The 72,089-nt window shown below is 32.7% G+C and overlaps 1 protein-coding gene, 2 long non-coding RNA genes and 1 pseudogene across 3 annotated transcripts; 3 read left to right on the plus strand and 1 right to left on the minus strand.

The window, feature by feature from the left end:
- Positions 1–4,183: 4,183 nt before the first annotated feature.
- LOC140438805 (beta-galactosidase-1-like protein 3) lies at positions 4,184–47,121 on the plus strand. The gene is made up of 4 exons (XM_072528453.1): positions 4,184–4,715; positions 26,324–26,882; positions 41,390–41,971; positions 47,093–47,121. The coding sequence occupies exons 1-4, from the start codon at positions 4,236–4,238 to the stop codon at positions 47,119–47,121; spliced, it is 1,650 nt and encodes a 549-aa protein (XP_072384554.1). The 5' UTR covers positions 4,184–4,235.
- LOC140439764 (uncharacterized) lies at positions 16,031–17,047 on the plus strand. The gene is made up of 2 exons (XR_011950723.1): positions 16,031–16,135; positions 16,345–17,047. It is a non-coding gene; the product is annotated as an uncharacterized lncRNA (long non-coding RNA).
- LOC140439765 (uncharacterized) lies at positions 22,113–22,385 on the plus strand. Its single transcript, XR_011950724.1, has 2 exons — positions 22,113–22,187; positions 22,229–22,385. It is a non-coding gene; the product is annotated as an uncharacterized lncRNA (long non-coding RNA).
- Positions 47,122–71,576: 24,455 nt separating the features above from the next.
- The window catches only part of LOC140438806 (uncharacterized), a 1,252-nt pseudogene continuing 739 nt past the window's right edge, over positions 71,577–72,089 (minus strand).

Raw genomic sequence — 72,089 nt, forward strand, 5'->3', positions numbered from 1 at the left:
TTCTCCATACTTAGAGCTCCCTATTATTCCCTTAAACTCTTTGCTAATTTTGTTTAGAATTCTTTGAAACTTTCGAGTTTCTAGTAACTATGCTTTCTAACTGCTTTTCCTCAAATTTCCTTTTTTGGATAATCTTTTTTCTTCCCTTGTTATGGAAATTCCCAGAATTCCTCCTTTGTTCTTGTGTATTCAGCTTGATTTGTTTTTAGGTATGCTGTATTTTGGTTATCTGTTGCTTCTCGTCACTTCTTGTCTAACCATTCGTTTTGTTTAACTGGCTTGGTTTTTCCTAATATTTCCGTTGTCTTCTCAGTTATTATATTTCTATATTTGTACACAATTCCTCCACATTTCCCCTTGCCGTCAGGCTCTTCATTTCCTCATCCATTTGCCTTCTATAGTTCTATACTCTCTCGCAACGGTTTCAATGCACAGATTATCAACATTAATTCAGTCTTGTTTCATATATTTACCCTTCTTTATCTATGTTTGGGTCTCAGTAGTTTCTGACGTCTGTAACGAGTCCGTTACTTAAAGAACCATTTACCTTTTTGTCACTGGAATCCTTTAATTTAATTATAAATTAAATTCATTTTTGAAATATTCTTAAACCAAATATTTAAAACTCCAGTAAAATTTTATTTTCGAAAGTTGGCATTAAATCCCGCCCTCTGTCTAAGACTCTGAAAGTACATCGTTTGTGACAGCCGTAGCACCAGATCGCCACTTGTTGCTGGAATCTCGTCGAGTGAACATCGTTTGTTCAAGGCGGCTGTAGGTGCCATTTTCATGAATTGGGTTTAAGTTTATTTTTTATTTTTTTTGTGGAAAAGCTGTTGTGTTGGAAGAAGCCATTTGTTATTTAGTTTTTTTGTGAAAGTACTTTAATTTTGGACCACCTCAGCCGGTAAGTTTAAAGTTATAAATAAATTATGTGTAAAAACATGTCATATCATCCGCCATTGTTAGTGAAGTTCAAATCTATTTTAATCCGCTCTCGATATATATTCTTATCTATCTATCTATCTATTCTATCTGATATATGTCCTATTTCACTTATTTCATTAATACCTAAACATATTACAAGATTAGATTTTATCATTATCTCAAACTTTATTTCTTTCTAAAGATGAAAACCAACAATTATCTATTTCAATTCCATACCGTTTAAACCGGCTAATATTTCTTTTTTTTTTCTATTCTATAATATATATAGACCATGCTTTCTGAAAACCTATCTATTTAATATATCCTATAAAACATTGTCATACCATCCCAAGGTTATTTTTTACAGAAAAACAATATAGTTTTTATTTCAATTTAAAGCAACCTGTTGACCTTTCTTGGTTTTTCTTTACTTTCTTGTATGAACAAAGGACTTGGAGTAACACAACTGTTTTTTTAGCCTACTTACGGATTCCAGTGCAAGTCAGGGAAGAATACTTATTTTTTTTTGTATGGAGAATTTATTAAGACAAGGGGAAGAGGAATTTTAAGTTTATGGGTTTTATTAAGAAGAATTTGATGGACTTGGTTTAAAGTACCTTTTTTATATGGAATCCAGGTTTGGAGTAAATTTACCCACCTGCAACTAGTTCTTCACCAGAGGACCTTCCAGGGAAACCTACGGAAACTGGCAGGAAGAACTTAGTTTTATCTTTTTGTTTCTTGTTTAAATATCTTTAATAACATTACATCCTCTTCAAGGTTTTAACTTTTATATCATTAATAATAATTACATTCACTTTTCCTAAAACAATAGTCAGTACAAGTTAATTAAATTATTTATTGTCTCCCAAGGGGTGAGATTTTGACTCTCCCTTGAATCTCTGTTCATCAGGTTATCGTGTGCACACCTATCCGGAGAGTTTCATTTCATTTCATTACAAACTTAAACATTTATTAAACGAAAACTAAACTATTATATTAGTGAGTAGTATTTTATATTTATATTATCTTATATTTTTATCTTATATTTTTATTTTATATTATTTATACATAATTATTGAGTATAACCTCTGTCAAAATTTAACATTAATAGGTACATTAGGGGGGGGGGGGAAATTGTTTATCATTATATTCTGGGATTTTACTGTAAATATAGATAAGTTAATTGTATATAAGAGGTGATGGGTCATATATAAGTGTTTAAAATAGTCTGTACATAAAATTGGTATTTATTAAAGTTGGGTTAAAACAATTCAATATTTCAATCAGTACCTATCTTTCATATTTCAGCAATACAAGATATCTCGGAAGAAAACATCTAACTTCCTGGCGCCCAAGCATTCACTAGAGCAGCTTTTATTTTTCATCTGTTTATTTCTTGGTGGTTTTCTTGTCATTAATTCTTATATCTTACGGTCTCTGTAGGGCATGCAAATTGGCCAAATCCCTCTTTGAGTGTCGAGTGGTCATTCTCCTGCATAGTCGCTAGCCAGCATTAATTTTATTATATTTTAAAATTAATATATACCCTTCATTTATTTCCTTTACATAATTTATTTCTATCTAATCTCTTCCATCTTCTGTTATTCCACATATTAGTTCGTTGGTGTATAAAGGTACATTTTAGAGTTTACCCTATTTCTACACTGCACATTTTTGCCCCACATTCCTCATTTTTGTTACATTTTACTCTTTCATCAATATTTGTTACAGTCAAATTTCTTGTTACATTACACACTTTTGTTACACGTCCATGAAGTCGGAAGAATATTTTGCATTTATCGGGATGTGATCTATCTGGTTAACGATTTTATGGTCAGGAGATTCCCATGTTCCTTAGTGTATCATTTTATGGGGAAATCTTGTTCCTCCTACTATGATGTTTTTGGTGCTTGCAAAGTTTATTAGTCTCAACCCGTTATCCTTTGAGTCTTCATAATATAAGCTCTTAGATCCTATAGTTGGCTGAAAAAATGCTCTTTGTCAATTTTTGCATAAAGGTCCCAGCATTTATTTTTTCGTCATGACGTGGACATCGATCATATTTGTTGTCTAAGTTTTCGTAGAATTCATATTTTTCGTCATCTTTCGTTTTTTCCGCCGGTACCTGTACACTAAGTAAGCTATAGTTAAAAAATTGTCCTTTAAGACATAAACAACATATTCTGTTGTTTATAGGCTTAAAGTTAAAGACTAATTACTTTGCTTTTTTACTGACTAGAAAACTACTGCCAAACTCGTGCCGGTTGCTATGTCTGCTATAATATATATTGTAGTCTTTTCTCTCGATAAGTGCCGAACCAGTTCATCTAATCTCTTGAATAGCTATTACATCGGCTTTCATTTTATCCAGTGCTTGTGCTAGCAATTTAAGAGCGCCTGGGGCATAACGAGTTTGTACGTTCCATGTGCAGATTTGTAAATCGTTATTCCTAAACAGTCCGGCTTTTCTTCTTCGTCCTTTCCTATCAATAAGTTTTTTTAGGGGAAGAGGTCGTTAACCTTTTGCCCAACCCCCTAATCTTCGAAGGACCATTTCTTCCGCTCTCGTTTGCCCTAACTATGCTTCCCACTGAGGTTACTACAATCTTCCACAGATTTACTGTAGGAAGTAGGAGTAGGACAGGCTAGTAACGCTAACACAATACAGCGTCATATTTTGCGCGACACTACCCCATTCGAACTCCAACGAACGAAAACCTTAAAAATAATTTTTTTTAAACAGTTTTTCAGTAGCTATTTTGGTGCATCGTTGCAGTTTACATATCTGGCAAATATAAGTTTATAACACATCTTGCAAATATGTCTCGGCGTAAAAATGAGTCCTTGTTCATATAGAGACCTGAAATATGTGTCTAAAAAACTCATTTTTTGGAAATTTTACGTTTTAGTCAATGTTTAAACAATGACCTTATAAAATTAAACCGATACTATCATGAAAACAACACCTTCTTTTTACCTAATCGTCAGGAAGAAATAATTTCGGTACACAGCATATAAATCCCGATAACAATCTATGTTTAGTTAACAATGCTTAATCAAAACACCTTTCGCTAAAGCCTATTATACTTTACGCCTATATGTTAACCTAATACATAGATATATAGTAGAGTTTAAGTTTATTTCTTTAAATTTAACCTTCATAAAAATATATCTTGGCCGCTATACTGTATTTTGTCTAGAAATATACTGTAGAACGTGATAGCGGTTATCTTTAATTATTATAAATAAATAGTAATCTCCGATATTTCTTTGTTTATGGATACCATTCAAAACAAGACGGTATAATGCAGAATTTTAATTTTATTCTATGGTTTGTTTTTATGACCAAATTAGTGTATACTACCATCGATGGAAATTGGCCAACTTTATATCAGTATTATACGAAGGGAGGTATAAAAGCAGGTTTGAGTGATAACCAGTCTTATTTTACCCTTAACCAGAAAAATATTACTATATTTAGTGGTTCTTTGCATTACTTTCGGGTTCCAAAAGCCTATTGGAGAGACAGATTACGTAAGTACAGAGCAGCAGGATTAATAGCAATTCAGACGTACGTTCCCTGGAATCTTCATGAGTATCGTGAGAATGTTTTTGATTTCGGTTCTGGAGGAAGTGACTTTGAAGAGTTTCTTAATATTGTAGAATTTTTGAAGCTAGCGAAAGAAGAAGATTTGTTCGTTATTCTTCGTCCGGGACCATTTATAGATTCTGAGTGGGAATTTGGTGGTTTACCCAGTTGGTTGCTAAGGTATAAAGGAATTAAGGTAATAATGTTGTTAAATGATTTTGTTAATTTTTGTTATATAAATATTAGGGCAGTTTGTGTTATACTACCTTATATCGTCTATATAGAGGTAAAACTCACTAACTACAAATAAGTACAACAGAGATATTTAACATTTTGTCCGTTTTTCACTTTATAATTTTATTTATGATTATTATACATAGAAGTGATATTATTTATGGAGGTTAGGTGTTACTTTACTATCCTGTTTTAAAAGAAATGATCATAACTCAATAATTTTAAAATTATTAAGCTAAATGTACTTAATGAATTTTACCTCAAACTATCATATTCCTGATTGGTACTTAGGGATAAAGTAACTAGACAGGAAGTGATGAAAAATGTTATTATTTCGTTTACTATTACAAATTATAATAAATTCCTGTAAAATTGAACACAACAAAACAAAATATAACAAAAAAACTTATTTTAAGGATGAATTGATGTTGAATCTTCTGATTCCTCATCAAAATTGGGTTCTGGCAGGTTGTCATTTGTAGAGGTACTTGTTGGTAGATTTTTATAATAATGATGAACTTCATCTGGTATGAGATTGTCGTTGCAAAGTTTGACTAGATCTCGTTTCTTCGGAGTTGAAATTGGGAGTAAATCGTTATAGAGAGATTTTAACCTTCTTTCTGAAATATCCCGATTACTCCTTCTTCCTGGACCACAAGAAATAATTAATTTTTTATACGGCGATGAATGGTCATATCTAAAAAAAATCACATCGGCATGTTCTTTTACAAATTTGAAGCATTTAATTTTTAGCCAGGATACTGTGCAGCCGCCTTCATCTTTCGTTCTATTTTTTATTATTGTTCGTGTCAAATTATTTAGATCATAGAAATCTGTATATTTAAGTTCTCGTACTGCATACGGCTCCTTCTGTAATCTTTTCTGCCGTGCTAACCTAAATATTTCCAGCCAATCGTTCATGATAAAAGCTGTTCGGTTTTTCTTAGAATGCTCTATCGCCGAATGCATAGAGTCGCACTCCATATGATTATGTCCTGACTCCAAAAATTTCTGTTCTATGCATTCCAAGTGCGTAGTATACACTGCATATAGAAGTGCAGCAGCCACTTGCTGGTTTCTATTTTGACCTCCACAAGTGTCTGAAAACAATGATATTTTCAGAACTGTGGAGGGTAAGTTTGTAATATACTTTAACAGAATAGATCCAATTTCGTTGCTACCACGCTTTCCATTAACTTCATTCCAGCAGTAGCAAAATGCGTGCTCACCATCTCCCTCATAAATGGCTAAAATGTATACAGATAATTTTCGAGAGTAGTAAAATGGGGATACTGGGGAGTGAGGTAGTTGCAATACACTTTGAAGGTCGAATGTTGCTGTTTTAAATGTCTTGTCGTTTTGAGATAACTTTTTGTCTGTATTTTTTGCTTCATGGCATTCATTCTTCCTTATTATGTGCATTGAATATTCTATTTCTAAATCTTGTTTTTTTGTTGCATCTGCCATGTTATATTTACTGCATGCTGCACATTGATCTTTTTTAGGAACGAAAAAAGAGTAATTATAGTCATTACCAAAAATTTTCCTGTATTTCCAATGACTGACTGGCTTTTGATTTTCAGCTAGACTTTCGAGATAGAGATTGTACATTTTTTTAATTGATAATTTAGAGTCCAAATAAAGTCTTTGACTGGTGGCCCTTGTATAATGCGACTCTACAGCAGGGAATGACTCGATAGGTATGTTTTTTTACCAACTGGATAGACTCTTCATTAGTAGCGTTTGCAGGGATTTTGCGATCCCTTTTATCTTCACTGAAAAAACAACCTGTTGAATTGGTTCCTTGTAAGGCCGTGTTTATGGGACCATTAGAAATGCATAGAGTTCTCTCAAAAAACTTGGCACATACTCTGTGCCGTCCTGAGGGACTTTCAAGGAAGTACAATCTTGAAACCGTTTTGTTGTTAACATTATTTTTTAAACGTTTTGCTTTGACTGGTGTAACATTTTTTATTATAAAATCTTTTTGCCTCTTAAAATCATTGAAAGACCAATATGATTGACACAATGTCTTCCTATCCTCTTCATTAAAATTTAATGAGCATTTATATCTGCAATTTGTACAATCAACAAATTTGGGACCCTTTGCATTACATTGTTTAAATTTGTTATAATATGGCTCACATTTGGAACGTTTCTCTTTAGTAATGTTTACTTTCCAGTTCTTTTCATTTCGTTTTCGCCTTCTTGTTAATGTACATTTTTTGGTATTAATTTCTGTAGCTTCAGCGAAGTCTGATAAATCGGAGATATCTGGTGTCGAAGAAACGGGTGAATTCGATGGTCTGAAACAGGGGTCCATATCTATGTCATCAGACGAAAAATCACTGTCACTGCTTGATGAATACGGAACGATTTTTAATGTACTTCGTTGTCTTTTAACTCTTGCCATTACAACATCCTCTTTCAGCACCTGAAATACAAAAGTTAATTAGTCTCTGCATGATGATAACCCAATGGAGTAATTTTATGGAGGCCTATGTTCAGCAGTGGACGCAACATCGGGCTGAATTATTGTGATGATTACTTGGATAACAAATATAATAAGTAATATGTGTTTCTTTATCTGATCTGGAACAGTCTTCTCAGCCTCAATGTGACCAAATAACTCATTGACCTTGGTTTGTACGCTTCCGGAATTAATTTCAGTAAACAATAAATCATTTTTTATCCCTTGTTGAAATGACTGCACATTCTGGAAATTAAATACACAATTCAGTAACTACATACACAACTTATTATAAAAAAACATTTAAACACTAGGTAGGAAGTAGATATTTACATTTTTTGTTAGTGTCATTGGTTCTTCATTTTCTTTATGTGATACACTTTCGAGCATCTTAGTAGTTCTGGAACTGGCAAACACTCGTGTAATACGATTTGGAAATCTCTGAAATAAAAATTTAATTGTTTTAAAGTAATTTTAAACTATTATACTTGATATTACATACCTCAGAACTTGTAGAAGGTTTTGATGAATCAAAAAGTTTGTCTGCATAAGTTTTTCTCATTTTGGCTATTATTTAGGGATTTATTAAAATTAAAATAAACGTAGTCACAAACTTACAAAGAGACAGCATATATTTACACTAGATTATACTTTTAATAATTTTAATAACAACTCCACACAACCACAGAGACTAAAACCTAACCTCAAACTCTCAGTTTAAGGTTAGGTACGCAGCTGCCAAACTACAAAATCCCGTGTTAAAAGTATTGCCATAGAGGTAAAAATCATTAAGTGCAACCTGACTTTTACCTCCCAACGAAATGTAGACAAAGTGCACTGAATGTTTTTTACCATTCTATAACTGCCTTATTATTAGACGTAGCACCTAGTGAGTTATACCACGCGAAAGTTTAGATGTTAAATGTTACTTACTGATATAAACATGGTTTTGAGCTAAAATGTCACTTAGTGAGTTTTACCTCTATATAGACGATATTTACTAAATATCTATCGAATCGCCAAGAACATCCATCGTTTATCATTTTGTTTTATGTCATCTGGCTAATCTAAATTGTGATCTAAGAAACTATAATATTGTGAAATTGTTCCAGAGTTTCTAAAGTTTCTAAAGTCTTTTGTTCCATCTAGAAAAGAATTAAAGTAATATTTAATTTTTGCTAAATAAATAATACTGGAGAATTCGTATACATTTTGGTCCAATATTTTGTTCGAGCTATTGCCCTTCTGTCTTATGCCAACCAAATTCCCAGTTTAAGTTTTGCTGTGTGAATCTAGTTATTTCTTTCCTATCTGAAAGTTTAAAATTCATATATTATCCTTACACATATCGTTTTTTTTGTTATCTTTTCTATATCGTTTTTAATGTACCTACGATTAAAGATCCTCGCATTAAAATACTGGGGGCATCTTCTATTCTTTATTATATAAGAAAATTTACCAAATGCAGCACAAGCTAGTCCTCGCCTTATTTTTTATTTCCGCAGTTTTGTGATTTGCCTGTAGTGTATAGTATAGGATTTGCAGTAGTAAATATATATAGAAGACGAAACTATTTTTACATGCTAAATCCTACTAGAATACGTTAAGGTTCAATCTGCTCATTTTTGACTCTTTTTATAGTGAATCGTGTCATCGCTTACTTGTTGCTCGCTACCGCTTATTTTTTACTGACACGTATCGTGAAACACAAGTAAGCGATGGTGTATTCACTAAAAAAGAGCCAAAAATGAGCAGATTGAACCTCTCTGAAGTCTCTGAAAATCATTTTCGGAGACTTAAGGTGCTGTGCTTGATATAAGTGGCTTATATTTCTTAATAACCTAGTTGTTAGTGCCACTCATGAGTCTCACAAAACTGACAGTAACATCAGATTAGAAAATAATTAAAAATACTTCTGGCATAATCTGTTTTGTAGCAGTTAGCTTTGGCGCAGTTGTTTCTGTTTTAATTATTGCTATTGGTTCTCGGCTTATTGTTCTACTAATGAATGGCCGGTTTGAATTTATCTCAGCTTTAAATGGCTTCAGTGCTTCCAGAGTTATTTGGATATATATCAACGTTGAGATAATAGTGCTTTAAGATAACCGAGATGATTATTCGAAGTTAAAAGGTCTTTTTAATTACTCTTTAAAACAATAATTTTGTTATGTTAAAACTTTAAAAACCATGAAGTGGTAGACAGATTTTGCACCATACATGCTGCTTTCGGAGTTTTAGAGACACTTAATCATGTGAGTCTGATAACATAAAGCTTTTTTAAGACATTGTAGCCTAAGGACGAAGAACTGATTGACTAAATTTTTACGGATAGTTTTAGTTTTAGTAAAGTTAAAATTCTATTGATATTCAGTAGAATGAGTTGGTTGATGCTTGAAGAAATACTATTATGTCAAGCTGACTTCAGTCCAAAACGTAGCTACGCAAGTCAAATGATGCCCTAACTACATACATCGAAAGAATATTCTAGAAGGAGCAAAAGACATGTATTTTTAGACGTTATTTGGAACACTATATCGAACAGGACTTAATAAATTCTTAAAAGTCAGTGACTTTAAATTGGTCTTTCAAATATTTCCAGGAAACTCATCTAGTTAGTCTAAATGCTTAGATAATGACCCTTCACATGATTTTGTACTAGCCATGCTCCTGTGCAACCTCTATATTGGAAATATTTCTATTTGCATCATCTGGTTATGCAGAACACCTAGCTATTCTTTCCAAAATACCAGCATTTAAGCCCTGTAAACTATCCTTTTAAATGATCTATTAGACGATTACTTTGACAAATGAAGACTAACCGAATATATCACAAAACCGAAACTTTTACCTTACTTTCAGATGTTATTTTTACGTTGGAACATGGACATCGTTCTTCTATTTAATCTTATCCTAATATATTTAAGTGTCATTTATATATGGCACTTATATGTCACCTTTGTACAAGGCGTATAAGAAACACCTGACAATTGTAGCAGCAAAGTTGCGCACCTTGCGTTGACCTGTGGGGTAGTCCCCACTACGCTCCGAACTTGGGCCCGAACACACACGCACACACACACGCACGCACACACACACACACACACCCACACACACACACACCCACACACACACACACGTACATCTACACCATGCTCTATCAGCGAATCATCAGACAGCCAGACCACAACCAACTCATCATATAGTGAGATTTGTTTTGCAATGATTGCGTTCCCCAATCATAATTTATAACAACATTGAACCCATGGAATGCATGAAATAAGGATAAAAGTGTTATCTAAGTGTTGCCTCAAAGATCTGGCGAACTTTCGAACAGTATCCTACAGGACAACCTTTCATACGGTGTGACAGCTTGCGCAGAAATAACTGTTACTACTATTCTATTATTAAAATAGTTGCCGTTGTGTTGGTTATTCATTCAATATGATAATTTCAAATACGCTTCGAGTCTAGTATTACTCCAAGGTACATTAGTTTACTCACCAAATTTCGAATTACCCTATTTAAGTTTAGAGTACCTAATCCATTTAAATTTTTCCCTTTAGTAAATTTTATTATTTTATACTGCTGAAGCTTTAGATTAAGACCTACATTTGAAGTCTACTCTTTAACTGAGAGCCTGTAGCATGTTTCTCTTTGTGATATTCATTTTGCAATAGGTTAAGATGACCAAGTTTTTCACTATCCCAGAACATGATGTTGTCGTTGCCATCAACCCACTCATATCCAGAATCCGTAACAGACGTAAATTAGACCACCCCTTGCGGAGAGCCCCTAGCTAATTATTCTATCGACATGTAGCTTGTTTAGTCTATTTATTTCAGCCGAATCGCTCTGTTGATTGCTTCATCGAATGATCTCTCTATATCCAGAAATACAGACAGCATCACCTTTCTGTTTTCCAAAACATACTTCACCCTCTGTAGAAAATGGAGCACTGCCGTTTTCTTACAGAATCCTGCTCTACACGAAGACTGTCCATGATGTATCTGACTTTAAAAAAATACAATATTCCTTATGTACCGATCTAAAAGTTTTTCTAGAATCTTAAGTGCAAATGACATATGTCGAGTCAATAACTACTTAATATGTTTACTTAAAAAAAAATCCCTAATGTGCGCATTGTCTCTTCAGCCGAAGGCTGGTGTCGAATATGCCGAAAATGAAAAAATGTTTGTATTGAAGCTAACACAGAACGAAGCTCTTATCTTACTTCCGGGTAAACATTTTATAGCGCGTTAGTTAATTTTGAGCCTACACAAAAGCTGTTGTCATGTAGGCATTTTTAGAACTAAGACAAAGAATGGTTAATTGTTATGTTTGGTCTGTACGTTTGTATAGTGCAGAATTGTAGACGCTAAAAGTATCGATCATGAACAAAATTGAAGCATTGAAAATGTGGGTTCATAGACGAATGCTGAAAATACCTTGGACAGCAAGGAAAACTAATGAAGAAGTACTAAGGAGTGTCAACAAAGATAGAGAACTGCTAAAGACCGTTAATCATCGAAAAATGTCTTATCTGGGACATATAGTAAGGGGAAGTCGATATAAAATATTACAACTGATCCTTAAAGGTAAAATAGAGGGCCGTAGAGGTGTAGGAAGAAAACAAGTTTCTTGGTTAAAAAATATTCGTGAATGGACACAGATAACAAATGCAGGACAATTATTCCATATTGCAGAAGATCGAGAAGCCTTCGCAATGGTGATCGCCAACGTCGGATAATTCTGATATGGAACGCGAAGAAGAAGAATGTAGGCATATGAGACCTACTTATCCACAAGGAAACTAAATTCCTGTAGTTTGCTGTATACCACATATCACACAATTTTTTATTAAAAAAATGTCTTTATAAAAGGTATAATTAATATAAAAACCCTATCGGGCTACATCATACAACGTTTTCGGAATAACTAATCCATCATCAGGGCTATCCTAAAATAAGTATTACCACTTTAATTAATGCAAACGTGAAAGTTAAAATTCTGTCTAGATTTATTACAAAAATGAAGTTTAATACTTACTAGATTTGCATGTTTAAAGCCACTTATGTGGGTAAAAACCCTTTAAATATAGTTAGATTAACTTTAAATTAAATCATTGATTTTAAAAAACCAGAATATTTAAGTTATAAACGGAATTGGTCACATGGTAACGTAGGACTCTACTGGGGTTGCTAGTCCTTAGACGAAGTGTCTGTGAGGACTTGTTAATAGCAACTGATTAAAATGACATATTAGGATGGAAGTCTGAACAAAGCAGTCAATGTAACCGGAGGTATGTGTCTAAATAGCCAACATTATATACAATTAAATATGTTAAAATTTGGCATCGAGGTTTGTCCAATAACAGTTGCAAACATCAATATGTTGGGATTTAGAGTGTGGGTGGATTGATGATTGATAAAAGTTATGATTGTAGGGAGGTATTCAAAGCATCGTTTCTCCAACCGAGGCTGCTGTAAGGTAATTAAATTTTACGACTTTTCCTCTAATAATGAAGGGAGTATCACATTCTTAATTTTTTTTTAATTGCCGTATTCCATAATTCAGTAAGAGCCTAAGAAGGTATCTATTGAATTCTGACAGGCAACAGTGGAAATCTTTTTTGGACATCTACGTCACGGAACAAGACACCCTGGCATCTTTTGGCCGAGTAGGATACTAGGCCAGAAGACCCCAGGGTAGTGCCGGATTAACCGTGTTCCGGCTAAAACCTTAACCACCGTTTCAGAGAGGTGGTCTTGCTACTCAATGAAAAACTAAAATAAAAAACTAAAAATTTATAAATAACCATACCTATTACCGTAATCAGAAAATGTTTCAGACGTTAGGCCATAAACCAATAACTAATATTAACCATAAATTTTAGATCCCTGGCTCAATTTTCTCCTCTGTCCTCCTGCTGCTTTTTCTTCATCAACGTAGAAATCAGACAGCGTACTTCTCTCCACTCTTTCTCTTAGTCTCAAACAAGTTTATGGTCCATTTGACATTGTCATGATATACAACTTGTTGATGTTTGCACACGCCAACAGTGGACCACAAAAAATGATCTCAAGTCTAGTGTGTTGTCATGTGTCGAGTGCTATCAATTTAGTTTTAAACTCAGGAAAGTGTAGACTGAAAAGTTCTTTTAAAGTCTATTCACCATTACAAGTATATTGACTTAACTTTTTTTTTGACTAAAGGTATTCTTATCTTAGGATACTTCGAGAGAATTTTATAAAATTTTAACATTTTCGTACTATTTTCTATATCCTTTAGATCTTGAATATGTCTTATTGTCCATGGTTTTCTAAATAGATCTAGTATATGTCTTATTGTCCATCTAACCCCACTTAAATTGTATTTCCAGTTGACTTGATGATATCTTTCTCAGTCAGTTTCATGAGGAAAATTTCTTTGACGGGCTCATTTTTGATTTCACAACATATGTGTCGCTGGTTCGAGTAAGACATTTTATTAGATAAACCACTTTTCAATTGTTCAAACCATGTGACTTATGGCAAATCAATTACCTGCTTTCATTGTATAGTTACGAGAGTTGTTTTGATTCTTACATTCAATATATCTAAATATTATTCCCTAATAAACTATATTAATGACTTACGTCTTTCGTTGGTGTTTGTGCCGCCCTAGATAAGGTGGTGCACATTCGCATCTTAGCCTTCATTTGATTCTGCAACGTCTTACTAACTGTTTTATATCTGTTGATAAAGGTTTTTCATAGCCATCATTACGATATTATGCTGATCTAAGAATTATTTTATCTTATCTCTGCAATATTTATCTTTACCATCTTTTTTTAAAAGCGATCTGTTATAAACCGCAGATACTGCAGTCAGTTGGCTTATTTTATATATTCTATTTATTCATGATACCCATTTTAGTCACAGTGGGCGGGGCTTGGAAAACCTTTCCAAACATTTCTAATGTCTGTGTATTTGTCCCATAAGAAGTTATAAACATTTATTCGGTGCAATTGGTATTATTTGTTCGTGAATTTGTGAGGTAAAAATATCAAAGTATTAGGATATTTACTGTTAATGTTCATCTTTTAAGGTTACGTACATTTCACTGCATTTTGGAGGCGAAGTAAGGGCTTAGGAAGCGTAGGTATCGGCAGGCGAGTACCGCACAACTTGAGACACAAATAACATCTGCGATTCTTTTTGGCTTGAATTTTTATCTTATCTAAGAGGCGACCGGTCGGCGTCAGTTTAACATAAAGAAGTCCTTCTAAGAAATTTGTGGCACAAATAGCCTGCAGGCAAAAAGTACAGTCTGTCGCATAAGATACAATTTAATATTCGTGGGAATGAAAAATAAACTAAAATGAATATAAAATGTTGTTTTTACAACACACTGTCTGGCCCAATATTTAGAGCAGAGATAGAATCCACGACCAAAGTCGCCTCTTTTCTAGCTCTATTTATGGTATTATGTTTAGACCCTCGAGGGGTCACTTATTTCCGAGTCCTCTTCCAGGCTATCTCTTTTTTCTTTTGTTTCGTTACTCATTGTTTTCCCACAAATTTGATAAAATGCTGTCAGCAACTGCGCCCTTATTGTTATAAGACTATAATTTCCCAGTTTCCCCCGTTTCAGAGAGGTGGTCTTGCTACTCAATGAAAAACTAAAATAAAAAACTAAAAATTTATAAATAACCATACCTATTACCGTAATCAGAAAATGTTTCAGACGTTAGGCCATAAACCAATAACTAATATTAACCATAAATTTTAGATCCCTGGCTCAATTTTCTCCTCTGTCCTCCTGCTGCTTTTTCTTCATCAACGTAGAAATCAGACAGCGTACTTCTCTCCACTCTTTCTCTTAGTCTCAAACAAGTTTATGGTCCATTTGACATTGTCATGATATACAACTTGTTGATGTTTGCACACGCCAACAGTGGACCACAAAAAATGATCTCAAGTCTAGTGTGTTGTCATGTGTCGAGTGCTATCAATTTAGTTTTAAACTCAGGAAAGTGTAGACTGAAAAGTTCTTTTAAAGTCTATTCACCATTACAAGTATATTGACTTAACTTTTTTTTTGACTAAAGGTATTCTTATCTTAGGATACTTCGAGAGAATTTTATAAAATTTTAACATTTTCGTACTATTTTCTATATCCTTTAGATCTTGAATATGTCTTATTGTCCATGGTTTTCTAAATAGATCTAGTATATGTCTTATTGTCCATCTAACCCCACTTAAATTGTATTTCCAGTTGACTTGATGATATCTTTCTCAGTCAGTTTCATGAGGAAAATTTCTTTGACGGGCTCATTTTTGATTTCACAACATATGTGTCGCTGGTTCGAGTAAGACATTTTATTAGATAAACCACTTTTCAATTGTTCAAACCATGTGACTTATGGCAAATCAATTACCTGCTTTCGTTGTATAGTTACGAGAGTTGTTTTGATTCTTACATTCAATATATCTAAATATTATTCCCTAATAAACTATATTAATGACTTACGTCTTTCGTTGGTGTTTGTGCCGCCCTAGATAAGGTGGTGCACATTCGCATCTTAGCCTTCATTTGATTCTGCAACGTCTTACTAACTGTTTTATATCTGTTGATAAAGGTTTTTCATAGCCATCATTACGATATTATGCTGATCTAAGAATTATTTTATCTTATCTCTGCAATATTTATCTTTACCATCTTTTTTTAAAAGCGATCTGTTATAAACCGCAGATACTGCAGTCAGTTGGCTTATTTTATATATTCTATTTATTCATGATACCCATTTTAGTCACAGTGGGCGGGGCTTGGAAAACCTTTCCAAACATTTCTAATGTCTGTGTATTTGTCCCATAAGAAGTTATAAACATTTATTCGGTGCAATTGGTATTATTTGTTCGTGAATTTGTGAGGTAAGAATATCAAAGTATTAGGATATTTACTGTTAATGTTCATCTTTTAAGGTTACGTTATAGTTTCATTAAAACTTAATTATTTGTTTACTATATTTTAAGGTATTTTGTTGTTGTGTTAATCAGGTTTAGTTTAATATAAATCAATAAGACATTGAATTTATTTAGGGAGTTGAAAAATATTTAAATTAATGTTTTATTCTTTTTAGGTGCCAATGATTTTATCCCGTAAAAGACTAAAGATATTGGTTTTTTTTTTGTAGTTTATCTAGTAAATAAGGACTTTAAGTTGTAACGATAAGACTACCAAAGAGAATTGAAATACTATTGTAAAAATAATACCTCAATCAACCATGGGAGCTTATCGTCTATACCTTGCCTAGCTCAGTATCTCAAGGGTGAGTTCGTCTTGTCTTAAACTAGGGATTGAACCTGAGTTCTCAGTTGATAGCAAATAAGACAAATTTTAACCAATCATATTTATTTAAATCAATAAAAAAAACAATAATTAACCCTGCCAAAGCTTAACAGTTATAAGTGTTACTTATTGCTTCGATGGGCGGCTTGTGTGCTCTAGCTGTTGGATAATCCAATTAGAAGTTGTGGCTTCTGGAGAGCTGCAGTCACACGTGGCTGTATGTCCTGACCAATTATTGAACTCCAATTATGCCAATAAAACCAATAAACCAATTAAATTGTCCAGTAAACCAATAAGTTTTAATATGTCCAATAAAGTGTCCAGTGGACCAATAAAGTTTTTATATCTCCAATAAAGTTTTGATGTGTCCAACAAACCCAATAAAATATCCAGTAAACCAATAAAGTTTTGATATCTCCAATAAAGTTTTGATGTGTCCAACAAACCCAATAAAATATCCAGTAAACCAATAAAGTTTTGATATCTCCAATAAACTAAAAGGATAAGAAACAACATGCATTAGAAACACATCAAAAAGAAAGGTTTAACTTCCTTGCCATCTTACAAAATTACACTTAAACAAATAGCATATGGCAAGGATAAAATGAAATATGAATGTTACTACTTAGTTAAATTCTGTTAAAGAGTCCTAATGCATATATCAAAAGAAAATGTGCTTTCGAAAGAAAGTAAGGTTACAAATATTGGAAATGTGGTCAGGATTATAGAATAAATATCACAATGAAAGTACTTACCCCAAGAGAAGTTGTAGACCATAAAAATGAGTCTTATAATAATTTTTGCCTTCTTTTATAAATTTCAAAAAGAGGCAAAAAATAATCCCACTACAGAAAAGTTGTTTTGACCGAAAGTGGGAGACTGAATGAAGTTAGCACAGATGTCATAGAATGTTGGTATAGATATCATGAAACTAGCTTGTCAGTCAACACAGAACAGAATAGTCTGCCGAACAAAAGTGAGAGGGCAAATATTTATTCTATGGGACAGAAAGAGAGAAAATAAAGACAGAGGAAGAAAAGAAAAAACATTTTGTGGGCGCCAACTATTTTTATGAATAAAAAAATAGTAAAAATTAAACTAAAGATAAAGAAATTAATAAATTAATAAACAAATTAGAATGAAATAATTATTTAAATATAAATTAATAGAGATGTGACGTTTATAACGTTACACACTCCTACCACCCATCAGAAAAATTTCGAACACAACTGAGAAATTTTTCTCAAAGAAAACAAGAACATAATGTTCTACCTAGGAATAAATATATGCAGTAGTAATCTGTAGTAACAAATCAAAAATAAATACTTTATAACAAAGCAATCAAGTTAATGAATATAATAACAAAAGAATGATCATAAAAAAAATTTAGAGTATTACTCAGGGAAATTGAATACTTCCCAATGAATTGTAGTATCCGTCAAACTAAAATTTGTTATATGTTATTTAAAAAATATATATAACAAAATAATTAAATTAATGAATATAATTAATTAAGTTTACATTACTATTCATAAAAAATTTAAAGTATAACTCAAATTTGCTATATTTAAAAAAAAAAAACAAAATAATTTTCAGATTAAAAAAAATTACCCAATGAATTGTAGTATTCATCACACTAAAATTATTAATCTAATATTAATAAACTACTACAGAGAATATCTCTGGAAAAATAAAAAAAAATTACTCAATGAATTTCAGTATTCATTAAACTGAAATTAAATAGGTACTGTTATAAAGTAAGCAGTAAGATGGTGTAGCATAAAGTTTATAATAAAGATTTATTAATTATAATATACAGTTTTTGAGGGGAACGCTCAGGGGAATATAAATGCATATTACCCAATGAATTTTAGTATTCATCAGACTAAAAATGAAGGGAAAAAATTAATTTAAAGTAATCGGGTATCTGTAGACTTTGGTACTGTACATGGACCCTATCAAAGGATCAATTGAAACCATGTTGGTATGAACGCAGTAGCCCATAGCCCACGGTTAAACCACGACAGCGCTCCTCGGAGACGACAGCCCTATGTGCCATGAACCCCCCGACGCCATACCCTGGAGACAACCCACCATTTAAGGAAGATCCAGTGGTACGAATGTACATCTGCATCAAAGCTCAGGCCCACAATAACAAAAATAATAATAACAAAGGGGCAATGCATCTGATATATTCAGATATACATTGTTGAAGAATTCTGTCTTCAGAAATTCTTCTTCGGAAGTACAACAACTTCTTTTGCAAGATAGCATTCTATACACATAGTATGAAGTCTAGTTAATAATCAAAGTCAAAGGTAAGTATACAAAAATAAAGACAAATAAGCAAAGTCAGGTAAATACATAATATAGAGATCATATCTCACAAAAATGAATAGTTAATGGATACTGCTAATGAATGAATCTCAAAAAAAAATTAGTACTCAGGATAACTGAGTACCTAAAGTAAGGCAACAATAATTTCAAAATTATAAAATGAGTAAAAGCATGTAGACATTGATACGCAAATGTAATTATTGATAAACAACTCAAAAATACATATAAACTTTACTTGATATGTCAAATAAGACAAAGTTCTACACAAAAGAGATATAGTAACTGCATAAAACAAGTCTTAGAAGACTAAGAGTAAGTTAATAATGAAAATAAGATAATGATACATAAGAAATGTTATTCTCACTAAATATAAACCAGGGATCTACACAAAAGAATAAAGTACTGCATAAATATAGTTTACAAAAATATAAGAAAACAAGTGAAAGTAGGTATACTACAATCAAACTTCAAAGCGCCATAATTCTACACCAGATTTCTAAAAGTAGATGCATAGATTTATTTTAACTCCAAAAGAAATAAGAAAAAACACATCATCCAAAAAAAATATATATACCTACTACGGTATATTAATTGTCTCTAAAAGACCAAAAAGGAACACAGATTCATATAATCTGGCCCAAAATCTCCTTAGCATATATGTATCCTAGGAAAACTAAAACAGCATGTATGCAACTAACCATGTTGTCATACATAAAGTGCTGGATGAGGCTTTTAATTGTATCAAAATCAAAAACAATTACCCAAAGTAAAATAATAGGAATATATAAACAGTTAGGGTAATGTCAAATAAATAAGATTAATATGTTTATCATAACTACAGAAATATCAAAATATAAAGAGATAAAATAATAAAAGATAATGCTTTACCATATTATACAACATTATTGAGACTCATCATCACTAGAATCAGTAACATCTAACTTAATATCTTGCACATGAAAATTACCAAGGTCTTTACCATCTAGATCCTTAAGATTATATACTAAAAGAGATAAAACTTTATGTATAATACAGGGAATAAATTTGGGAGCTAATTTAGCAGAAAAATCATCCACAGCTTTTGAAAGGATATTATTTTTCTTCCAGACTTTGTCACCTACATGAAATTTTACATCATGTCTACATAAATTGTAGCATTTAGTGTTGGTATTGTAAGAGTGACCTATTCTCTTCTGAACTTCATTAAAGACAGGAGAAATATTCTCTAAAGGCTTGCAAGAAGCACAAACTTTACATTTATGAACATAGTTCACAACAAAAGATCTCATTTTAGGCCAGTAATACAATTCTGAAATCCTAGAAAGGGTTTTAAAGACACCTAAATGAGCAGCTGTAGGATCATCATGATAAATTTGCAAAATTTCCTTCCTATGTGGAGAAGGAACAAAAATTTTCCATTCTGGAGAAGAATCAGAAAACTTTGAGCTAGAAAAAACATATTTATAAAGAACATCATCCTGAACCTTAAAAGCAGGATATAAGTTAGGGTTTACTGTAACTTTCCCTATCATATTCCTATACCAAGCATCTGTTTTTAAATTAGATAAATTCAAGAGAGAAACTTGAGATACTTCAGGAATTCTTGAAAGAGAGTCAGTTACTACATTTACAGAATCACTACGATGAACAGAGTTAAGTTGTGACTGTTGAATGTCAGAAAGATTTTCAGCACTGCTAACAGTATTTACTACACAAGTAGATAAATCTGTAGCCTTAAATGAAAAATTTGAGAAATCCAAACAAAGTTGAAACAAACGAATAAAATCCATACCTAATATCATCTTATGTGAAATAGAAGGAACTATTAACACTTTAAGTGATTGAGTTTTACTCAATAAAGTAACAGGTAACCAAACATATCCTAAAATACTCTGAATGTTTCCATCAGCAGTAGTGAGTTGACTTGAAACATCATAATTAAGTGCTAATTTGAGTTTTTTAAGTAAAAATAAAGAAGGAGAACCAATAATACTAACATTACTGCCAGTATCAAGAAGTGCAGAGATTGTTTCACTACCTACAGAAATAGAAATATATGGTCTATTATCATTAGTATGAACATCTAATAATGAAGTAGAATTTAAATGTACCTTAGAATTTAAAGGACCACTAGAAAGAACAGAAGTACTAGAAGAAGGTAAAGTTTCAGATTGTACTGAAGAAAAAGTGCTTAAATTATCATTAGATATAAAAGAAGTAGTTTTAGGTATAACTTTCTTAGACACATTCACTGACTTGGGTTGTTTGAATGTCTTCGAAAAGTTTTCCCTGGAATGTTCTTTCAAACCGTTTTTTGAACATCTGCTACATTCATTTGTGGTGATATTCTTAAACCCACAACCATGACAAAACTTTCTCTTGGGTTTATTACATACTTGAAAAGTATGGCCTGTCATGTTGCAGTTCCAACATGTAGCAGAAGAAGAAAGAGACTCAACAGAAAATTTACTGCGAGACGAAATAGTAAGAGCAGCTTCAAATCTCTTACAATACTTTGTAAGGTCTGCAACTGATTCCACATCCTGGAAAGCAAGAGCCTTGACATAATCAGGAAGAAGACCATTAATGATTTCATCTACTTTTTCACACTCAGGAATAGATTTTGAAGACCGGAGCATCAAAGACTCCATATAAGAAATATATGCAGAGACAGGTTGTTTGAAAGACTGTTTTGTAGAACGTATTTGTTCCCACAAATTTCTTTCATAATTGTAAGGTAAATAAGTTTCCTTTAAGGAAGCAACTAATTCAGACCAAGAATTAAAAGATTTTTTTGTAAAGTGATTATGCCACCAAACCAAAAACCCAGAGCACAATTCCCTGAATAAAACAAGTACGGTTGGGCGCCAATGTGTAACGATAAGACTACCAAAGAGAATTGAAATACTATTGTAAAAATAATACCTCAATCAACCATGGGAGCTTATCGTCTATACCTTGCCTAGCTCAGTATCTCAAGGGTGAGTTCGTCTTGTCTTAAACTAGGGATTGAACCTGAGTTCTCAGTTGATAGCAAATAAGACAAATTTTAACCAATCATATTTATTTAAATCAATAAAAAAAACAATAATTAACCCTGCCAAAGCTTAACAGTTATAAGTGTTACTTATTGCTTCGATGGGCGGCTTGTGTGCTCTAGCTGTTGGATAATCCAATTAGAAGTTGTGGCTTCTGGAGAGCTGCAGTCACACGTGGCTGTATGTCCTGACCAATTATTGAACTCCAATTATGCCAATAAAACCAATAAACCAATTAAATTGTCCAGTAAACCAATAAGTTTTAATATGTCCAATAAAGTGTCCAGTGGACCAATAAAGTTTTTATATCTCCAATAAAGTTTTGATGTGTCCAACAAACCCAATAAAATATCCAGTAAACCAATAAAGTTTTGATATCTCCAATAAAGTTTTGATGTGTCCAACAAACCCAATAAAATATCCAGTAAACCAATAAAGTTTTGATATCTCCAATAAACTAAAAGGATAAGAAACAACATGCATTAGAAACACATCAAAAAGAAAGGTTTAACTTCCTTGCCATCTTACAAAATTACACTTAAACAAATAGCATATGGCAAGGATAAAATGAAATATGAATGTTACTACTTAGTTAAATTCTGTTAAAGAGTCCTAATGCATATATCAAAAGAAAATGTGCTTTCGAAAGAAAGTAAGGTTACAAATATTGGAAATGTGGTCAGGATTATAGAATAAATATCACAATGAAAGTACTTACCCCAAGAGAAGTTGTAGACCATAAAAATGAGTCTTATAATAATTTTTGCCTTCTTTTATAAATTTCAAAAAGAGGCAAAAAATAATCCCACTACAGAAAAGTTGTTTTGACCGAAAGTGGGAGACTGAATGAAGTTAGCACAGATGTCATAGAATGTTGGTATAGATATCATGAAACTAGCTTGTCAGTCAACACAGAACAGAATAGTCTGCCGAACAAAAGTGAGAGGGCAAATATTTATTCTATGGGACAGAAAGAGAGAAAATAAAGACAGAGGAAGAAAAGAAAAAACATTTTGTGGGCGCCAACTATTTTTATGAATAAAAAAATAGTAAAAATTAAACTAAAGATAAAGAAATTAATAAATTAATAAACAAATTAGAATGAAATAATTATTTAAATATAAATTAATAGAGATGTGACGTTTATAACGTTACAAAGTTGTAATATAACATTATGTGGAAATCTTTCTATCAAATTGCAATAGTGAGTGTTTAAAAAAATATTTTTTGAATGTTGTAATAGTTTTTGAGTTAATTATTTTTTAGATCTGGGCATATAATGGCTAGTAAACAAGTGTCAAAGATATACGGTATTACTGAATTTTTTAGTAATGACAACAAAACTACTACTAACTACTTAAACTACAAGAAAACGAATATCTTTAGTATTTTACGGGATAAAGTCACTGACACTTAAAAAAGAATAAAACAATAATATAAACTTTTTTTTCAACTCCGTAAATAAATAAAAAGATTTATGGATTAATTTTAAAATAACCCCGATAAAAACAACAACAAAATACATTGAAATAAAAAAAAATAATTAAAGTTTTAATCAAAGATTAATATAACCTTAAAACATGAACATTAAGAGTAAATATCTTTATACTTTGATATTCTTACCTCACAAATTTACGAAAAACAAATAATATCAATCGCACACAATGAATTTTCATAACCAAAAGTCGTTATTTATTCTTCAAACAATTAAAAAAACCAACATCTTCAACTTTTTATGGGACAAATACACAGGAATTGGAAATGTTTGGAAAGGTTTTCTAAGCCCCGCCTATTGTGGCCCAATTACGGTCAAGTCTGCCCTCTCTCACTGGCTCCCATAGCCCTTACATCAACCTAATATTTCTTAGTGTACTTATTAGTACAGTTCACCTACATGGTCTCTGCGTTAAACATTGTCTTATTGAACTGTAGTGTATTTTAACTTTCCCTAGAAGCCTAACCCAAGGTTTTTTCCAGTTTTTTTATAATCAATTCTTCTTGAGCCTAATCTAGTTGAGCAACGAGATGTTTAGTTGAGCATACTTTTACGTATTATCACCATATTGAATACTTTTGTCATGTATGCTATATAATCTAGTTTGCTCTTTAGTAATTTTAAGCTGTTAGGGTATGGTTTGACCAGTTACGCTATTTTCACTTTGTGTGGATTTTCTTTAGTCTACGTCCTGGTAGATATTTTTTTATTTCCGGATCTTCTTGTAAGATCAGAATAGGCGTTTGGTTTTAAAAATGAGTTCAATATTGTCTTAAAACATTTTCTTTTCGGTGCACTGTGTTTGGAACTTTGAGTGATTTCCACCAATTGTTCGGGGGAAAGCTTATTAAATTACTTTCCCCTGTGCGTGTACGGTACCAAATATTTTAGGACCATGGACTGTAAAAGAGTTTCCTTCGATATAGGCAAGCAGACTTCACGGCGATGGTTGCTTATGTGTTTGGTTTTATAGGGGTTGCACTTAAAGAAAAATAAAGCGTAATTAACCGAATCTACACATTTAATAACTGGAATATTTACAGATCACTATTACTAATGAAAGAGTTCGCTTTAATACATTGTTCATTTTTATACCGGCGTTTTAGGGGCGCGCGAACATAGCGAAAACAAATGCACATTTCACTGCATTTTGGAGGCGAAGTAAGGGCTTAGGAAGCGTAGGTATCGGCAGGCGAGTACCGCACAACTTGAGACACAAATAACATCTGCGATTCTTTTTGGCTTGAATTTTTATCTTATCTAAGAGGCGACCGGTCGGCGTCAGTTTAACATAAAGAAGTCCTTCTAAGAAATTTGTGGCACAAATAGCCTGCAGGCAAAAAGTACAGTCTGTCGCATAAGATACAATTTAATATTCGTGGGAATGAAAAATAAACTAAAATGAATATAAAATGTTGTTTTTACAACACACTGTCTGGCCCAATATTTAGAGCAGAGATAGAATCCACGACCAAAGTCGCCTCTTTTCTAGCTCTATTTATGGTATTATGTTTAGACCCTCGAGGGGTCACTTATTTCCGAGTCCTCTTCCAGGCTATCTCTTTTTTCTTTTGTTTCGTTACTCATTGTTTTCCCACAAATTTGATAAAATGCTGTCAGCAACTGCGCCCTTATTGTTATAAGACTATAATTTCCCAGTGTTCACCAGCCCTCTAGGGTATCGCTTACGGAAACACTTTTACCTTTTACTATGCAACCCCTGAGCAGAATGGCGTTACACATAAAGATTGAGGAGTGCAGTAGTCGCAGCACAAATTACACCGTATGATGAACCAGTTATGACGCGGGTATCTATGATTTACTGATTGAGCATAGTGTTAGTGTGCTTGCGTGTGTGAATATTTGACATAATATGTATCATATTCTGAGTTGATCCCAGAATATTTATTTGCTTATAACTTGTTTACACCTGTCCTCCATGTAATATGACGTTTCCTATTAGCCATTGGGCATCTCATAGTTTTTCATGTAATTGTGGTTTATTATCATAAAATACGTAGAACAAGCTGGATTTAGATTGGGATACAACACCAACCACCACTTACTAGTGATAAAAAACCTAATAGAGAAGTCTGTAGGATATAACAACCATTGGTACTGATATCCGTGGACTACGAGAAAACATTCAATACTATAAACCATCAGAAAATGTTAAAAGCATTGACAGAATGCCGAATAGACCATCGCTATACTAACATAATCAAATATGTCTACAAAAATGCCACAGCTAGGAACAAATAAATTTGAACAAGAAGCAAATAAATTCTGTGTACAGCGAGGAGTACGGTAAGGTGACGGTAAGGAGACACCGCCTCTCCAAAGTCATTCACGACGCTTTTGAAACATACTTGTAAAAAGGCAGATCTGAACGAGCATGGTATAAATTCCATAAATGGAAAAAGCTGTCATTTGAGATTTGCGGATAACATCGTCCTTACAGACGATCGTATGGATGATGCAATAATAATGTTTGAAAAATTATATTAAACTTCCTTGGAGATCGGACTAAAGATTAATATGAACAAGACGCAAATAATGACCAATCTGTTGCTAAATCGAAATATTGCTATTGATGCAAGGGGTATTGTGAAGGGGCAGGATACATCGCCAGATTATCAAACAACCGATGGACAATACGTATTGTCCAGTGGAGACCAATACAAGAAGCACTACGGAGCACAGGACGCCCACAGATAGATGCCCAAGACATAGACAGATGGAAAGAGCTGAGAGATACCTATCTACAGCAGTGGGCGCATACAGGTTGATAATGATAATACTGATTATATAATATAGTAGTTAATATAAAACTGCCAGAAAAAAATAGTTTCAGAACCATATATTGAATTCATAATCACTACAATTTTTTTTGCTTTTAGGTAAGAACGAGTGATAAACTTTATGTACAATTTGTAAACATTTATTTTCAAAAATTAATTGAATATATCGTCTCCCTGCAATTTACAAAAGGTGGACCCATAATAGCAATACAAATAGAAAATGAGTATGGAAATACCAATGATGGAATTCAGCCGGTAGATATCAATTACCTTATAATTTTAAAGAATATTTTACGTCACTATGGAATTGTTGAACTTTTATTTACCTCGGATACTCCATCTGCAGGATTTTCTGGCACGATTCCAGGTGTATTGGCCACAGCTAATTTTCAAAATCATCCAATTCTTGAATTAAACATACTAAAACAATTTCAACCGAATAAACCCTTAATGGTAACTGAATATTGGACTGGGTGGTTTGATCATTGGGCGGAAAAACATCAAACCAGGTCTGTTGAAGATTATGGAAGGGTTTTAAATAAAATTTTAAGCTGTCAAGCATCAGTAAATCTATATATGTTTCATGGAGGTACGAGTTGGGGATTTATGAGTGGTGCAGAGTTGAAAAACAAATCTGTAAAAGAAATTGACAACAAAGGTAAGTATATTACATTTCTTTAATTACGGCGACTACTTAAGTTATGAGATTATAAATCAATCAGTCTCATCCACATAGGTTCTAATACTAATTGTTGTTGCTCCATTATACTTATCTGTCACGAAATTCGCATACTGACCGGAAACTTACTTATTTCTTATAAGTACCACAGAAACTCTCGAGGCACCCTATTATACGCTCTATCAAGATCACTCATTGTCATGTAAGCATTTGTTTATTTATATATTGTATTTTTCCATAGCTGCCTTATAAAAAAAATGCATCTGCTGTTATATATTCAATCTTATTTTCGGATTTTTGGGTTTTCCCACGTATTCGTATATCAGTTACTTGCTTTCGTATTTTCATGACCCTGCAGTTTATGCATTATTGAACATCTCAGTCACAGTATTTTCAGAACGATTTCCAAAGTGGAGATTGAAACGTCAATAAACTTACTTTAACCTTCAGTGGTGGCTTATTCCTATTAAAATAGTACCACAGTCACAGTTTAGATCATGGTCCATTTTCTCTCATTTGGCCATGTTTGATTTTACTGGGGCGACCCCCGTTCTTATCCTATTTTTATTTTTCCATGTTTTAAAGTCTACAAATTGGCAAATACATTGAACTTGGAGAAGAGGAAAATATTCGGGCGGTTCATCTTGCATTGTCCCAAGCAAGCTTTTCCTGGATTTTAATCACTTTCATGGTATTCGAGCTCTGTTTTCTGTCTTCTCTATTTGGTCTGCTACATTTCTGCGTGTAAAGGGATCTGCAAAACCAGCTGCTTTATATAAGTTTAAAGATGGCATTGGTTTCATGAATCCCGTTACTATCCTGCATGTATTATTTAGCGCAGTATCAACTTGTTTGGTGTGGGTAGATCTGTTCCAAACGAAGCACGCATACTCGGTATTTGAAAAACACAGTGCCTGTGCCGTTGTTCTTAAGACTTCAGGACATTCACCCCATTTACTTCCCGTAAGCTTCCTCAGTATGCTGTTCCTAATTCTTACTTTGTTTATATGCATAGTTTTTTATATGTGAGGGATCGGTCCAGGGTTACTCCAAGATATTTAAGTTCGTCTGTGTGTTCTAGTGTATTACCATTCGACGCAATTTGCAGTTTTGTTTAGCTTTCTTTGTGCGAAGGTGAAAGGCACAGACTTGGGTTTTATAAGGATTGGGTCTCAGAGAATTCTGCAGAAAGCCGTTCTTTTGAACTCTCCACCTACTTACTTTGTTCTCAAATATGACGAAAAAACGTCTATCTTGCAGTAAAAAATGTACGCGCCTACCTAGATATTCTTCTTCTTCTTCACATGCCAACTCCGCGATGGAGGTTGGCAATCATCATGGCTATTCTGATCTTAGATGCTGCTGCTCTGAATAGTTCAATTGATGTGCATCCGTACCATTCCCTCAAGTTACGCAACCATGAGATTCTTCTGCTTCCTACTCTTCTCTTGCTCTGGATTTTCCCTTGTATAATCAATTGAAGTAGGTTGTATCTCTCATTACGCATAACATGCCCCAGGTATTGCAGCTTTCGTGTCTTGATGGTTTCCAATACTTCCATTCTTTTGTTGATTCTTCTCATGACTTCGTTGTTTGTTACATGCTCGGTCCATGATATCTTCAGGATTCTTCTATACACCCACATTTCAAATGCTTCCAACTTTTTAGCAGTCGACGCGTTAAATGTCCATGCTTCTTTCCCATAAAGCAGAGTCGAGAAAATATAACACCTTGCCAGCCTAACTCTCAAGTCCAATTTTAGTTCTCTTGCACAAAGTACCTTTCTCATTTTATTAAAGTTTGTACGTGCTTTCTCTATTCGAACTTTGATTTCTTTGGAGTAATCGTTTGTGTGATTAATTATTGTGCCAAGATAGTGGTAGTTTTCAACTTGTTCTAAAGCACCACCGTTAATTGTCAGGCTTTCACCATTATTTTGGGTTTTTGATATCCTCATAAATTTGGTTTTCTTGGTGTTTATTGATGATCCATATTCTTCTCCATACTTAACTATCTTGTTTATTAGCTTTTGGAGGTCTTGGAGGTTGTCTGTTATTATGATAGTATCGTCCGCATATCTAATGTCCTACCTAGATGGTTGTCATTAAGTGTCGTATATTTTGTGAAGCAGTGTCTTGTACCTTACTGTATCATAGACTGCTGTCAAATATATGCAATTAGCCCCTGTTATAAGTTATAGTTTTTAGAGTGGAGACTAAGGCAAGAAGCAATACGGAGCAGAGGACGCCCACCAACTAGATGGATTGACTACCTGAAGCATGTTAGCAGCAACTGGATGGAAGGCAGAGGCAGGTGGAAAGAGCTGAGGAAGACCTATGTCCAGCAGTAGACGCATACAGGTTGATGATGATGATGATAAGTTTTTCTTCGAAGCCTCTTTAGTATGTTCTGTTAGTGGGAGGACCTGGCTCGTGCAAGATTTGCTAAATCTGAATCTTCCTTGTTTGGGGATAAGATGCTTGTCGACATTTTTTTCTATTCTAGTAGGGTTGAGTGTCTCATATATTTTGAAAGAGTGACACAACAGAGAAATAGATTTGTAGCTACTGGTATTTGCTGGTTTTTGTCCTGGTTTTAACAAGGCTATTATTTTAAATTTTCTTACTGATTTTGGAATTTCGCAGGCTTTACAGTACGTGTTATAGAGTTGCAAGAACCATGTTCTTGATTTGTTTACTGCATATATCATCCATACCTGCAGCTTTCCCATTTTCACCCAGTTCGTACCATGGTGGAGTTATTTTAATGTAAATGAAGTTCCTAGGTATGGTATGTCTCCTGATTCAGTCTTCTGAAAGTGTTTGGATCTTTATATCGGTTCTTAGTTCTTCCATCCACAAGAAGTTGCGTAGCGACTTGGTTTGCTGTAAACTTGCAAAATGGTTTATGTTCCTTAGGATCACCGCTGTGGCGCTATGTTTTTTAACAAGGTTCCATGCTATTTTGCTACTATGTGTCATGTCTACTTTTTTCATGGTTTCGATCCACTTTTCCATTTTGACTTAACTCAGCTGTTAAAGTAGAGCCGCTTTACAATCAACCGTTTCTTGGATGAAAACATCAGCTGCATATAGACGGATTAGTATGCTCTCATTAGTTCTGTAAACTCGCAGGACATCCTGGGAACATATTGTTGTCTACATCCCCTAAGGAACTTTTCTAGATACTTTTTTTTATTAATTCTACAAATTTTTTGTTTTCTAGTTTTGGTTCAAGATGTAGCAGCTCAAAATCTAGTATGTCTGCATACTTTTCCCAGTTTGCCTTTTTTAAGTTAAATCTGCTTCTAAATGAGATAGCTCATGGTCTGGCAATTGGAAAGATGTTTATACCAATTGTTTTATGCTGAGTTATAATATGAGGCCGTATACTACTTTGATACATACATCGATCTTTGAGGTATAAGACCACTCATTTTAGTTTATCCTTCTACTGTGTCTCCGAATCTGCGTAGCCCCAAAGTATACTATGAATGTTAAAATCTCCTAGTATAAGCTGATTGGCTTATGACTGGAAGTTAGGTGAGGGTGAAAATATAAAAAACTAGTTTGGGGATTTTTATACCATGGTTATTTTGCATTTTTTATCAGCAGATATACTACACAGGTTCTAGCGCAGCAGAATTCCAAGCGAGCGAACGTAATTCCTGCTCTACCAGTCTTACAGATCTCTGCCACCGCCATTATTCATACGTACAGAACTCCACCAGATGTCGTCTCATTGAACGTGACATTCGACGAAAGACGTGACATAGAACATGGCATTCGACGTAAGACGTGACATTCGACATAGGACGTGACATTTGACGTAGGAGGTTACATTAGTCATACAACGTGACATTCTAAGTAAGACCTGACATTCGACGTAAGACGTGACAGAGGACGTGACATTCGACGTAGAACGTGACATAGAACATGACATTTGACGTAAGACGTGACGTAGAACGTGACATAGAACATTACATTAGACGGAGGACGTGACATTTGACGTAGGACGTGACATTCGACGTAAGAAGTGACATAGACGACTACCACAAGTCACATATTCATTAAGACCCATTCAGCCTACACCATGGGTACCAACACCAGCGAGAACATGAAAAGTAAAATAAATAATGTCTTTGCAATGTCGTGAAATATTAGCGTCTGTATTTGTCTTAATTTTAAAAATCATTTTAAAAATTGTAAAGAGAAAATTTGAATCTTCTTGTAATAGAAGACTTGATCAATAAATAGGTGTTAATAAAAAGTGTGTTTTTCTCTAAAAATAAATTTATTATAAAAAAAATTACAACGATATTATCGTATAAGAAAACCAATGACGTAGACGGTCCACATTTCCTTCGATGGGTATGAAAATAGTCCAGTGGCATCGCAGGGGTTTTTTCGTAGGACCAACTTTTCCAGTAGCATAAGGTGTATCATCAAACTTGGAAACGTCAATAATAAGAGGGAAACTCCAAAAATGTCACATTTCTTGCTTAAAAAATCCGCTTTTTCTTCTCCTCGAACGTAGATGTAATCGGCTGCATACAACAACTTGGTTTCTAGTATTTCATTTATTTTGGATAATTCAACTTCTCCATCAGAGTACCGAATGTCAAGCAGTTTTTTCTCCACATATGATGCAATCTTCATATCCTCATTACTTAGCGCATTAAATGGTTTCTTAGGTACAAAGATGTAATGACTTATATATTTGATGTAATTTGTGATGTAATTTCGGTAAGTGTGAAGTATTCCATTACGCAGTCGTGGATGATTATAGAGTAGATTTTGGTATTTTCGGGACAACAATTATTTACTTTAATGTCGAGTTTTACGTTAACAGTAGATGCTTTCATGCTTTATTTTTGTTTTAAACAATCGATGACGAACAACGCATGATTCTTGAAAGTCGAGAAATCGAGTAGAGATCGCTTTTTTGGGATTGTGTGTAGCTAGGATAAAATTCGGTGTAGTTGAAATACGACTCGTTGTAGTTAGTTTTGCTAAAATCCAACTGCATTCTCTCATTTGGCCAATATTCTCTATTTAAGGATAATCTGATACTTTGGATGTTGACATTGTCAAATAAGGTAGGATCGTAGGACGTTTGTCGATTTGAAAGAAAACAATGACATAACGTGGTCTTTCTACTGCATTGCTAGTTTTAACAACCCAAACTTCACGCCTGGTACCTTTGGTCTTCTTCTTTAAGTGCCATCTCCGCGGCGGAGGTCGGCAATCATCATAGCTATTCGGACTTTTGAGACGGCTGCTTTGAAAAGTTCATGTGATGTACATCCGTAGTACTCTCTCAGGTTGGGCAGCCATGATATTCTACGCCTCCCTACGCTTCTCTTTCCTTGGATCTTTCCCTGCAAAATCAGTTGGAGCAAGGTGTATTTCTCTCCACGTGTAATATATCCGAGATATTCCAATTTTTTTGTTTTAATTATATTTAAAATTTCTGTTTCTTCATTCATCCTTCTCAGAACCTCTCTGTTTGTGACCTTTGGTAATAGCAGGTAATTCCTGTAATTCCCACTTTCTAAATAGAATAACTATAGGCACATCTTTTTGAATGGATTTCATTAGTTCTAATTTAATTTCATCTGCTGTTCATCAGCTGCAGTTGTAACAATGGGATCCTTCGGGTAATTCCAACCTGCCATAATCATATAATTTAAATCTTCTTGATTGTAACATGTCATGGCACATACAGCACTAATATACCAGGATCTCGCACTGTTTCCATCTCCCTTGCGCTTTCGCTATACGTGCGCGAATCAAAAAGAAAAGCACCCACATTATTTGCTAGTTTGACTTCGCCAGTTTCATGTATTTCGAGGGAACCTTTAATGCAGAACAAGGTTTCTTCAACTTTATTGATACTAAACTCTACAATGTCACTGTACTTGAATGATTTAATGAATGGCGCATATATTTGGTATTCGGATTTTCGAATCGAACATTGGCTTACGATAAATGTCAAACATTGCAGGCACGGTGGTGCCTAAACAAGCTCGTTTTCCATACATGGTCGTCATTTTATTGTTTTCAGCTTAAAATCCAGCGATTGTAAAAACATTTTGTTTGCGGACATAAGATGTTGCTTGCTTAGACGTACTGTCTTCTCCTCTAAAGTTTACTGGTCTCCCTTCTTTATCGAGAGCCGGCGCAGTGATATTGATAATTTCTGGTTGAGACACAACAGGTAATTTGTTGATTGCGTATCCAGGATCGACGTCTATCACAAATTCGTAGATTGTGTGAGCAGGTATGCTACTATCGAAGGCTACGGTAGTAATGTTACATTCAAATGTATGCTGGATACTTTAACAATTTTAGCAGGTAGATCTGATGAATGTATCTGATTAGCGGCAAGTGTTTTTGAAGAAAATCACAGTATTGTAGCGAGTCTGTCTGGTTTCTTAAACGAAATAACATACTTGCTAAAAATTTGGCATTGTAACGTGTTGTTATTAGGTTTTAGTGTAAACGTCGCTTCTGCCGAATTGCTGCTATTCAGTTTGCTCTGTATTTTTGTTTACTTGGTTTTTGTCATTTTAGTAGTAAAACTTGAGATTTTCAATGTTTGGTATGCTGTTGTATTTTCAATGTGTGGTGATGAAAGGATCGAAGAGCTATTTCGTATTCTTTTCGGGAATCCAACACAATCGGCGTTGAACGGAAAATATGTTATTTAAGCTGTTTACCCGCAACAACTGTGATATGATGATGATGACTGACGCACACCAATAGATGTAAGGACTTGAAATAATATAAGATCGTTTTAGATAAAAATGATCTTCTGTAGAGAACCTTTGAGAACAATGATGGTACAGAATCTAAGCTTCAGTAGGTTGTAATTAAAAGTAAAGTTTCAGAAGTACTTCGTCAGTTGCATGACGGTGCATCAGGTAGACACTTTGGTATAAGAAAGACTCTGCAAAAGGTTCGAGAATGATTCTATTAAGTGAACTGTAAAGATGATGTAAGAAGATGATGTCGGAAATGTGAACTGTGTGCAACCAGCAATGATCCTGTTGGTGAAAATGGGGCATCCATGAAACAGTACATTGTTGGTAGTCTTATAGAAAGAGTACCAATCGACATTGCAGGTTCATTTCCAGAAACGAATGATGGAAATAAATATATCCTGGTAGACATGGATTATTTTACGAAATGGACTGAGGCCTATGCGATACCAAATTAAGAAGCTGCTATCGTTGCAAAGGTATTTCTTAAAGAATTCTATAGCCGATTTGATGTTCCCTTGGAGATTCATTCTGACCAAGGGCGAAACTTCGAGTCAACACTTTTCCAAAACGTTTGTAAATTGAAAGGAAAGACATTTAAGATTTGATTTCACGTATAGTGCCTCTGTATATCCGCTTATACGTATTTCATCCTAAAAGGAATCTTCGGAGCATCTATTTACAGATGCTCTGAACGTGAAAACAATATTTCCTATCGTAATAGAAGCAACGCTAAAATGGCTTGGATATGGACGCAATAGCGACATCTGATAATAAATCCCGAAACGAAATCCGAAGATTTTTAATTCTCGAAACCAAATTCAGATTTTTGCTTTAATCTGTGCCTTCTAAGAATTGCAAGGCAAAACAGACGTTGATAAAGATGTAATTAGAAAAATGGGGAATCTAAAATTGCATTACACTATATATATATATATATATATATATATATATATATATATATATATATATATATATATATATATATATATATATATATATATATATATATATATATATATATATATATATATATATATATATGAGTTAATAAGCCACAAGAGTTGTGAGAATAAGCCCCAATTATATTTTATTAATAATAAAACAGGATTATGGGAAAAATTTAAAATGATAGATAATAAATTTAACATTTCAACTACATTCAAAACAACAAACACATTGAGATTCATTTTATCTAACACTAAGCCTATCAATGAATAAGGAAGTACAAATAATTGTATTTAAAAAAAACCCTTATGAATGCGAATATTTTTATATAGGTGAAACATCAAGAGCATTAAATATTAGAAAAACGAACATTAATATTATATTAAAAATAGAACATTTGATATATGTATATCAAAATATGTAAACAAGCATGAGAAAGTGAACATAGAGTTCAGTGGAAAGATTTAAGTATAGTTCTGAAAATAAAAGTTGGTAAAAAAATTAAAGAAGCAGCTCTTATTGTGTTAAATAAAACCAATTGCGTTGCAAATTTTTCGGCAGGATGCAGTAAGATCTGGTTACCCATATTAGAAGAGAAAATCCATAGAAAGAACATATTACTATTAAGAAACAAATAATACTTAAAAAAGAAAGATTAACACACATCTTCAATACAACAGCCAAAAATACAATATGATAATATCAGCAGAAAAAACCGAATGTATGACAACAAGGTTTAGATATCTGGGAGTAGATATAACTATAATTGGTTTCAAATGAGTGTAGAGTAATAAATCATGAAGTGTCATAAAATTTGCCTGAATTTCGGTGTCGTCATGGGCGTAGGCAAATGGACGGATGTCAACTTCGTCGTCAAAAATTGATGTACCTCAAAATATCATATTTTGGATATTTTGTGATAACCAATTTTATTTAATTTTTCGATTAACTTATTCTTCAAACTCGTATTCCATTATATGGTCATTAAAGCTAATTACATTTTTATTTATAAAAACAAATTCACTTCCTTACTGAACGAATAAAAGCATTAGAAGAAACTGATAAGGGTATGACGCACCTCCTAATATTACTAAGAACTAAAATAAATCAACATGAAGACTAATAACGCGTAATGAGGTTTTACTTACACTTTCATTATAATCCCTCTTTTATTTTATTATTATCATTCGACATTCGACATTCGAGTTAGTAATTGTTACTACACCAATTAAACGTACAGTAATATTGTGATATAGAAATAGTGAAAAAGTTATAAAATGGCGACATTTATTCCAAAGAAAAGAGGTGTAAAAAATTCTCCGCTATCTGTTAGTGAAAAAGTTATAATTTTAAATGTATATGATTGCATAAAACACGATCACCCTAGTTTGTCTGTGCAAGAAAGTGTTGAGCGATGTGCCCGAATGACTGGAATTGGACAGTCCACGATTTTTAAATTATTGCGAGAAAGAAAGATATCAGGCCAGTTAAGTCCATGCAAGAGAAAATCAGGAAGACCAATAAAAATCTTAGGTGAAGACACCAAACGTGACATTCGAAGAAAAGTTCATTCGTTTTATTTTAAAAAGGAAATACCCACCCTTGACAAAATACTAATGGAGATAAGCCAAGATAACGATATTCCTTTGATATCCAGAAAACTTTTATGGAAAACTTTAAAAAGCATGAATTTTTCCTGGGAAAAGCACAATCAAAAGGCACTATTACTGGAAAGTGATGAAATCATTTGCTGGAGACGAAAATATTTGAGAACTATAAAACAGTACCGCAGAGAGCACAAGAAAATTTTTTATCTTGATGAGACGTGGATAAACGAAGGTTATATAGTCCAAAAAATGTGGCAAGATAAAAATGTAACAAGTGCTCGCCAAGCTTTCATAGAAGGCCTTTCGACGGGTATTAAAGTGCCTTCGGGAAAAGGGAAGAGGCTTACAATTGCTCACATTGGAAGCGAAGAAGGATTTTTAAAAGAAGGTTTGTTAAGCTTTGAGTCGTGTCGGACGGGAGATTATAATGAGGACATGAATTCGGATGTCTTCGAAGACTACTTCGGGGAAATGTTAAAATTTCTTCCAGCTGATTCGGTCGTGGTTATGGATAATGCAAGCTACCATTCAAGGCGCATAGAGAAGGTACCAACTTCAGCTTGGAGAAAGCAAGAAATTATTAACTGGCTGTCAAATAAAGGTATTCAGTTTGAGACGAATTCAATAAAGAAGGAACTACTAGCCGTAGTAAAACAACATAAATCTCGCTTCATAAAATATGCCGTAGAAGATGTAGCAGAAAAGTATAAAGTAACTGTGCTACACCTACCGCCATATCATTGCGAATTAAATCCCATAGAACTTATATGGGCACAAGTTAAAGGATATGTTGCAAGGCACAATACCACATTTAAAATGAAAGATGTCAAGGTATTGTTTGATCAAGCCATTATGGAAATCACATCAGAAAACTGGCAAAAAGCAATCCAGCATGTTTTAAAAGAGGAAGATAAAATGTGGGAACTGGACAACTTGGTCGATCAGGTGGTTGACCCTATAATTATAACACCAGGGGATGATGACAGTTCTTCGGATGAAGACTATAGTGATGTAGAATTGTAATAACGTATCCAGTAAAGTTTTTGTAGTTTTTGTGAATAAATTGATTTAAACTCCCCACAAGTGTTTCAATATGTAAAGTTCATTCGTGTGTGTTTGTGAGTATTTCCCGATTTCGGTTCGTATATATTTTATTATTACATTTTATATTTTTTTAATAACACTGTTCTGCTGTATTACATTTTTATTTCCTTTAATATGATTTTTAAGAATGCATATTCTTTTGTCAATTAACCCACTAGCGCGCCTCTGGCTCAGTGTTTATCTGTCGATAACAATGGACTAATCCCTTAAAACAGGGTGATACCTACCTGCTCTTTATGAAACGACAGAATTTTGCAATGCGGACGGAATTTATTGACGGATTATTGACGGATTACCCTGTAGCGCTTTTGAATACTTCATGAGATTTTATTACTCTACACTCATTAGAAATAGATTATAGTTAGATAGATGTTGAAGAAGACGTACGACAACAAAGCTTAAAAGCAAGTAAAGCGGCAGAATCTCTTAATGACATAATCTGGAAGAACAAACACCTAAGACAGGACACAAAAACAGGAATATATAAAGCAGCAATTAGACCTATATTAACATACACGGCGGAGACAAGACCTGACACATCTTAAACGAGACAACTACTAGAAACAACAGAGATAAAAATACTCCGACGAATATCAGGGAAAAGTTTGTTGGATAGAAGAGAAGCGAAAACATAAGAAGAGCATGCAATATAGAAGACATAAATGGATGGGTGACAAAACGGAAACAGGAGTGGAACAAACAAATTAGTAGAATGGCAGAGCATAGGATAGTACGAATAGCACGAGATAAGTCATTAAATAGACGAAGAAGTGTTGGCAGACCAAGAAAAAGATGGTGCGACAATTTAAATAATTTAGGAAGCTAACATTAAAGAGAAAAAGGCTGTAAAGCCTACATACAAGAAGGAAGAAGAAGAAGAAATGTTAAGAAAGAACATATATATATATATATATATATATATATATATATATATATATATATATATATATATATATACAGGGTGGTCCTTAAGTAATTGTACAAACGAAAACCGTAAATTCTACACTTTAAAATATTACGATTTAAGCCAAATTGCTTTAATAAAATGTTGATATTAAGAAAGATACAGGGTGTTAAAGTGGAAATTTAAAATTCTATTTTTTGCTATAACTTTTATGTTTGTAAAGATTTATGCAAAAAAATTTACAACTGGGTACTTTTAAATATGAGAAATTATAATTTGATGCATACTTTGATGTAACTGATAGAGGGCGCAACATATGCCACATATGTGGCATAAATTTGCAAATAACTTTTTTGCTCTTTGAGTTACCTGTATTTGTGACAAAAAATATTATAGATACATTATTTTAACGAAAAAAAGGTATACTTCTTAATATCTTCAAAACTTAACAGTTTTCGTGATAATCGCATTTTACAAATCAGCTGCATAATTCTGATTTAAGGCAATTACCATAGGCACCGAAGGAAAAATAGACAAAAACATTAATAAATCTAAATTTTGGTATAAAATACCTTTAACTAAAGTTAATAGTTAACGAAATATTAAATAAAATAAATATATCAGCAGGATAATTAATAATAGGATTTGACAAAAACAGAATAATAGGATTTTACATCAAGCATTTTACGTTTTATGTTAAATTAAAGTCATAATCAAAATAATTTGTTTACAAACCAAATTAAGAAATAGTTAAATTAAATAACATAACTTTTTGTCAAAATAAGTGTTCGATATGTCCACCATTTTCTTTAATTCATTTGTCAATATATTACATAAAAGATCGTCTCATATTAAATAGCATCATTGGTTCTAAAGAAACTGCTGCAGTATTTATTTCTTCCCATAGTTGGTTGCGAATGTTTATGGGATTCTTATAGACACGTTGTTTTAATACGCTACACCAAAATCAAGCGGATGAAATTCTGGGCTACATGGTGGCTATAATGTATAATGGATGAATATATTCTTTTGGATACATATCCAAACCTTGTGGTATATTATGGAACTACATCTTATTTGTCGCAGAGGTTAAATAATGTATTAAACTGTGATGTATCTAATTCATTGGTTACTTGTATAAACACGGAATAACCTATCGATGACATTACTTATTTATATGATTACGTTACAGCTTACGAGTAACTATAATTACATCTCGAACAAATGGTCTATTATGATTAACTAACGAACTAATATTATGCTGAACTAAATTACCTGTGTGTTTACTATATTTATACAATATCGGTTATTAGACCAACGATGATGTTTTTGTAAAAATGCTGAGTCTTTAACGTTAGATTGGTAGCAAAAGTATTATGAAACAAGACACATATGTGTTATTCAATACCTGGGCTTTAGTTTCTAATTGTCCTAATAAAAATGGGTAAACAATTTACGTAATGAATAATAAGTATTCTTTTGGGATTTTTTATAAATTAAATAATTATATCAATATCTCACCACATTGCCAAGGAATATGACTGCCACGATCAATCCAACGTTCAGAACAGTTATATTTAAGTATGTTCTCACTGCCTTCTCTCTAGAATGTGGTGGTGTACCATCTTACATAAACCACATATTTTGGGTTTTCAGCATTTTACAATAGGGAAAAAGTAATACAACGCCAGTAGGTATAGAAACTTAAGAAGCGATAGAAAAGGGAAATTGTAAGCATGATGACGGCCAACGTCTGAATACGGACACGGCACCTAAAGAAGAAGATGAAGAATATTTTCTTCAATAAGACATTTAGCAGCCATAACAAAATTTTTGTAATGTTACATTATCATCTTTGAGTTTTTGTAATAAGAATAAACTGTGAATTATGCTTATCTACAGGTATTCAGTGCTTTAACGCACAAATATTACAACTAAGAATTATTATGCAGCTGACTTATAAAATGCGAATATCTCGAAAACGGTTAAATTTTGAGGTTACTAACAAGTATACATTTTCCTTGTAAAAATAATGTATCTTTAATATTTTTGAACACAAATAGAGCTAACTTAAAGAGCAAAAAAGTTAAGCGCAAATCTATGCCACGCATGTGGCATATGTGGCGCCCTCTATCAGTTACATTAAAGTTTGAATAAAATTATAATTTAACTTACTTTAAAGCATCCAATTATAAATTCTTGTCCAAAAATATTTACAAACGTAAAAGTTATAGCGAAAAATGGAATTTTAAATTTCCACTTTAACACCCTGTATCTTTCTTAATATCAACATTTTATTTAAGCAAGTTAGCTTAAATCGTAATATTTTAAGGTGTACAATTTATGGTTTTCGTTTGTACAATTACTTAAGGACCACCCTGTATATATATATATATATATATATATATATATATATATATATATATATATATATATATATATATATATATATATATATATATATATGTATATATATATATATATATATATATATATATATATATATATGTATATATATATATATATATATATATATATATATATATATATATATATATATATATGTTCTTTCCTAACATTTCTTGTTCTTCTTCCTTCTTGTATGTAGGCTTTACAGCCTTTTTCTCTTTAATGTTAGCTTCCTAAATTATTTAAATTGTCGCACCATCTTTTTCTTGGTCTGTCTATCATTATATATATAACCAGAGGTTGATATTAATGATGTGAGTAAACTAAATGTAAGGCCAAAATTCTTACCATGTCGAGATTGTATCTTAAGGTTTTTGTTCTATTTTTTTCTCATAATTTACTCTAGAATCACTAACAGGAGAATTTTACTTTCATCATTGCATTTGGTTATCTTTTTAAGGACAAATCACATACTATAATTTTTCTGACATGTATTCTTAAGTTAAAGTTGATTTTATGTCATCGAATTAACTATCTTCCAATAAAGTCGCCTCAGAAACCCAACTTAAAAATATTGACAATATAATTTTAAAGTCGTCTACTTTCATTTGTGTAATTTATTAATGTTTTGTATTTTGAGAACGATTTTCGAAGTAGAAATCAAAACGTAAAAAATAAACTTACTGTAGATTATTTCCCGTTAAATAGTAAATTGTCATCAATAGTATTTTACTAATATTTATTTTTGTAGGATTTGATCCAATAGTGACAACTTATGATTACAACGCCCCCATTTCTGAAGCTGGAGATTACACGGACAAGTATTTCAAAACCATTGAACTCATAACTAAATATGATAAACTTAAAATAAAAAGGCCTTTAATACCAAAACTACACAAACGTGTAATCTACCCAGCAATTAATATTACAGGCGAAATATCTATGAAAGAAATGTTAAAACAAATCCACAGCGTCTGTGCAGATACTCTTTTACCTATGGAATTGCTGCCAATAAACAACATGTCAGGACAAAGTTATGGTTACATTATTTATAAAAAATCAAACATAGAAATCCCAGAACGTTCAACTTTGAAAATCTTCGGAAGAGTGTGTGATACTGTTTTAGTCCTTGTCAATGGAGAGCTTCAAAATAAAGTTTTAGAATCTAAAGACGATTTAAACGAATTCGGGTTTTGGAGAAAGAAGGATTCTACTTTAACTCTTGGTGATAATTTTCTTCGGAATGCTACTTTAGAACTTATAGTAGAGAACTGGGGCCGAGTTAATTATGGATATTTGGAGCAATTTAATCAATTTAAAGGACTTTGGCAAGGTAACAGTAACAATAGCTTACGAAATAAATATTTTTTTTTAAATTAAAGATTTTCTAATAAATCTCATAACCATATTATCAAATTTATATATTTTTCCATTTTTTTATACGCTTTTAATTTCTTCTAATTTTCTGTTGTCAATTAACTTATCTCTGTTTCTGCTTGTTGCTTCTATCTCTTTCGTGAGTAGTAAAAAAAATATGAAACAAGTGAGCGAGTATGCAAATGATATATAGATAAATTCACATTCAGATGGCAGCGTTCCAGAGATAGGCCTGTACTTTCTATATGCCAGAAATAACTACATTGTTGTCAGTTTTTAATCGTACCTACAATCGTACGTTATGGGCCGGCTCCTATAAAAGAATTATAATTTCGGAAATATTTATGAATGTGAAACGGAAAAATACTACATTTTTTAATTATATAATTTTTCTGTTGGTATTTTAAAAATAGAAAGTTATATTTCGGAAATCTGGTCTTTTCGGAATTATATCTTCTGTTCAAAATTGTTTACAATTCGTGGAAATGAAATAATTATTTGTATAATCCGTTTTTGATCTTAATGTCCTTTTAATGACACACTTTCTCTACCTGCATTTACAGTTACAGACATTAAAAAATAATTTAGAATTAAAAAAATATACCTATTTATAAATTCAAAATTATTGTCTAATGCCAGCAATTATAAATTCAGGTAAATACTTGAGAGTCATTAAAAGAATTTTCAGTTGATATCAGACGTTTGTGTCGTGTCAGTGTCAAAATGGCCGCGAGTGTAATAAAATTAAAAAACAGTAATTTGAATATTTATAGTAGTATTATACGAAAATGTGGTATAGGGATAGATAGAAAATTACAAAAATAAGAACTTAAAATAATTATATTAACGTTAAGAAAGATAATAAAAACAGATTAAAAATAAATACGGAGAAAATAAAATATGGGTATCACAAAAAATATGAAAGAATAATATCAAATATTAAACGTGAAAATAATTTAAGCAAGGAAGTCTTCTTCTTCTTCTTATTCTTCTTATTTTGCTTCTTTGTATGTAGATATGACTCTGTTTTTTAATGTGCCTCCAGTAAGTTGTCGTTCCATCATTTACGTGGTCTTCCTACTGATCGTCCTCTATTTCGTTTCTATTTCTTATCCAGTCCTTGATGTCCTCCAAAGCACGACCTCTCTGTGTCAGGTCGTGTTTCTGTCGCGTATGTCATTATTGGTCTGATGACTGTTTTGTAAATTCTGTCTTTCCGAAGCAAGGAAGTTAAAACTTTTAATTACCGAGGAGTAATGATCGGTATGGGATGATAGCGTCGATTTTACCTGAGGTGCTTTAATCTAAGGGCACGACTGCGCCAAACTAACTCAGATGATCCCTAATCCCTGAGTATGGATGCGCCGCCTCTCGTGGTGACGTAATGCATTATTAGACGAAATCGGTTAGATAAATAATTTTAAATTTAACCAAAACATAAGAATTTATTTCATGACATACACTTACACTTATGGACTTCTATCTATTAAGCATAAAATATTTTTTACTATTACTTAAGATTTATACACCTTAATTAGAACGGCATTTTGAGAAATGCCCTATATAAGAATTTTTTAAGCTCTATATACCCCAATTTTGATTAATTACTTTAATTAATTCATTACATCTTAGCTGATTCATCAAAATCAGCTTAAACTCAAACAAAATTATTATGATTAAATAGATGTGTTCAATACCTGTTAAACGAGATATCATTTGCTATAAGGTCCCATTTAAAATTATCAGTCACAGTGGCTCTGTAACATCATCTATGACTATTACGCCACCTGTTATGGCAAGTTGAAAAGCCTACGTCTGTTTATTTCCTCTCTCCAAATTTCACCATTATACGTAGAACCATTTAAACGATACAAGGAGAGAGGGGACTTGTGGCTAGCATTGTATAGATAGTTTAGTTTTGAGTTTTCTGTCACTTTAAGATAAGACAAAGTGACGCCTTTTTTGGCAAATTATTTATGATTTTTCTTTGTATTGTTTATTCATTTTTTTCTTTTTTATCCCTAGTAGTTATCATTTCCCAATTTTTCTTCTTTTCAATTTGTCTTTTGTTGATGTGCTAGTAAGAATATAAAAAAAAACCACACCCACATCTTTTTCGATTCTGAGCAACTCGGTGTGGTCCATTTTATGTACCTTAAACACTCTCCATCGTTTGTTGCGTTACACATTTAATGGCATTCAGCAAGAGGTAGACATAGTCTACGTCTTATTATTCTGCTCATCACGCAATTTTCAAAAAACAAATTTGTATTTTGTTTCCAAAATTCGTGTTGTCTTCTACGCCAGTCTACGTGACGTTCAACGTGTGTCTCTCCATGATACTTTATATACAGGTCCTAAGCAAGCTTTAAAAGGACATCTCTTCGCTTTTACCTAATTTTCGATATTGTCGTTACTGCTTCACTTGCAATATAAAGCAAATACAGAATTTTTGGAATTATCAAAGAATTATCTGGAGATTGGATTCTTATAAACCTCTTACTTACGGTGTTTCTTCTTCACCTTATCTTGCTTTAAAAACTCTAAAAACAGTTGGCCAATTCAGCAGTCTCGTTTTCCTAATGCTTCACAAGCTTTAACGCGACATTTTTATACTGACGACGGTTTATTAGGAAGTGATTCTCTGTCATCTACCCGCTCTCTACAGTCAGAGCTCATTTAACTTTTAAAGCTGGTTTTCAGCTAGGCATGTGGGTCAGCAACCATCAAAGTCTACTTTAAGATTTTGGCTCAGATATTCTGGCATCTTGTTCATTTAACAAAGAGGAACATTCCGTTATTAAGGTGCTAGGCCTAAAATGAGACCCGACGACTGACGTCTTTTCTTATTATTACTGTCTCCATGACAAAACTTGCACAAAGTGGGCTATTGTTTCGGAAATCAATCGTACTTTTTATCCTCTTGGATTCATCTCTCCGTGCCTGTTAAGAGCCAAATGTCTGCTACAACAGTTATGGCAATCCAATATATCTTGGGATGATGAACCACCTGAACAAATACGACAGGTATGACATCAGTTTAAAACCGAGTTGCCTGACCTTGCAAACATTCACATCTCTCGAAACTTCGGCTTTAATAAATCTTCTAAAGTCTAGATTCACGAATTCTGCGAAGCTTCGGAGAGGATACGCCAGCCTTGTATATTTTGGATTTAGTACTCCTAACATATTTAAAACTGTACTTGTGTGGCCTAAATATCAAGTATCTCCTCTGAAGACCCAATCTATTGCAAGATCAGAACTGTTGGCAACTGTTTTGCTGGCGGATCTAGTAGCCTTTGTTAAAGAGTCTTTTAAACATATTTTTTCTTTTTCCGATCTTCATCTTTGGTCTGATTCCACGATTGCTGTCACTTGGGTGAATTCTTCCCCCCATAAATAGAAAACTTTTATTGCCAATCGTGTAAGACATACAAGAACTCATTGCATGTTCTTTAGTAATCAAACGCCTGCTGATAGTGCTAGTCGTGATTTGACACTAGCACAGCTATTAAAATTTTCACTTTGGTGACACGGTTCTGACTTCCTTTCGAATTCAAGGGAGTGTTGGCCTTCTCAAGTTAATTTTCACTCCTCACACCCCACGGAAATGTAAGGAGAAAAATTGTCATCTGTATTATCATTGGCACCGGTCATTACCGGTCTTTACTTTCAAAATTTTTATCCCTGATAAAAATTCAGAAAGTCATGGTTTACGCTTAAAATTCGTGTCTAAACTTCAAAGGAAAAACAATACTGCCTCTTTAGATTCCCTTCAGTCAGTCCTTCAGATATGGAATCTGTTTTACGATACATTGTTAAGCAGGTAAAAGCTGACGTTTTTTCGGATATTTTTCTTAAAATTAGACAGAATTCTCTGTTGCCCAAACGTTTTCCTAAACTCTCACCTGTTATTGATGAATTTGGTCTGGAGTAGGAGGTCAATTACAAAAGTCTCTCTTGTATACTTAGAGTTGCTATTACCCAAAACTCACCGTCTGACTGATTTAATCATCGAATGGACTCATCAAACAATCTCCAAACGAATCTGCATCCTGGTTTAAAGGCTACCTATGCATTATTTATTATTTCAGCGCATTTAGATTATGTCTTCGAAAAGTGTCATTTATCGCTGATTGTCAAAATGCATTCATTGTTTTAGGTGCCGACCTAAATCTTGCAACCCCTTTATGACAAACTCGCCAACAATCCAAAGTTACTTTGGTACTTTGTTACGTGCCTTCCTGTCTGTTTTTGTGGATTTTGCAAGACCATTCTCGTTATTAATATCCAAACATAGAGAAGCAAACACATGCAAAGGATATGTTTGTGTATTTGTGTGTACGAGCACAAGACCATTCATGTGAAAGTAATTTCAAGTCCTAGTGCTGAGTCCTTTTTGTATCTTTCTATTACCTGGGATTTTAGTCCGCCCGGCGCTTTGCATTTTAATGGATTGGCAGAGGGTGGGGCCAAATCATTCAAGAACCATCATATGTATCGTATTTTGGGTACACAAGTTTTGACTTATGAAGAGTTCTATACTCTTATTACTCAAATCGGGACAGTTTTCAACTCTCGTCCTTTGTGTACACAAAACTCTGAACATAATGGCTTGCAGGCACTAACTTCTGGTTACTTTTTAATTATTGAATCCGTAATGGATTCAATTCCAGATCCAGATCTAAGAGCTGGAAAAATTAACCGTCTGGTTGCCAACCAAACCAAAGTATAAGGGGGATAAATCTTTGTGTTGAAGTTTACATCTATGTTTCCCACTCGATTAATGAGATTGAGATTAATATATGCATCCAAACCTAACAAAGTTCTTGGTTCTGACCAATAACAATAATCAGTAATAACTTACGATGCAGTCCCTACCTTACAATGCATTATAATTTCTCCCACAGGTTTTATTTTAACATCATCACTTCCATAAGACACTATTGTCACATTGGTTTTATTTAATTTTATACCAAGATTTTTTATCTACTCAAGAGGCAGAATATTTACTTCGGTACCAGCATCTAACTTAAAGTCTATTTTACAGTTTGTTACCTGAATTTTCTGTTTCCAGACAATTTGGGAGCTTCCAGATTCCAATAAATCCACAGTTTTGACACAACTGATATATAGCTCACTACGATCACTTTTACTTTCACTACCATTCATTAATTTTTTTTACTTTATGTACTCTCTTTCTGTTTATTGACTTTCTCTGCTCTATAATGTTTGTGTTTTTCTTGCTGCACACCCAAGCAAAGTGGTTCCTACCTTGGCAATGGGCAGAAGTTTTACCATATGTAGGTAAAAATTGCCATCTGTATTATCATACTATCATTCCTCGATGCTCGAACCCACAATAACTGCATACTTTTTGTGATATATTTTTGTTTGACCTAACTGCATCCAGTGTTGATTTAGATGTAAACGTTTGTGCCTGAATTTTGCTGCTTTCAATTAATCTGCATGTTGTAATAACCTTTTGCAATGTCAGTTTGGATTCTCTTAGAAGACTTTCTTGTGATTGTTTGTCTTTTATTCCAAAAATAATTCTGTCTCTAACCATGTCGTTATGGTAAATAAGCTTCACTTATGGTATCGTATGGTACATTTATTTAAAACACTACTGTACACTCTTACAAAGTTACTTATCTTAAATGTAATAGTACTTAGTTGACGTTGTGCTAATACGTGGTATATCGACTTGCCATCTTGACGTTAATTTAGTTCTGATCCCCGAGATAATAATCGTTGTCTCTTTTATAATAGTCCTTGTTATATCAGCAGTCATTTATTTGTGGGTTAAGTTTGTTTTATCAACCTACGACAATAATACGGTCGCTATTCACAATTCTGCTGACTTACACATTCTAATCGAGGCTATTTTTTATGAATGTCCTCGATTCGAATTATTAAACATATTTTATATAAATAAATGCAAAGTGTGTTACACGTTCCTTTTAGCTTATTCTTTTTATGAACTGTCTCATTCCTCTCTCTCTCTTTCCCTTGGGAAAAAGAGAAATTTTCAACCTCAAATAAGTACTGTTTACCTATGCTACCGTATACATATTTATACAAATTTTGGTACATAGTTCCTTATATTTAGTAAAATTTTTTTTATTTCTTAAATTTAGTAACCTAACCTAGCCTAACATCAGCATATTATAAGGTTACCCTGATTGTTCCCTTGTAATCTGCTATTTATTATCCTTCATTATGCCTTATGTTATTTATTAGCTTAATGTTTTACCTACGTTATTTTTTTTTACCTTACTTTAAATCATTTAGATTATATTACATATTAACCCCTATTATGTGCACATAATATTTACATAAGAAATCAAAATTACAATAATGAAATCTTATATTAATTCTTGATACCAAGTAATAGTTCTGTTTTCACTTTTCGTATACACGATTAATCACTTTGACATCTCACAATAAAGTTTTGCCTGACCTATATCATCCTGACTATTAACCTAATGTCATTATGTAATGTTTATATTAGGTACGAATACTGTGTTTGCTGTTGTGATAAAATATTACAGGTACAATTTTTTTTGTTTGGTTTCTCGTCTCTTTTGCTTTGTACATATGGGTCTTTTCCCAAATAAAAAACATCTGCATATTTTGCACTTTTTTCTATGGGCCTTTTTTCTTCAAATATTGATGGTTTTTACTGTGCTTAATAGTCGTTCGACTCTTTTTTACTCTTTGTCTTGTTTCTTCCATATAAAATATATAAATTTTTTTCTTGGTTTTGTATCTTCGAAATAAAACTTCTAATTTATATTTACATATACATTACATTTACATGTACGCTGGTATATTATATTACATATATTACATATAATATACCAACAAACATACATTTGGGAAATGTACCGATAAAAAGGGTTGATAAATACAAATACTTAGGAACCTGGATTTCAGACAATAATGATCAAACAACCGAAATAAGAGCAAGGATAGAGATAGCAAGAAATGCGTTTGTAAAAATAAAAACAATTCTCTGCAACAAAGACCTTAGATTAGAACTGAGAGTAAGAGCACTGAGATGCTACGTGTTTTCGATACTGCAATATGGGTTTGAAAGCTAAACATTAAAGCAAGAACACATAAGTAAATTACAGTCCTTTGAAATGTGGTGTTACAGAAGGATGCTTAGAATAGCATGGACACAGAAGAAAACTAACACGGAAGTATTGCGAGAAATGGGCAAAGAATGCGAAATAATAAACACAATAAAAATAAGAAAGTTATAATATCTGGGACACGTAATGAGGGGACAGCGATATGAACTGCTAAGGCTGATAATACAGGGAAAGATAAGATAGGAAGAAGGAGAGTGTCATGGTTGAAGAATTTAAGGGACTGGTTTAAATGCAGTTCTATAGAACTCTTCAGAGCAGCAGTAGATAGAGTAAAGCTAGTGATGATGATATCCAACCTCCGATCGGGAGACGGCACTTAAAGAAGAAGAATTTATATTTCTCGATTATTTACATTTATGATTCCTATTGGTAACATACCCCTAATCGGTTTATCTGTTAATTCTTCTGTAAATTCCTTCGCAACTTCTTGTTTCTATATTACTGTAACTGTTTCTTCTATTTTTCGGTTCGATCTCGAAATTAATTTCGTCAAATATGTAATAATATTGACATATACTTTTCAAAATAATCTGTGTTAGGACATTTTCAGAAAATTAGTTTAGTGCGGAAACATAGAGCCTGTCACATGTCTGTGCGTTTTATGTTCAAGATCACACAATCTGACGGGATCAAGTCGGCAATTGACAATTTTGACATTAATCAAGTAATATCCAAGAAGACGCCACGTTTTCTATTATTCAAAAATGCACATGTTGTAATAATTAGTCTGTACAAAAAGTTAATAAATAATTCTATTTACTCACACAAAAGATAATTTACAGTCCACACCATTAATTAATATTATCTACCATAAGATAATCCAACATATTTTGGTCCCTTCTAACCGGATATTGTGAGTAAAATAGAATCCATAGTTTTTATAACTAGAGGCTGTTCAGAAGTCGAAGACAGTCCCATTTACCATTTAGAGGATCCAAATCCATCAGCACATGTGAGTTTGTTCCATGGTACAATGAATACACAAGGTATGATATTGCGCATGACATTTGACAGCTGGCCCAGGAGTGTGACGTAGTCAAGACCGCCCGAACCACCTCGAACCCATTATTACAGCTTAACGTACACATTAATTTTGAAATTATGGTCAAAAAATGATCTAATTTTTTTTTAAATGTTTTGTTTTGGTTATAATTGAATAAAAAATATATTTTCAGTAGCGTAAAACCTTTACTTTCCTAGGGATTCAGGCGAAATATTTATTTTTGTTTTCATACATATACTAATAATATAAGTACTCTTTTTGTATTCAAATCCGTTGAAATTTAAAAATTTTCTGCAGAGGAAATACTGTGAATAGGTAAATAGTAGTAGATTTGCTTATTCTGATTCACTGTCACTCACTTCCAAGCAGTTTTACTAAAATCAAACAATATAATAATATGAAAATAAGACACAAATTAGTTCAAACGCAAAACACAATAAATATCGACAAAGTTCAACAGTAATATCGGTTATCAATGGTGACTATTGCAAATTGCAAGTTATGAGATAATAAATATATTTTAAAGTAGGTAACTCAATACTGACTGAGTCATATATTTTATAATAGAAAAATAATTTAGATATATGCTTACATATGTGTCTTTATACAAATATCCACTTCGCCAGGAGTTAAAAAAATTGATGGGTAAAATTTAACCGGCGGCCGTATCCCAGGTAGTTGTAGATAGGATAATTTTAATTGTAATACTGCAAGAATTTGTTCTAAACATTTTAAAACTGAAGATTACCAAAGAAATCTACAACAGGAACTTTTAAATTACGTTTCTAAAAAGGGTCTAAAATTCAAACCTGAGGCAGTACCTAGTCTTTATTTGCCTAAATCAAAGTCGGCTACCCTTTTAACCAACCAAAAGAAACGCGTACAAAGAGCCGAACACAGAGAGTCCAAAAAGTATTTTAAGCAGCTTCTTACTACTTCTAGGTCAACGACGTAAGTCTAAATCTTTATTTTTAAATTATTAGTCATGAAACCTTAAATGGTTCTTTCATATCGATTTGTTAAGTAAGAAACTAGCCTCAACCTACTATGCAATTTGCAATAAGAACTGTTTCGGAGGAAATCAATTTAGCATCTTCCAAAATAACATATTTTTCTTTGTTAAATCATGTTATCATTATTAAAATATATAATGTTATCATTATTATAAACAATACCAAGATAATTTTATGTGTGAATATTACAAAATATGTCATTTAAAATGTTGTGCAATATTGTGTGACGTCACTACACTCATATTCGATGGCCAGCTAGCTCATTCAATATAAATAAAGTTGACTTTATCATTATTTATTTTGATTTTGTGTTTAGTTCAGTAGGTATATACGTAAAAATTTTGTATACCTTCATTACCACTTTTTTGTATCTTTTTAAACATCTGAAATATCGAGTATAAGTTAATTAACCTGTACCTACGTGTAATAAAAGATAATTGAAACTTGTTTTATAAAGGATATCTATGTTATAACAAAATAACTGTACCAAAAATCAATAAACTTAAATTAACTTCAAAATTTTAATTATGATTAAATATTATAATAACATAATTTTATCATCTCTTTATAATTACTATAATTAAATCAGCCAAATTATATAAAAAAAAACTTAAAATTAAAAGTCTTTCCTATACAACTACATTTAAATGTTGCGGGAATAAGCGTTCTTGACTACGTCATGCGCGAAAGCCAACCGATTTTGGAACATTATGTATCATACCTTGTGTATTCATTGTACCATGAATTTGTTCCATTTCTATTATCTTTAAGATTTGATCAAACAGTGTATTTTAATTTAAATTACCATAAACAGATTTTTCCATATTTTGATTGTATAACGCCATAGATTATCAATCAGCTAGTATTAGTATTCTAGCAAGGTATTTCTAATTATTATTCTTAAGTGTTGTTTTTGAAAGATTGCCATAAATCTTAAAAATGAGTAGCTTAGCCAACAATATAAGAATCAGAGGTTCTTATAAAGCCAAACTAACAAGTTTAGAGAACTTTGTAAATGTATTAAAAAATGCTACACCATCTAGCAAACCTGAAATATCAGAAGTTCAGATAAGACATGACTCTGGTAGCAATTTGTTAGTTGAATTTGATCAGATCCAACTACAAATTGAGATTGCTACCAGTGAAGATAAACTACAAGAACAAGTTGATGAAAGAGATGCTTTTGAAAATAGGTATTTTAAAGCAATTAGTTTTTTAAAAGATTACATTAACACTATAGTGTATTTTTATGTATGAGAGAGTAATAAAACAATAAATTATGTATGCAAATCCCTAAACTGTTGATACGGGTGACTCAATGAAAAACAGATATTTGTCAACAAGTTTACAGAAGTATATAGGAAAACAATTTTAAATTGAGTATGACCACCAGGTATAAAGGTTGGAGCAGAATAGAATACAATAGTTGTGAGGGTTACTAATCCCTAAATAAGGTTGCCAGTGTCGGAGTGATGGAGGTTAACAGGTACTAATGAATTTGCAAGAAATGTAAGATGTTTATTTTATTGGTTATATATATAACCAATAAAAGTTTAATAAGTACCTACCTATTTGCAAAATAAAGTTTAATTCTTTAGATAAAATAAAACGTTTTATTTTATCTGAAATGAGTGCATTCCACGAAGTAAGGGTTTCAACAATCAAACATTTAATTCTTTAATTCCAGGAATCTACGACAGTAATTGACTAGATAATTACCTTCTAAACTTATTCCACAGAAAATGTGATAGTGGGTTTTTCCATTTTGTAGGAAGGTCCAAGTGGCGTATTCAAAATTCTTAACAGTTCACTAAAAGTAGGTACTTCAGTTGCAAGGTGCAGTTTATTGTGTATACTAGTGTTATGGAAAATTTGGAAGTGCCGTGTAAACGCCGAAAAATTGGTCCTCTAACGGTTAATGAAAAAACATTAATATTTAATTGTTTTAAATCATTTACAGACAAACGTTTATGTGAAAGTGTTGATGAGACCGTTGAGTTAGTTAGCAGTACACTTGGTGTTGGGAAATCTACGATTTACAGAGTTATTAAAGAAGAGAAATGTGGTAGTTTTCAAATGCCACGTAATGCTCCAGGGAAACCAAAATTTCAAATAGAATATCATTTTAAAGAAGGACTTCGACGGAAAGTGCATGAATTCTTCTTTAGACAAGAATTTCCAACATTGGATAAAGTTCTTGTCTCAGTTCGAGATGATAAGGATTACCCAGAAATGAGTCGAAGTACGTTATGGAAACTTTTAAAAGAAATAGGCTTCCGCTGGAAAAAGAATCCCAGAAAGTCTATTTTATTAGAAAGAAGCGATATTGTCATATGGAGAAGACATTTTCTAAGAACCATAAAGGAAATGAGAAACTAAAAAAAGAAAAATATTTTATCTTGATGAAACATGGATCAACGAGGGTCATACACCAAATAAATTTTGGCAGGATGAAACTGTTACAAGTCAAAGGCACGCTTTTGTAAATAACTTATCTACTGGTTTAAACCCACCATCAGGAAAGGGACACAGGCTGATAATAGTACACATTGGCAGTTCAGACGGTTTTGTTGAAGGTGGTTTATTAACTTTTGAATCAACTTGTACCGGTGACTACCATGAAGACATGAACGCTGATGTCTTTCAAGAATGGTTCGAACAAATGATAGATCTTCTACCTAAGAACTGTGTAATAGTAATGGATAATGCAAGTTATCACTCCAGACTTATAGAAGGACTGCCCACAACCAAGTGGTTAAAAAAAGACTTGCAGAATTGGCTGAGTTTAAAAAATATTACGTACCATCCCGGATCTATAAGAAAGGAACTTTATTCGTTGTGTGCCCTTCATAAAGAAAAATTTAAAAAATACGAAATTGATGAAATTGCCAAAAATCGTGGAATGACAGTACTTAGATCCCCACCATATCATTGTGAATTAAACCCGATTGAACTGGTATGGGCACAGATAAAGAGTGAAGTTTCAAGAAAAAATACCACTTTTAAAATTCATGATGTTAAACAGTTGTTTTTGGAGGCCGTAAATAATGTAAAACCTGAAAACTGGGAAAAGGCAGTAAATCACACTATTAAAGAAGAGGAAAAAATGTGGAAGCTGGACAATATTACTGATAAAATGATCGAGCCAGTTATTATAAATCTTGGTTCTGAAAGTTCATCTTCTGAATCTGATTTGGATTTGTAACAAGTAGCTGTAAGTTTTATATTAATATTTTTATTCATCTATTTAACATACCTTAGACGGTTTTAAAAACTCTTTTTCTCTTTTGTAATTTTTAAAAATTAAAAAAAATGTGAATTTTTTAAAACCCTTTTTAATGTAGGCCAGTCAGTTCTAATATAGTGTGTGATAAAAGAGGTCACTTTTGTTTACATACACATAACACTTTATAACACTGAAATAATTCATTTATTTTTTACAATTATTCAAAGTAATTTTTCAATTAATCTTGAGCACGCCCATGGAGTGGTCGGAGCTACCAGTTAAAATTATGCTAATTACTCTCTCGTTCATAAAAATAAACTATAATACAGTAATTATGTAATACATTGCCTCCTAGTTCTACACCACATGTAGACTCATTAAATCATCTCTTGATGCCAAAAATAAAAATACCTGTTTTTAAAGGTGATTTTGAACAGTGGTTGGAATTCAAAGCCACATTTACTAGTGTAGTTCATTCCAATACCACACTTCCAAATATTCATAAATTTCAGCTCTTGAGACAATCTGTGGATGGATATGCCAAACGTATTGTTGATAAAATTGAATTCTCAAGAAATTATTATCAGACTGCATGGGATGCACCCTGTATGCGGTATGATAATAAAAAATTATTAGTCAATAAACATATTAAAGCCATTTTCAATTTAGATTCTATCCAAAAAGAATAACCTAAACATTTGAGACATTTATTAGATAGTGTCTCAGATAGCATGTCATCCATTGACAGTTTACAAATTACAAAAAGTAGTTTAACTGACCTTTTATTGATTTATATTATTTCCAATAAATTAGATAAACAAAGTTATAGAAAATGAAAGGAATATAATATTAAAGAAGAGCTTCCTACTTTAACTGAATTTTTTAATTTTCTAAAAGTAAAAGTAGACACTTTGGAAGAAATTCAAGACCAAAGTAGTCAAAAACCTAATAACAATTATAGTAATAATTCTGGTTTTAATTATAAACATGCAAACCGTGATAGTCGAGGTGACTATCAAAAAAGAGTTTTCCAAGTTAATGTTGCAGCAAAAAAGTCTTGCGTTTTGTGTAAAGGTAACCATTTAATATATTCATGTATTGAATTCCTAAAATTAGATATAAAAAATAGATTGTCTAAAGTCAATAATTTAAAGTTGTGTCATAATTGTTTGAGACATGGACATAAAGCTGCTGAATGTACTTTAAGACCATGTATAAAATGTAATTCCAAACATAACTCATTAATACATTTTGAAAATAGTCAGCAACATTCAACTGACACTGCTTTAAAATCTCCATTAGATTCATCATCAGTTAACTGTGTACAAAGTGATGAGTTGCAACCAACGGTAGCCCATCAGTTTTCTGCACAAACAATGAATATTAAACATACCCAAGTTCTTTTATCAACAGTGGTTTTTAATGTTAAATCCAATAATCATGAATTAATTCCATGTAGAGCAATTTTAGATAGTGGTGCTCAAACAAACTTAATAAAAGAAAGTTTTTGTAAAAAATTAAATATGTCCATGATTCCTACTAACCTAGCCATTAGTGGTAAAAATCGAACAGTATCAAGTAGTACCAAAAAATGTCAAATTACAATACGTTCCAGAGTTAATAATTTTAATATTTCATCCATATTTTATGCTGTGCCAGCTATTTCAAATCAAATTCCTTCAACCAGTTTTGATATTAAAAACTTTAATATCCCATGCAATATTCAATTATCTGATCCTTTGTTTAATGAATCTGGTAGCACTGATGCTATTATTGGTGCCCATCTATTTTGGGACCTCCTTTGTGATGGAAAAATCAACCTAGGAAAAGGTTTGCCAAGTTTACAAAACACTAAATTGGGTTGAATAGTAAACGGAGCTGTCCCCTATGAGACAACTCATGCAGTGTGTCATTTCACTAGAACTATAGCCGAAGATGAGCAGTTAAAACTATTTTGGGAAATTTATTCAATCCAAGATCCCATACCACCATCAAAAGATGATATTTGCTGTAAGACATAACACAAAAAAATTGAATCGACTCGCGATTCCTAATGACACAAACATCTTTCTACTCTGACATCTCTTGCTTCACTCACCTTCTAGCACGTCTGCCCTGCTTGGAACTTAAATGTCGACCTCTCCTTGCGTTAAATTTTACAAATTCAACCAAAATAAATTTCCCTTTACGTCTTACAGCTAGTTTTTGCCTACAAACTTAAAACAAACATAATACCCTCGACAATCGTTCATCGACTACCTTGAAATATCCCAGTTTTACTACGTCTTAGAAAAAACGTAGCAATTGACTTGCAATATTATATTAGGGGACTCGAATGTAAACAAATCGTTGTTCAGCGACAAAAAAAAATTGAAATATTATAGTTAGAAATAACACGTACGAAATGAGGAATTTTGAATGTAAATAAAAAAAACACGTGAAAGCTGGATACAAAACTTGTTATATTATAGATCGTTTTTACATTCCCTTTTAAAAGACAAACGCAGATTTCCTGGTAATTTTTAATGCGTACTAATGAGATAAACAAAATAAGGGCGGGCTACAAAACTTTATACAGAATTTATATTATTATATAGATATTAAATATAATATATAATATAACGCTACAGAGTCAACAAGATAGTCTTTCCTTCAAAATTTCTCTTACTGAAAAATCCAATCATTTATTTACTAAACGCCAAATATTATCTATCATTTCCAAAATTTATGATCCTTTAGGTCTGCTAAGTCCAATCATATTAATTGCTAAACTAATAATTCAAACTCTATTTCGACTTCAAAAACCATGGGATGAAATAATCCCTCCAGAATTAAATAACAGTTGAACCAAACTGTATAATCAACTACCATGTCTAAATAAATTACACGTTCCAAGATTAGTACTTGGATCAGGTCATAAAATTACAAGCATCCATTGCTTTTGTGATGCTTCAATGCATGCCTATGCAAGTTGTATTTATGTATGCAGCATAGATCCAGAAAGCAAATACCATTCTCACATTCTGTGTTCAAAAACAAAGGTCGCTCCTATCAAATCAATAACAATACCTAAACTTGAATTGTGTGCAGCTTTGTTAGGTTCCCAATTAATTGACAAGGTCACCAAATCTTTATCAATTCTAAATATGCCGATGTACATGTGGTCTGACTCAAAAATTGTATTAAGTTGGCTAAAACTGGAACCTAGCCAGTTACAAGTATTTGTTGCCAACAGGGTAACAAAAATACAATCACTCACCAGTAGTGATAGTTCGCATTATGTCAATACAAAGGAAAATGCCGCAGATATAGCTAGTCGTGGAATCTTTCCTGAATTCTTTCTTGAATCACAACTGTGGTTCCAGGGACCGCAGTTTTTAAGACAACATCCTGATTTGTGGCCTAATGATTCAACTGATGAAGTAATTGAATTACCAGAGCTTAAACGATCTGTTCAAGTATCACTTCATTCCACTGTTCAAAACAGCTGGATTACTAATTTTATTACCAGATTTTCCAATTTGCATAAAATGAAAAGAGTTTTTTCATATGTAATGCGTTTTATTAGAAATATTAAAAATAAGACAAGAGCCCCAAGCTTACTTTTAACTGTCCATGAAACCATTGGTTTATTTCTGCTATTGATCAAACTTGTGCAGGCAGAATCCTTTCATGACGAAATTTTATGTTTGTTAAATGATAAACCATTGAGAAAAAAATCCAGATTGCTTCATTTGTCTCCCATATTAGATAAAGGATTACTTAAAGTAGGTGGTAGACTTATGCATTCAACATTGCCAGAAAATGTTAAAACACCAATCCTATTGCCAAAATTTCATGTATTAACCAAGTTAATTTGTACACACTACCATGTCAGTAATTTGCATCCTGGACCACAGCTTCTATTGTCATTAATCAGACAACAATATTGGCCTATTTCTGACAAGGTATTAGTAAAGCAAATTGTAAGACAATGTGTTAAATATTTTCGTGTGAAACCTCCTCACAATTGTGTAAAAATGGGACCTTTACCCAATGAACGCATTATTCTTGCCTATCCTTTTGAAAATGTAGGACTTGATTATGCAGGTCCATTTCCACTGAAAGAAAAAAAGGGTCGTGGAAGTAAAATTTTAAAATGTTATGTTTGTGTATATGTTTGTTTTGTAACAAAAGCTGTACACTTGGAATTACTCACTGATATGACAACTGAATGTTTTCTTGTATGTTTTAAGAGATTTTTATCACGAAGAGGAATTCCTACCAATGTTTACTCTGACAATGGTTCAACCTTTAGAGCCGCTAGTAAAGAGTTGAGGTCTATCAAAACCTTTATATATGAAAACCAAAATAAAATTAATGATTTTGCTTTAACAAAAAATATAATTTGGCATTTTTCCCCACCTATAGCCCAAATTTTGGGGGTTTATGGGAATCAGCAGTGAAACAAATGAAGTTTCATATGAAAAGAACGCTTAAGAATATAAATTTGACATATGAGGAATTTCTCACCTTGGTTACCCAAATTGAATGTATTTTAAATTCGAGACCATTGTTTGCCAAATCAGAAGATCCATCTGACTTCGAACCAATAACTCCTTCCCTCTTTTTGACATTACGTCCTTTAGTCTCCATTCCTGAACCAAATCTCTTACCTATCCCAGTGAATCGACTAAGCAGATTCCAACATGTTCAAGAGCTGCATCAGAGATTTTGGAACCGCTTTTCCAAAGAATATATCAGCCAGCTACACCAATCCTATAAATGGCACCACAGTTCTACCAACAACATTGTACCCGGATCCTTAATTATCATCCGTGATACCAATCTACCTCCATGCAGATGGATTATGGGAGGAATAATTAAATTATTTCCTGGTAAAGATGGAGAAAATCGAGTAGCTGAAATCAAAACTTCCAATGGACTCATTACCAGATCTACACGACATTTGTTTCTGCTGCCAATAGAAGATTAATAGTGTCGCAGTGTTCTATCTCGGGACTAAGTTTTCTTTGCTTTAATATTTACTTTTTTCCTACTATATTTTGAAGCATACTTCAACGCCGGGAGTATGTTAGGACATTTTCAGAAAATTAGTTTAGTGCCGCAACATAGAGCCTGTCACATGTCTGTGCGTTTTATGTTCAAGATCACACAATCTGACGGGATCAAGTCGGCAATTGACAATTTTGACATTAATCAAGTAATATCCAAGAAGACGCCACGTTTTCTATTATTCACAAATTCACATGTTGTAATAATTAGTTTGTACAAAAAGTTAATAAATAATTCTATTTACTCACTCAAAAGATAATTTACAGTCCACATCATTAATTAATATTATCTACCATAAGATAATCCAACAATCTGTTCACAATTTTTCGCCTTTGTGTGTACTTAATTTACTCAACATCTTTTCTTCTCTTGTATATAAATACAATAATCGTAGGGAATCATCTTTCATTGTGACAAACTTCTTTTATAATAATTTTTCCATTTACTTAATTAAAAAAAATCATAATTCCAAATTCGTTCCGCAATTTTAATCCATTCTGTAGTTACTGTATTGTCGTGCTGGACTCTTAGCGGGTTGGGATTGAAGTACCACTCTAGCTTATTCCCTTAGCAGCCTCCTTCTTGACGTAGGTTTCAACCATTAAGGTCGAACCATATGCAGTTTGCCTACGTTCCTGTCAAAAAAATCTACTTCTGGCACTGTATTCGTATTCGCATGCGGTGCGAAATGTTTTCTCGCTGTGCCTTTATTTATGTGGCATCTCACCTGTGTCCATTGATTATTCTTTCTTCTTCGTTGTGATTGCTAATCTCCTCTGTTTCTATAAAATCTATTACGATATATCCTCGTATCATGTCTTTCATATTCACTTATATTTCCATAATTTTTGTTCCTATATTCTTTTCTTCCTTCGAATTTATTTTTATAATATCCATATATTGCATTCTTGCCTTCTTTCCTTATATCAAAATCGTATTTGTTCCTGTAATTTAATACTCTTCCTTGTGTGCTATCTTCTGTCTCGTCGATCGATAAAAAATTAGATATTACCTCTTGTGGGGTTGTAAAGTTGCCTGCCTCTAATATTAGCTTGGCTTTGTCTGTGCTGGCATTACGTTTCATTGTAGCCACTACTGCCTCTGTTGTGTATTTCTTAGCCAAATCTCCTGGCATTCCCTCTGCTATGTATGCCACTTTTAGTTGTTCGGCTAGTTCCTCAACCTCAGATGCATAGACCTCTGCATCTTTATGTCCTTGTCCTTTCTTCGCCAATTTATCTATTATTGTCTTCGGATTGTTGCCTCTCAGATCTCTCTTTAGTGTCTTCACTATTCTTGGGATTGTATCCTCTGTAGTTATAAGTTTTCTGGCATTATTGGTTAATCTTGTCTTTATTAATGTTATCTCTGTTTCCTCGTGTCCAATCGCTATTTTCTCAAGGAGTTCTAGTGCATCTAAAAATGACTGCAGTTTACCTGCGCTTCCATCAAACTCGCTGGGTAACACCTTGCTTGCGATATTTAAAAATTCGTTGATTGTAAGAGCCATACTTATTTTTTGTTCTGTGTCGCTATGTTCTTCCTTCTTTATAGGTTGTTGTTTGTATGTCACAGGTAAAGAAACTGGCTTAAAATCTTGTACATTTTAAGTATATTCTTCATCCGAAATTTCTATAATGTTGTTATCGTTTAAAACTTTTCTATCTCCAGTGAGTTCTTGTATTTGCAATGATTCGACCGTTTCAATGTAGGTATTTAAATCTTCCTGTCTAATTTGTACTTCTCCATGGTATATAAATTGTAACAAATCTCTTAGTGCTTCGTAAGTCACGTTAGTCAAAATTACTATAGGATGTTGACAGGGATTTGACTTAAAAACTTCCTTAAAATATGGGCTACAAACTGAAAGAACCATTTTATGTACTTTTATGTATTTTTCTTGCGCTACAAGCGTTACATATACAAAATCTTGACTCTCCCATAATGAATTTATTCCTGAACTTATATTTTCGTGGAAATTGTTCCAATAATTAAAATTTTTCTGACGCCATGGTCAATTGTCTTTAAAGTTATTTTAAATTCTTTTCCTTTCTTATAATTCTAACGATAATTCTAAATATCTTAATTTATTGTAGCTAAATAGTTAAATAAAGTCATATTCGATTTCTTCGTCTATATTATTTGATGAATTTGTTATCTAAGCAAATTCATGTCGTAATTTAATATTTTCCGACCTGTCACGGTGTAATTTCACGGGCAAATATAAATATTTTTAAAACTCTACCTTAAGCAAATAAAATTATATGGCACATTTGTTTCATTAAAAAATAGAATTTGATATATATATATATAGTTATTTAGCGATAATTTAAAAATAAATTATATTCTGTACTTTTAAAAGCAATAAAAGATTGTGTACTCAACGTTCTGAACTTGACTTAGTTAAATTCTTATATTCAAATACTAAGTAATAAGTTCTCTCTGTTAAACTGTATAATTTTATATATGGCATAAAAATAAAATTACTTACTTACATAATATTTTTCACATATGGGTTTTGTTAGTTCACTTTTGTCCATTTATCCATTTTTCCATTATCATGAGCTGGGATGCTGTTGCGGGGCTCCAGGCGGGTTTGGTCCGGAATTTGGCGGGAATTTTCTTAACTGCTGATGCATTTTTTATTTTGAAACTGGTACAATGGGTTCCATATAACATCTAGTATGTAAATTTCCATTTAAATTTCCAGTATGTAGTTGCCATTTTTCATTTGTTTTTTCGGATCAGAAGACTCCTTATTCAAAAGGCAGGATCGCCATATGGTAAATAAGCTTCACTTATGGTATTATATGGTACATTTATTTAAAACACTACTGTACACTCTTACAAAGATACTTACCTTAAATGTAATAGTACTTAGTTGACGTTGTGCTAATACGTGGTATATCGACTTGCCATCTTGACGTAAATTTAGTTCTTATCCCCGAGATAATAATCGTTGTCTCTTTTATAATAGTCCTTGCTATATCAGCAGTAATTTATTAGTGGGTCAAGTTTGTTTTATCAACCTACGCCAACAATACGGTCGCGATTCACAATTCTGCTGACTTACACATTCTAATAGAGGCTATTTTTTATGAATGTCCTCGATTCGAATTTTTAAACATATTTTATATAAACAAATGCGAAGTGTGTTACACGTTCCTTTTAGCTTATTCGTTTTATCAATTGTAATATTTTAGGGATAATACCACATCGTCCTGATCTTTATACTCAGTCATTTTCACTTGCAACGGATTTCTGTACTGTAACAGACTACTGTAACGGGATCACTACTTAATAGTGTGTTTTTCAAAGCTAATACCACAGAGCTATTGGGACAAGGTCCCTGATGTGATAAAGATCTGTAGAGTAGTGGTGAAGATAAGTTTTAAACTAAATTAAAAATAGAAGTTGAAACTGAATGCAGTTCGGCTAGCAGGGTATGCTTAAGACTGGCCAGTTGATACTCAAGGTAGGATTAGGCCTATTTGCATGCCCTGAGAAAACAGTAAATCTAGATATTAACTAAAAGAATGTGAGAATAAGGATAAATAAAAAGAACTAAAAGTACTGACAACAGGAATGTACCTAAGAAGAATGGTTAGGGTGCCAGGAAAAATATTTACTGGATTCTTCGTCTAATAAATACTTCACCTAGTGACTTTATTGCTGCTGATAACTATAATTGTCTGTAACTATATATATATATATATATATATATATATATATATATATATATATATATATATATATATTATATATATATATATATATATATATATATATATATATATATATTATATATATATATATATATATAAATGTTTTGGATGGGTTGGAGTCAATAAAAGGGGCTATTGGTTAACTATTTATTATCTCGAGCTTTCAATTGTGTTTACAATTCTTATCAAGAGCTACTTAAAAAGACAATCTTACAAGGTTGAACTAGAAAGAAACAAATTTTTTGTTAACTCACCAAATAAAATTAGTTTGGTTAATAAAATTGCTGCAAATACATTTCAAAAAGAATTAATACTAAAATGCCCTTATCTAATAAATTCTTCCCTGAAATTTTAATAATTTTGAAAACATTTTCTTAACAAAAATAATTGAATTTATAAATAGTTTAAAGTAGCAACCAATTACAAATAAGCCTCAATGTCATTTAATGCCAACTTAAAATTTTTACTTTTGACAATTATATTGTCAAAAATAAAATTTTGTTTCAAAATTCTTTTTTGTTTAGTAACAAAAAAGAAGAAGATTTATTCACCATTGATAGATGTCTGAAAAAATGTAACAGATATATGGAAATTTAAATAAAAATGTGATATTTTTCAAGTTTCATATATAAATTATAAAGAAATAATATAATTATAAATTTTGCTTAGATTTTGAATTTTTGACCTTTTATTTAAATTATTATCACTTTTGCTAATACAAACCATTTCCAAAAAAGTCCTTTTGAATTCATTACTTTCACTACATAAAATTTTAATGTTATCAAAATCCATAATATGGTCTTTATCGATTACATGCTCTGCCAAAGCACAAGATGGTTTTTAAATTCTGCAATCACTTTTGTGAGAAATAATGCGATTTGGAAGATTTCTGCCGGTCTCACCAACATAGTCAGCTTCACACTGAGTACAACTAATGCTGTATACTACATTCGTTTTTTCAAATTTGTCTATAGGATATTTAGTTTTGGAATATAAAGAAATAGTTTTGATGTTCTTTGTTGCTATTTTTATATTGTCAATAACCTTCAGTGTTTGTATTAATTTAGGTGCTAATGATGGTATAAAAGGTAGTGAATGATAATAGATGTTCTGATTGTTAGATACAACGTTTTGAGATTTAGCAAAAAATGGCGTTAAGTTATTTATATTAACAATATTAGAAAAAAGCATTCTATGTAGCATATCTGGAGGATAAGAGTTTGCAATTAAAATATTTTTTAACAATTTTTAACAATTGAAGATCTTCATTTAGATAATCTAGATGAGAAAGTTTTAAAACACGTTCTTTTAATCCTGTTATAAGGTTCATTTTCATCTTATTTGGATGATGAGAGTAATAGCTTATAAATCTATTACTACATATGGGTTTTCTGAACCATCTGGTTTTCAACATATTCTCTGTATTTCTTACAATTCTCACGTCAAGGAATGGTAGAGAATTATCTACCTCTTCCTCAACTGTAAATTGTATATGTTGATTATGATTGTTGAAAATGTTGACTGTTTCATGAATTTTGTGTTTAGGAAGTGCCAAAACTAAATCATCTACATATCTTTTAACAAAAGGAATAAAAAAGTACAATTGTTGATACAATCACTGATAACATCATCCATGACATAGCTACTTAGAATGGGTGAAAGACTAGATCCCATAGGACTACCAAAAATTTGTTAATAAAAGACACCATTAAATATAAAAATATTAGAATTAAAAACAAAATTGATAAGTGTTTTGAAATGTAATAAGTCAATATTAGTGTGTTGCGAACAAATGATATTAAGAAAAACTGAATATTATATATGTAATAATATGCTCATATGAATTATGAAAATTGACGGTAAGGATTATTAAGGTTGGGTCGTTAAGCTCACTAAAAGTTTATACAAAATTTAGGTAAATTATTTTTAAAATAGTATGAGAATAAGTAAAAAACCTGACTCTTCTCAAGCCAAGAAGGTTCTTCTCTCGGTAGCCTTAATGCCACTGAAACTCATCCGGGTGAAAGCTAGAAGCCTCACTCTCCTAGCACCAGAAACTTAACAGTTACTCCAAAATCCTGAGAAAAAAACCAAATAAAACTCCAATTAAACCAAACTCCGTCCAGAACCCAAATCCAAAATAATATCAATTGACTGTTGATATTGACTGATATTCTTTCTTCTTTCTTCAGCGACTAAAAATGAAATCAAAGAAAGCTCTCGTTAGCTTGATTCTCATTTGATAAAAAAAAACAAGGCAGTTAGGACAAGAAAAACTAGACCGAATGTTGATAATTATTGAAAGGTTTCATACACTTTCTAAGACCTTGGAAAAATTAACCGAAAGCTACGTATGTATAAAAAGAATATTGGGATTTTACTATAAATATTTCAAGGAAGAAATAAAATTTAACTTAGCTTGACTGTAAATAGCATCTTGAAATATCAGCAAGAACTACAAGCGATACTAGATATAGAAAAAATAGACATTGGCCTCATTTCTGAAACCCATTTTACGAATGAGTCATATATTAGATTTAGGGGTTATAAAACTTATCATACTACTCACCTTTATAATGCAGCCAAAGGAGGTAGTGCAGTAATAATCAAAGAAAATATTATGCACTATCAGGAAATGGGATACAGAACTAAAGAATTTCAGGCCACATCAGTAAAAATTAAATGTAAAAACTATGAGGTAATCGTTACAGCGGTTTACAGTCCGCCAAGATATGCCATCGAGAAAAGTCAATATATAGAATTCTTGACCAGTCAAGGACATAGATTTATCCTTGGAGGAGACTTCAATGCAAAACATACGCATTGGGGGTCACGACTGACTACCACCAAAGGCAAAGAATTTTTAGAAGCAATGAAATATATAAAATGGGACGCAAAATCAACGGGAAAGCCAACATACTGGCCTACTGACACAAATAAAATCCCAGACCTTATCGACTTCTTTGTAGTCAGAAATATTTCAACAAATTACATAGAGATAGAAGAGGCATTGGATATGAACTCGGACCATTCTCCAATTATTCTCACACTCAGTGACACTGTTATCAAAAAAGAAAGCCCCTCTAGACTTGTTAACAAAAATACTAACTGGAAAAGTTTCCAGATAGACCTTGAAGAAAAGATTAACCTCTCAGTTCCATTCAGAATCGTTGATTAACTAGAGGCAGAAGTAGAATTACTCAATAAAAATGGACAACAAGCTGCTTGGAACAACAGTACGAACAGTGTCGAAAGAATAAAAGGAAATAACTACCCGAAAGAAATCAGAGAAATGATAACCGAAAAAATAAAACTGAGACGCAAGTGGCATCAGTCTAGAGCACCAGTTGATAAAACTAGATTAAATAAGGCCACACAAAAATTAAAAAGAGAAATTCAAAAAATTAAAAACGAATCGGTTAGCATCTACCTAAGTGAACTATCAAATGATAGCGCTACTGATTACTTATTGTGGAAGGCTACCAAACAATTAAAAAGGCCAATCTTACAGAATCCACCAGATAGAAATACTAATGGTAGCTGGGCAACAAGCAATATACAAAAGGCCAACAGGTTTTCTGACCACCTAGAAAATACTTTTCAACCAAATGAAGAACAAGAAATAATTAACTGGGAGCTTCCCGATCAAGATGAAATTGAGATTAGCCCTGTAACTCCAAAAGAAGTATATTTGGAAATAAAAGAAAATATAAATCCAAAGAAAGCTCCTGGATTTGATCTAATTACTGGGGAAGTGTTAAAGCAACTTCCAAGGAAAGCTATAATAAAATTAACACATCTTATAAACGCTTCCTTTAGGCTGAGGTACGCACCAAAGTTATGGAAGGTGGCAGAAATTATAATAACACTAAAACCAGGAAAACCTCCACAAGAAGCTTCTTCACATAGGCTTATTTCACTGTTACCTGTCATGTCCAAATTATACGAAAAATTACTCTTGAAGGGACTAAAACCGATTATAGAGGAAAAACTCTAATTCCTAATCATTATTTTGGGTTTAAAGCAAGCCACTAAACGATAGATCAGGTGCATAGAATAACAAAAATAGTATAAAAAGCTCTAGGAGAAGGAAAAGTTAGTTCCGCAATTTACCTCGATGTAGCGCAGGCTTTTGACAAAGTGTGGCATGACGGATTATATCATAAAATGAGATGCTACTTACCAAAACAATATTCTGAACTACTAGAATCATATATATCTGACAGATACTTTCGAGTTAAATATGAGGAGCATACTTAAAATTAAGAGAAGTTAAAGCTGGAGTTCCACAAGGAAGTGTCCTGGGGACATTGCTATACCTGCTCTATACCAGCGATATTCCATCATTCGAACCTAACACAATTGGGCCATTTGCAGACGATACATGCATTTTAGCAGTCGAAAAAACCACGAGGATGCAGCAACCATGCTACAGAACTCTGTTGAATAATTTAACATCTGGACTAGGCGATGGCGTATCAAATTGAATGAAACAAAATCTGTTCATGTCAATTTTACTAACAAAAGAGAACAACATATTCCAGTTAGTATAAATAGAAACGAAATACCTTATGCAAATGCTGCAAAATATTTGGGTATGACATTAGATTCCAAGCTACGTTGGAAAGCACTATTAAGAAAAAAAAGAGAAATTAGAAATTAAGTTCAGAAAGATGTACTGGTTGATGGTAAAAAAATCCACTCTGTCAACTTATAACAAATTTTTATTGTATAAGCAAGTCCTTAAACCGATATGGAAATATGGGATACAGCTATGGGGCTGTACAAAAGAAAGTAACAACCAAATTATACAACAATATCAGAATAAATTATTAAGGAATATCGTTAACGCTCCATGGTACTTCAGAAACTGTTATCTTCATCGAGACCTCCAGATGGATACGGTTATCCAGACAATAAGTAAGTTTGCCGAGAGTCATGAACAAAGGCTCTCCAACCACGTGAATGTCGAGGTCATCAAACTTCTAGACAACGCCAACCAGATAAGAAGACTTAAGAGAACGAAGCCGTTTGAGTTAGTGCTATAAGTGAGTGAAAGTGACAAAGCAGAGCAAAGTGCGGCTAAAGTGTACACGTTAGCTAGTAGTACTATAATGTATTAGAGCCTAAGGAATATTACTGAATGTAACCTTCGATAAGTTTTTCGTAATATTTGTATATAGAACTAACTTGCTTATTGATCAGAGTGAATGATCAGATAGCAATAATCATAAGATTCCTGTTTGAGTTTTATTAAATAAAAAAAAACTTATCTTGACGAATATATTATATGCACATAGTAAAGAAAGATCTCCTTACATTGCCGAATTGAGTGGATATTAATATGAGAAAATGTATTTAGGAAGATTTTTAACAGGAAGAGTTCTGAATGTGATTAGAGTGATATAATTAGGGTAAAATTATTGAATAATAAACAATGGTATTATTATGAAACTAACAATGATTAAAAAAAATGATTTACTTTAAACAAAGGTTTCTTTTCCAAAACTTCAAATAATCATCAAAACAAACACGCCTTCTTTAACTTAAATTTGCCTCCGAATAAACTTAAACATTTTCCTAACTCAAGAACCACGTGGCGTTGGTCGCTGAAGAATGCCTCTTTCCCTTTCAGAGGTTTAATATAAAGTGCCTCTTTACACTTTTAGCTGGTTGACTTCTGTCAGTTCCAAGCTAAGCGGAAACGACAGGTAAGCAGTTTGACCAATTGATAAACATACCTTTTACCCAAAAGATACATAGATCATTATTTAATACCAGTTCATGTATAGTTGGTTGCATACTTTACAGGCAGAATTAAGTTATTTTATATCTCTAAGTAACGATAAAGTAATCTTATCGTTACACAATGCTTTCTTTAACTTAGTGACAAAACAATCAAAATTGTGTCCCTCTTTTTGGGCAATGCTGTTGAACAATAAATAATGTTTAATTTATGGGAGCAGTACTCTTCAAATTTATCCATGACCGGTTGCAACTTTTTTTCATCTTTTTCTACACTAAATGTAAAAGTGTTGAACAATTCTAATCCATCATCTCCAATTAGACTCAAGAATGTTGCAAGTTTCTTTTTCTCAGGCTTGTCATCTATGTTGTCATCTAATACAGGGATTTTACTATAAATATTTTAAGGAAGAAATAAAATTTAACTTATCTTGACGAATATCTTATATGCAAATATTAATGAAAGATCTCCTTACATTACCGAATTGATTGGATATTGATATGAGAAAATGTATTTAGAAGGATTTAAAAGTAAGTTAAAATGTATTTTATCCATATAAAGTTTAGATTTTTGAGAGAACCTTTTCCAGTTTGCCAGCAAATTGCCATCATCTCATACAATGGTTTCTGGAGGTTTAAATTGATTTTTCATTTTTTTAGACAAAAATCACCACTAGATTAAACTCTGACACGACCTGATATCATGCAAGATATAACTCTAGTTAAATAATACTAGAAGCCTTGATTTCATAGTTTATTTAAACTTCGCCTTCTGGCCCATAACCTTACCTTCTGTCAAGAGGTTAGCCGGCATCCTGGTGACAGCTATGCTGACTGATTACTGTCATTGCTATCACTATTTAGCACTTCAACCACCTTAACGTTGTATAGTTATGTACCACATATTACAAAGGAAGCCCTAATGGAGACAACAGAAGATATTATTGTTAATAGTGTAACAGTAAATAATATTGGATATGCTGACGATACCTTAGTGCTGGCTAATTGCAGAGAAGACCTTTAAAATATAATGAACAAAATAAAACAAACATGTGATCAGTATGGATTAAAACTCAAAGTTAAGAAAATTAAATATATGATAGTTAGCAAACAAAACTATATACAGGATGATGGTATAAAAGTCGGACACGCTGTATTGGACAGAGTAAAGAAACTCGTGTATCTCGGCAGTAATATTAATGTCAGCTGAGATCCAACTATAGAAATTAAAAGCTATATTTAACAAGCCCGAGCTACTTTTGTAAAAATGAAGAACGTACTTTGCAGCCACGATCTTGGCATTGATCTTCGCGTTCGAATGACATACTGCTATATTTTTCCAGTGCTACTATATGGAGTGAAAGCATGGACCCTAATTGAAGCGATGCTTAAACGCTTATAAGTCTTTGAGATGTGGTTATATAGACGACTACTACGAATAAGCTGGGTAGACAGAGTTAGAACTGAGGAGGTCCTTAGACGCCTGAACCAAACAACACAACTGGTCAATATAATAAAGAGACGCAAGCTGGAATGCTTCGGTCACATTATGAGACATCCTGAAAAATATGAACTTTTACATCTGATCATTTAGGGAAAGATCCAAGATAAACGTGATCCTGGTAGAAGAAGAATATCATGGCTGAAAAATCTAAGACAATAATGGTACGGGAAATCGACTACATCACTATTTAGAGCTGCTGTCAATAAACTCACGATAGTGAATATGGTAGCCAACATGATATCAATTGATCTATAGCGGTCATGGAACTAGAACAAACTAATGCTACAGGAATGTCTCCTGATAAATTAATTGCCCAGAAGGTCTCCGAATTGGATCGAAATATTATCTGTACAACGTGAAAACTGTGATTTACGAAACCTTCCTACGAAACATCGATTTTTAAATCTAGATATAGCTAACACATCGTGGATACAGGATTTGATTGATTTTCAATCTTCTTCTTCTCGTAGCACTACAACCCGGGGTGGGTTTTGGCTGACTGCACAACTTGCTTCCATCTTGAACGGTCGTCCATAATAGTTGGGTCAGTGGGCAGCCCCGTTGTTCTTAGATCTGACCATATATTGTCTCTCCATCGCATTTGTGGACGTTCTAAGGGTCTTCTTCCTGTGGGGCTTCCTCCCATATTAATTTGGCAAGGCGGTTATTAGGGAGTCTATGGACATGGCCAGCCCATCTAAGACGTTGGGATTTAATCTCTTGGACTATATATCGCTCGCTCTATACATTTGCTTGACCTCAGCATTTGTTCTCATTCGGTATTGGTTGCTATTATTGTCGTGATAAGGCCCAAAGATTCTTCTGAGGATTTTCCTCTCAAAACATGTAAGTTTTCTTTTAGTTTCTTTGGTCAGGGTCCACGTCTCACACCCACGCATGAGCACCGGTCTAAACACTGTTTTATATATTCTAAAATTTATTCTGGAGATATATTCTAATATTCTATTTTCAATACATCTGAGAATTATAGGTAGTAATTTGGGTTTTTAATGAACTGAATGCAGTTAAATTGAATATATGTGCTTATTTCGTTGCTGAATGTGAAGACTTGGCTTGGATATAATGAGCATTTCTCGACAACGCCGGTTAATTATGAGTGCTCTGGTTTTTTAAAGAAAGTTTTTGGAATTCGTTATTTTTTCAAGATTAGGTGCTTTAGAATTATGAGGAATAATATTATATCTCTGGTAATTATTATACTGATGTTTTCTGCATTCTTCTAGAAGGTGACTTTTTTTCTTGTAATATTTGCAGAATTTATAAGAAGAGGACGGATTAGATGAGTCGTTTCGATGATTTTTATTAAAATTTTGTTGACAATAATTATATGAAAGGTGACCAAGTTTGTGGCTATATTGCATGTTTTTTGCAAATTTGTTGCTCCTTAGCTAGAGCAAGAGCAATTACTGACTCAAGACTATCTGGTTTTTGAGATTTGACGAATAGTGATAGGTCTTTGTGTAATCCTATCATGAAAGCATATAAGGCTTGGTTTTTGAGGACTTGTAGGAGAGCTTTTTTAGATTCACCTGTGACATTAAAACCTAAAGAATTAATAACTTTGACGTATAAGGTTTAGATTCTGCTCGAATAATAAAAAACGTTTGTTTTAAAATCTTGTT

The sequence above is a fragment of the Diabrotica undecimpunctata genome, chromosome 4 (genome assembly GCF_040954645.1).
Source record: "Diabrotica undecimpunctata isolate CICGRU chromosome 4, icDiaUnde3, whole genome shotgun sequence".
Lineage (NCBI taxonomy): Eukaryota > Metazoa > Arthropoda > Insecta > Coleoptera > Chrysomelidae > Diabrotica > Diabrotica undecimpunctata.

Coding starts and splice junctions, on each gene's coding strand:
- LOC140438805 (XM_072528453.1), top strand. CDS start 4,236: ATGCAGAATTTTAATTTTATTCTATGGTTTGTTTTTATGACCAAATTA. Junction 4,716..26,323: donor TAAGGTATAAAGGAATTAAG/GTAATAATGTTG, acceptor TTTTGCTTTTAG/GTAAGAACGAGTGATAAACT. Junction 41,972..47,092: donor ATTTAAAGGACTTTGGCAAG/GTAACAGTAACA, acceptor TTCTGTTTCCAG/ACAATTTGGGAGCTTCCAGA.